General features: G+C 36.8%; 1 long non-coding RNA gene and 1 other non-coding gene across 2 annotated transcripts; one reads left to right on the top strand and one right to left on the bottom strand.

The window, feature by feature from the left end:
* Window positions 1-7,194: 7,194 nt before the first annotated feature.
* LOC116551097 lies at window positions 7,195-7,301 on the bottom strand. The gene has a single exon (XR_004268720.1). It is a non-coding gene; the product is annotated as a U6 spliceosomal RNA (small nuclear RNA).
* Window positions 7,302-51,787: 44,486 nt separating this feature from the next.
* Window positions 51,788-57,298, top strand: LOC116550991. Its single transcript, XR_004268657.1, has 2 exons — window positions 51,788-54,061; window positions 57,119-57,298. It is a non-coding gene; the product is annotated as an uncharacterized LOC116550991 (long non-coding RNA).
* Window positions 57,299-72,089: the final 14,791 nt, after the last annotated feature.

Here is a 72,089-nt window from a genome sequence, read left to right on the forward strand (position 1 = left end):
GTTACTCCCCAAGACAATGGGAAAACTGCCTCTAGGGCATTCTAGAGCTCTTCACAGCAGGCCTTCTCATCACAGGCCCGTGGGCTTAAAAGGGAAAAATGGTTTTGTGGGCTAGGCTCAGGGCCCCACTGTTCTGTGTATGTGTAGCCTTGGAAATTGGTGCCCTGTGTCCCAGTTGCTATACCTCAGTTGTGGCTAAAAGGAGCCATCATAGAACTCAGACTGTTGCTTCAGAGAGTGCATGCCCCAAGCTTTGGCAGCTTCCACTTGATGTTGGGCCTGCAGGTGTCCAGAAGTCAAGAATTGAGGTTTGGGAACCTCCACCTAGATTTTAGAGGATGTATGGAAACACCTGGATGTCCAGGCAGAAGCCTACTTCAGGGGTGGGGTCCTCATAGAGCTTCTACTAAGGAAATACAGAGGGAAAATGTGGGGTTGGAACTTCCACGAAGAGTTCACACTGGGGCACTGCCTAGTGGGACTGTGAGAAAAGGATCACTATCCTCCAAATCCCAGCATAGTAGATCTACTGATAGGTTGCACCATGTGCCAGGAACAGCTGCAGGCACTCAACACCAGCCCGTGAAAGCAGCCACATGGACTGTACCCCGCAAAGCTACAGGGAGGAACTGCCCAAGGCCATGGAAGCCTACTCTGCATCAGCATGCCCTGGATATGAGACACGGAGTCAAAGGAGATCATTTTGGAGTAAGATTTAATGAGTACTCTGCCAGGTTTCGGATTTGCATGGAATCTGTGGCCCCTTTATTTAGGCCAATTTGTCCCATTTGGAACAGGAATATTTACCCAATGTCTGTACCCACATTGTATCTTGGAAGTAGTTAACTTGCTTTTGATTTTACAGGCTCATGGGTGAAAGGGGCTTGCCTTGTCTCAATGAAATTTTTTTTTTCTTTTGAGATGGCATCTCACTCTGCTGCCCAGGCTGGAGTATAGTGGTGCAATCTCAGCTCACTGCAACTTCTGCCTCCTGGACACAAGTAATTCTCATGTCTCAGTCTCTCAGGTAGCTGGGACTTCAGGTGTGAGCCACCAAACCTGGCAAATTTTTTGTATTTTTAGTAGAGATGGGTTTTTGCCATGTTGGCCAGGCTTGTCTTGAACTCCTGACCTCAGGCAATCTGCCCACCTCAGCTTCCCAAAATTCTGGGATTACAGGCATGAGCCACCATGCCCAGCCAATGAGACTTTGAACTGGGACTTTTGAGTTAATGCTGGAATGAGTTAAGACTTTGGGGGAACTGTTAGGAAGGCATAATTTGTTTTGAAGTGTGAGAAGGTCTTGATAGTTGGGAGGGGCAGGGACACAATAGTACCATTTTGCTCTGTGTCCTCACCCAAATCTCATCTCTAATTGTAATCCTCACAAGACAAGGGAGGGACCTGGTGGGAGGTTATTGGAGCATGGAGTCAGTTTTCCTCATGCTGTTCTTGTGATAGTGAGTGAGTTATCACAAGATCTGACGGTTTAAAGTGGCACTTCCCTCTTCACTCTCTCTCTCACTGTCTCTCACCTGCTGCCATGTAAGATGTGCTTTTTTCCCCTTTGACTTTTGCAATAAATGTACATTTCCTGAGTTCTCCCCAGCCATGAGTAACTGTGAGTCAATTAAACCTGTTTCCTTTATAAATCACCCAGTCTCAGGTACCCTTTACAGCATGGGAAAATGGACTAATACAGAGTCTATGACTAAAAATACAAGGTGTGCTCAACAAGACTCTCTTGTCAAGTGGAAATGGCATATTCACCCTGCCCCCAGCAGAATTTTGGCGTTACATGACAAAGTGGCAACTGTACCTGTGGGGGATTCTATATTCCCCATTCCACTGCAAAAGAAAAACTGTCTCCTTAACTGCTCAATGAGTCCTCGTGTAGCTGACATTTCCCAAAATACCTGAACCTGATTTACTGGCACTGCTAAACTGAAAGCTGATGGTGTGCACAGGGCTTCTGTAGGTGTCCAGCCATGCTGCCACCTGTTCCAAACTCAAAAGAGATGCAGCTGGTCCACTCTGAGCAGATCTGAAACCATTCCCAGGATCAGTCAAGTACTGCTCTTGATAAACCTTGCTATACTTTCACTGACTCTTGAGCTGTTGCAAAAGGCTAAACATTTGGCCAGACACATGAAAAACCATCGGCGATCAGATTAAAGACAAACTTCTTTGGTACCATGTAGTGTGAAAACAATTTCAGGCTGCTGAATGAACTATTATGGCCAGTTTCGTAGATGGCCATGCCAAGTACACATTCTGTGATGAAACCAGCTGGAATTACACTGCTGATCAAGAACGCATTGTCCAGGTTGCCACGATCACTACATGGATTCATCACCTTACTAATTCATGGCACATCCATGATCATAAGCTGAACATAAAGGAAAGAGTTCTGTTCTTGATGCAGAGGCCAACCAACACATGCCAGACTTAGAACTCTTGCCAAAAGTTGGGCCATTATCCCAAGATAGAAGAAAACAAATTGCGTGGGACTTTGTCTCCGCCCAGTTCTTACAGATATATTACATTAGACCCCTAACCCTATATAAAGGAAGCTAATAGTGCCTCATTGCTGTGTGCATTTTGAGGTTATATAATGCTGACCCAATTCAGACAGCTAACTCCAGTCGCACCACTTGGGGTCCATAGATTAATCTCTATTACTTGTTTGGCTTTCTGGACCATTTGCAGTCTGACACTGGGGCTCCTTTCATCACAAAAGCTTCCCAATAATCTCAATAATGCACTAATAAACATTTCATGGACCTTCCATACTGCCTGCCATCCCAGCCGTCTAGCAGTAGTAGTAATAGTAGTAGTCGTAGCAATTATTATTAAAAAGTGAAAGTTTTGTTCTTGCACGAGCTGAAGCTCATTGTCACAAACAATGCATGGCAACGTTTACCTACTGGGCTCAAGCAATCTTCCCACCTCAGCCTCCCTGGTAATGAGGACTATAGGTGCACCACCATGCCCATCTAATTAAAAAATATATTTTTTTTAAGACAGGCTCTCAGTATGTTACCAGAATAGTCTTGAACCCCTGAACTCAAGCAATCCACCCACTTCAGTCTCCAAAAGTGCTGGGGTTGCAGGCTTGAGCCACCACACAATGTACTAATATTATTGTGCATTGAAAAGGTCTTAAGTCAGCTGAAAAGATTACTGATTCTGTCTCCTGCACCTCCTCCCGGTCTTCATATGAGTAAGAAAGTTTGGTAATTAAAGGGGCACCAAATAATCAGGATGAAAGTGATGAGGGGGTTAATCTGACCTACTTAGAAAAGTTGAGATTTCAGCCTGGACCGTTTCTGACACCAAGGCTACTTACCTCCCTTAACAGCAACCCCAAGCTAGCTGGGTTGGAACATCCTCTGGGTGGCAGCAAAGCGAAAAGGGGAGACCCAAACATAATTCTGGTTCAGCCATCTGGACTTTCTGGTTGAATTTGCATAATTTTAGCTGATAAAAATAAAGAATATTTTGTTGAGCACATGGCACAAAAAGCCCCCTCATGACTCATCGGTGGTATTGAGCCTGCAGGTGCATAGGAATCAATAATTGAAGTTTGGAAACTTCCGTCTAGATTTCAGAAGATGTATGGAAACACCTGGATGCCTAGGCAAAAGTTTGCGGCAGGGTGGGGACCTCATGGAGAATCTCTGTTAGGGCAGTGTGGAAGGCAAATGGGTTCAAGCCCCTACACAGTGTCCCTACTGGTGCCCTGCCTAGTGGAGCTGTGAGAAGAGGACCACTGTCCCCAGATCCCAGAATGGTAGATCCACTGACAGCTTGCACCATGCACCTGGAAACGTTGCAGACACTCAACACTAGGAGGGGCTGTACCCTGCAAAGCCACAGGGGCGGAGCTGCCCAAGAGATGGAAACCCACCTCTTGGCATCAGCATGACCTGGAGTCAAAGGAGATCATCTTGGAGCTTTAAATTTTGACTGCTTTGCTGGATTGGATTTTTGACTTGTACGGATCCTGTAACCCCTTGGTTTTGGCCAATTTCTCCTATTTGGAGTGGCTGTATTTACCCAATACCTGTGCTTCCATTGTGTCTAGGAACTAACTAGCTTGCTTTTGATTTTGCAGGCTCATAGGTAGAAGAGACTTGCCTCGTCTCAGATGAGACTTTGGACTGTGGACTTTTGGGTTAATGCTGAAATGAGTTATGACTTTGGTGGGAAACTGTTAGGAAAGAATGATTGGTTTTAAAATGCGAGGACCTGAGATTTGGAGGGGCCAGGAGTGGAATGATGTGGCTTGCCTGTGTCACCACCCAAGTGTACATTCTCTGATGAAACCACCTGGAATTATGCTGCTGTAATTTATCCAAATCTCAATTTGAATTGTGTCGCCCAGAATTCTCACATGTTTTGGGAGGAACCCAGGGAGAGATCATTGACTCATAAGGGCCAGTCTTTCCCATGCTATTCTTGTGATAGTGAATAAGTCTCATGAGATCTGATGGGTTTATCAGGGATTTCTGCTTTTGCTTCTTCCTCATTTTCTCTTACTGCTGCCATGTAAGAAGTGCCTTTCACCTCCCACCATGATTCTGAGACCTCCCCAGCCATGTGGAATTGTAAATCCAATTAAACCTCTTTTTCTTCTCAGTCTCATGTATGTCGTTATCAGCAGTGTGAAAACAGACTAACACATAGTCACTGGTAGTTTAATAGGAGTTTAATAGTTTAACTCAATCATTAAATCTGTACATTGCTTTAAGCAGTATGGCAATTTTAGCAATATTGACTCTTCCTATGTTTGAACGTGAAATATTTTTGCACTTGTCTCATTTCTGATTTCTTTGAGCAGTGTTTTATAATCCCTATTGTAGAGCTCTTTCACCTCCCTGATTAGGTGTATTTCTAGATATTTTACTCTTTTTGTGGCTAATGTGAATGGGATTGCATTCTTGATTTGGCTTTCAGCTGGAATGTTGTTGATGTATAGAAATGCTACTGATTTTTGTACATTTATTTTGTATCCTGAAACTTTAATAAAGTTGTTTATTAGTTCAGAAGGCTTTCGGGCAGAGGCTGTGGGGTTTTTTAGATATAGAATCATATCACCTGTAAACAGGGATACTATGGCTTCTTGTCTTCCTTTTTGTATGCCTTTATTTCTTTTCTCTTGCCTGATTACTCTGGCCAGGGTGTCCAGTACTATGTTGACTAGTAATGGTGAGAAAGGGCATTCGTGTCTTGTGCCAGTTTTCAAGGGGAATGCTTCCAGCTCTCCTCCATTTGGTATAATGTTGGCCGTGGGTTTATAAGAGATGGCTTACTATTTTTGAAGTATGCCCCTTCAATGACTATTTTGTTGAGGGTTTCTAATATGAATGAATGTAAAATTTTATTAATAGACTTTTGTGCATCTATTGAGATAATCATGTGGTTTTTGTTTTTAGTTCTGTTTATGTAATGAATCACATTTATTGATTTGCATGTGTTTAACCAATCTTGCATCTCAAGAATAAAGCCTACTTGACCGTGGTGGATTAGCTTTTTGCTGTGCTCCTGGATTTGGTTTGCTAGTATTTTGTTGAGGATTTTTGCATCTACATTCATCAAAGTTATTGGCCTAAAGGTTTTTGGTTGTTGAGGTTTCTCTGCCAGGTTTTGGTATTAAGATGATGCTGGTCTCATAGAATGAGTTAGAGAATAGTCCCTCCTCCTCAAATTCTTTGAAAAGATTCAGTAGGGATGTTGCCAGCAGTTCTTTATACATCTGATAGAATTAGGCTGTGAATCTGCCTGATATTGGGCTTTTTCTGGATAGTAGACTTTTTGTTACATTTTTAATTTTGGAACTCATTATTGGTCTGTTCAGGGACTCAATTTCCTCCTGGCTCAATCTTCAGAGTTTGTATATATCAAGAATTTATCCATTTCTACTAGGTCTTCTAACTTGTGTGCATAAAGGTTTTCATAGTAGTCTCTGAATGTTTCTTCTATTTTGGTGCAGTCAGTGGTAATGTTCCCTTTGTCAATTTTTATTGCGTTTATTTGTATTTTTTCTCTTTTTTTTTCTTCATTAGTCTAGCTATCTGTCTCTCTATCTTATTATTCTTTTCAAAGAACCACCCCCTGGATTTGTTAATCCTTTGTATGGTTTTTTTGTGTGTCTCAATTACCTAAAGTTCCACTCTAATTTTTGTCATTTCTTGTCTTCCACTCACTTTGGGATTGCTTTGGTTTTGTTTCTCTAGTTCCTGTAGATATGATGCCAAGTTTTTAATTTGATATCTTTCTGACTTTTTGATGTGAATATTTAGTGTTACAAATTTCCCACTTAACACTCCTTAGTGATATTCCAGAGATTCTGGTGTATTGTATCTTTGCTCTCATTAGTTTCAAAGAATTTCTTGATTTCTGCCTTAATTTCATTTTTTACCTAAAGGCCATTCAGGAGTGAGTTGTTTAATTTCCATGCAATTGTATGGATTTGAGTGATTTTCTTAGTATTGATTTATATTTATATTGTGCTGTGGTTCAAGAGTGTGGTTGGTACAATTTTAGGTTTTTTCATTATTATTTTGCTGAACATTCTTTATGGCTGATTGTTTGGCTGATGTTACAGTATGTGTCATATGCAGATGAGAATAATGTATATTCTGTTGTTTCTGGGTGGAGAGTTGTATAGGTGTCTGTTAGGCCCGTTTGGTCAAGTACAGAGTTCAGGTCCCAAATATCTTTGTTAGTTTTCTGCCTTGAGGATCTGTCTAATAATGTCAGTGGGTGCCGAGTTTGGAAATCTAAATCTCTTTGTAGGTCTCTAGAAACTTGGTTTTCGAACTTGGGTTTCCTGGGTTAAGGGCCTATGTGATTACCATAGTTAGGTTATCTTGCTGAATTGAACCCTTTACTATTAAGTAATGCCCATCTGTGTCTTTTTTATCTTTGTTGGTTCAAAATCTGTTTTGCCTGAAATTGGAATAGCATCTCCTGCTTTGTTGCATTTTTAAATTGCTTGGTAGATTTTCCTCCCTCTCTTTACTGTGAGCTTGTGCGTGTCATTATATATGAGATGGTTTCTTAAAAACAGCATACCATTGGGTCTTGCTTTTTTATCCAGCTTGCCACTCTGTGCCCTTTAATTTGGGCATGTAGCCCATCTACTTTCAAGGTTAATATTGATATGTGCAGATTTGATCTTGTCGTAGTGAAAATGTGGAATGCTTTCTGCATGTGTGTGTCATCCTTGCACAGGAGCCATGTTAATTTTATCAGTATTGTTCCAGTTTTAGTATATGTGCTGCCAAAGTGAGCATGAGTTTTGAACGATATTTTGCTTTTCAGAATTGCCCTGTGAGCTTCCTTGTGAAAGAAAATGCTCTGTTTTAACTCCACACTGGTCAGTTTTCTGTTCTCCTGAGAGGCTTCTGAAGATGATTTGATCACCATTCTTCTTACTCATACCAATTGGAAATAGCAGAGGAAGGCTCCATCTCCCACAGCTCCCTCATACAATATTTGTCAATAGTTGGGGTTATCTTTCCCATGCCCATGCTTATAGCTGTATCTCTGTTGCTCCATGGAGCAGATGGTGGTCTCGGAGAACCAGAAAAAATGGCCAAATTGCCTCCAGCAGTTTCTCCAAGAACAAGAATTAGACTCAGCTATTCAGAATGAAGTAGGAACTAGAGCAGATGGTGGGGACACTCTGTAAGGGACATTGTCAGTATCTCTGGACAAATATAAGCCCCACATAGGGGATTCCTGAAATTGTAAACATCACTTTCTTTCAAAAATCTATATCCACTCTGGGGTTGGTACTTTTATACCATTATTAACTTTAATTCCTCCTGAAACTATGGGTGATTCGGAACTTAGGAGTGGTTATGAAGACTTCAAGTGTTTAAGGGAACTCAATATTTAATTGATTTAACCTGTAAGCGATAGCTGTGGAAATCTATTCAAAATGGCACTCTCAATTCCTTAGGGGAGTTTCCTGGAGGGATAACTAATTCATTATTCACAAGTATTATATGGGAAGTTTTTACCTACAATGGAAGTCATTCACTTAGAAAAAGTGGTACAAATTTGTGAAATTAATGTCTGATGGATTGTTCATATTTTCATAACTAGTCAGTGTGACCTGATTGTCATTAATATGGTCTTGGCAATCACAGAGAGTATATCTGAAAGACATGGGTACAGATTTCAGGTATGCCACATGAGAAAGGAATGACCTTGGAAAAATTAGAATCCTTCAGTGTTAGAGGGTTTTTTACACCTCTGAAAATGTGGATAATGATACTGAAACTGACAAGTGAAACAAATGTATCTGTCATAGATCCTGACATATAATAAAAGCTCTCATAAGTTTATTTTTTGGGCTTTACTTAAAATTTTGATACGATTGTAAGTTTTTTCATTATTTTTCTTTGCTCATATATTAGTTAAGACTTTAAGTTTGTAAGTATTCTTAAGATGTGATAAAAAGGAGAACCTTGCCTATACTACCTTATGTACTGAAAATAAGTTGTACTTCGGAATCTACAATCCTAGACGTAATTGAGCATTCAAAACCCTTTATCAGTGTAAGGTTAAGTAGCCATGTTACTAAATTCCTCAATCTAAAAAAACTCAGGGGTTTGAACTAAATGATCATTACTAGACCACTGCTATTTCTAAGAGAATAAATGTCTTTTTGAATACTGTGTAAGAGATTACTGAAGTACCTTTAAAAGTTTTGAAATTTATTATATTTTAAAATATTTGTGAGTGTTGTCTTTTAAAAATACATTGCTTATGTTCTTGCTTTCTTATTCAGAATACATTTAACTATTTGTTGGTAAACCAGGATTATCATTAAAAATTATAATGTGTTATAGTACTGATTTAGCCCTCATTATCTTTAGATTCAAAGCTACAGAAATGTAACAACCCCTTCCAAAATCTGAGAAACACAATTCTCTTACTGTTAAAATGAAGTTAGAAAAATAGTTTGTCAAATTCTATTTTTTTAATCTGATAAATAACTGGGAGTTTATTTATGTTTATGTTAGGTAAAAGACTGTATCTTTGATAAGATTTTTTACATTGTTACAATTACTTATAGAAATAATCCATATTATAAATTATTATCAAATGTTAAACTTGATATTTTTATAAATATACAGGAGGCAATGGGATTCTTGATGACAAAGTTTGTTATCAAACTGAACAGGAGTCTGTTTGCCCAATACACTAAAACCAGGTATCCACACTGGGGTTTGCAGTGGGAGAAACGAAGTCCTTTTTTTTTCAGGCCATCAAACAAGAAGGATCAGGCAGCTAATGCTTAAGTCCCAACCTCCCAAATGGCTTTCATGTGGAGATTTTAAAAGGCAGAGATACGGAGTTTACAGGCAAAATCATAAATCAAGAAGTGGAGGCTATACACTGGTTTGACCTGAAAAGTCAGGACATCTCCAAGGGGTAGAGGGGTACAGTTCATAGGTAGGTTCAAAGATTTTCTGATTTGTGATTGGTGAAAGAGGTGATGCTTTGTCTAAAATTTGAGATCAGCAGAATTGTTCTGGCTTGTGGGTGGGTGTGCTTCCTTCAGGTCCCTTAGGAAGAAATTTATAACAAAGAATGGTGGTCAGAGTTTAGTCCTCCATTCCTCCTTATTTGAGGTCTCTCCCTGCCAGTGGACCAGTTTGGTCAGGGTCTGGGTTTCTAAAAAACAACTCAAGAAAATGTGTTAAGATGTTGTCTTCAGTTTTTGTAGAGAACAAAACATTTCGTAACTCTAACTTCCTTGGATATTGTTTTAAGCTACCATTACTTTCTTGCTTATCAAGTTGCTCGTTTACTTCCTAGGGCTAGCTAGGTTCCTGCAATTTCTCTTGGAGGAACTCGAGATCTTTATTTCTGTGCCTGGTCGGGGGATACCTGGCAGGCCCATAAGAGAGTCCCTGCTCCATCTCAAGCTCTAAGACATAAGCATTCCATGAGATTCTGAAAGGTGTTAGGTCCCTGTCAGTGAAGTGAATGGAGTCAGCTCATTGCCAGCTCAGGCTCCATATGTAGATTTTCACATATTGTTTCCTCCAAACATGAAGTATACTCCGGAAGTTCTTTTCAGATACACAGCCAAAGAGTGAAATTAATTTCTAGGAGCTATGTTAGAGCTTCTAGGGGAAAGAGATGGGCATCGTGTACTATTTCATTTGAGCCTATTATCACATTGTTTACTTATTTGTTATTCAGATTTATTCACAAGCAGATAATCACATCTCCTAAAACAAAACATCTAATTGCCATGAGTGTGGCATTTGAGAGGCTGTGGCAAACAAAATCCTTTCCAGATCACAATGAGCTAATCCCTGTTTTATTTCCTACTTTAATAGCTTGTGGTAGGAGTGAGCCTTTGAATTGTTAAGGAAAGTAGACTTGGTGCAGAAATGATGATTTGAATTATACCCCCTACATGGAAATTGTCTGACCAGCACAAGAAACACTGTTTTCAAATAGAAAAATAAATGTTAAATGTGGTAACTAATGCTATTTTTTTAAGCATTTGAGGCAGGATAGATACCTATTAATCATCTCTATTTATACATTTTTCACAGAGTTCAAAGCATTCAATTGCTCACATGTCCAAGTCACTTAGGCAGAGTCACTGAAGGAATTGCCTACTTAAGCAGTCTTTTGAGTTCTATATATTAAGAACTATCATTGTATGTTCCCAGCTCCCCAACTGTATAAATTAGAACAATTTCTTCATCTAAAGCAAAGTGGTGAAATAATTTGCCCACTGTTCCATCATACCCATAAAGAATAACTAACTTCATTCCAGAAACTCAGGGATTTTCTTATCATTTTACTGAAAAATGTTCATATGGGATTTACTGTACTCTGAGTTCAAAGGTAGAGGCACGCAGTCTCCTTGCCATGGTAGAGGGTAAGGGAGGAACACGAGGGATTTGTTTAAAGAAGGTCCATTGAGCATGAAGCTAAGGGTCTTTTTACACAGTTACAGGAATTGATTGAAACTACACTTCTTTGGAAAAAGGAACCTCCTTGTCCCATCTTCAGCAAAACAAAATTAGCCTAAGGATGAAGCCGACAGAGCAAAGAGAGAGTCAAAAGAAAAGCAGGAAAAAAGTGTAGAAGACTCACCCTATATTTTAGTGACAAGATTCAGTCCATTTAGGTTATCATTTAGATATAGTCTGTGTTAAATTTTCTAATATAGCACACTATAGATGCCACTGAAATGTTTTAGTTAGAGATGGATTACTACATCTTATGCTTTAGAAAGACCATTCAAGCCATGGGTATAGAAAGAATTTGAAAAGAACAAGGTTACAATCAGATGACTCTCAAAAACCTACTTCAGTAGCCCACATGAGAGGTGAAGAAGGCCTATTTGCAAGCAATTGATTCGAGAGTCAGATATCAGATATAATGAAAAAAATGAAACCTATAAGACTTCATGATTGTTGTCCCAGGAGGAGGGTTCAGCCAAAAAGGAGATTATTATAGGCTTATCACTCGATTTCAGGGTTTTGGATACAGTGTCTTTCACTAGACAGGAAATACCCAGGAGCCAAATAACTTTCAAGAAGATTTGGCCATGGCAATTTTGAAGCAAGCATTAAAATATATAAATGGAGATGTCAAATAATCATTGGATATATTCAAAGTAACTTCGGGGGTTAGAAACATGAATTGAGAACCATAAACACCTAGAGAGTCATAATAAAAAAAAATAAAATTCAGAAAAAGGACAAATATTTAATGTATGGGCAGAGAAAAAATTACCCAACAAGTGAAATATAGAAAATGCCCTGGAAAGCAATAGGAAAACCAAGAGGGCACTGTAACAGAATCCAGGGGGAAAGAATGACCAGGAGAGAATGAGTAAGATAGGACCCACGAACAGAAAGTAAGAGAAGATATCAATCATTCACTTACATATGTTTATTAATCCCTGATGTGAGAGTTCAGCCAGGGTGGTGGCAAAAATATTATGGGAAAAATATTAGAGAAAGTTATGAAATATAGTCTCAAACCCTTTTGCAAGGCCTAAAGTTTCTTTCTTTAGTTCTTGGCTGAAGGCAGCCTTGTCCCCTTAGTTAAATAAACTAGAGTAGAAACAAAGGAATTTGGGGAGTTTACCTAACTTGTTTACTCATGTGGTTCTAAAATTAAACTTGGTCATTCTAGATGGCTTTCTCAAGGGGCGGTCAACCAGGAATATTACCCATTAATGGTGTTGGCTTTAGGCCTCAGAACCTGTCCTTTAATCTTTAACCTCTAGTGGTGCTGACTCAGAGTTTTTGTCATTTAATGTGTGCTGAATAAAGATGGCGAGGTCAGCATGTCAGGGCCAGCAGTTGCAACTATTTACAGCACTCTCCAGCAAGTCTGTAAGTGGCCCAGACACTCAGTCAAACTGCCAAAGCATAGTATCTGTGTGTCAGTGTACTTTATTCATCCATCCTGAGTCAGGGTCTGCAGGACAGATCCCCACAGGTGGAGACCCCAACACTCTGACTTTGTGATAGGTGCTGTTCTGAGGGCTGAGAAAACATAGTGCAACAGGCAAAGCTCATATTTTGACAGCTCACAGTCTATGTGGGCCATTTCTCACATTTGACAAAGCAGTTTCTGTGCAGTGGCGAGGAGAACATCTCAGCAATATAGAAGCGGGAGTGGAATTAAAGTAAGTAAAGACCTCAATTGTGGTGAGCCTGAAACATTGAGAATCATGGCCCTAAAGCAGAGGTTAAGAAAAAGTAAGTTGCTCTGGAGAGGCCCATCTCAAGACATATTATATTTTTGAGGAGAGAATGATCATGTTTAGGCTGTGGGACAAAATAACACTAGAGAAAAACCATTTCAAAATACAGATAAGAAAGACAACAACAAATTTGGCTCAGAGCATTCTAGAGGACATGGAGTAACTTTGAATCAAGAGCACAAACGGAGAAGTGTGCCCTGAATAAGAAACAGGATATGAAAGAAGTGGTTGACTACTTTTGACCTTCCCAGTCAGACACAGGAGCTCTGCTCCATGATCATACTGAGCCATGTGGTTTTTAAAGTGTTTTTCTTTCTTTTATTTTTATTATACTTTAAGTTCTGGGATACATGCACAGAATGTGCAGGTTTGTTGCATAGCTATATCTGTGCCATGGTGGTTTACTGCACCCATCAACCCATCATCTACATTAGGTATTTTTCCTAATGCTCTCCCTCACCTAGCCCCGCACCCCAGAACAGGCCCCCGTGTGTGCATTTCCCCTCCCTGTGTACATGTGTTCTCATTGTTCAACTCCCACTTATGAGTGAGAAGATGCAGTGTTTGGTTTTCTGTTCCTGTGTTAGTTTGCTGAGAATGACGATTTTCAGCTTCATCCATGTCCCTGCAAAGGACATGAACTCATCCTTTTTTATGCCTGCATAGTATTCCACGACGTGTATGTGCGACATTTTATTTATCCAGTCTATCATTGATGGGCATTTTGGTTGGTTCCAAGTCCTTGCTATTGTAAATAGTGCTGCAATAAGCATACATGTGCATGTGCCTTTATAGTAGAATGATTAATAATCCTTTGGGTACATACCCAGTCATGGGATTGCCGGGTCAAATGGTATTTCTGGTTCTAGTTCCTCGAGGAATCGCCACGCTCTCTTCTACAATGGTTGAATGAATTTACACTCCCACCAACAGTGTAAAAGCATTTCTATTTTTCCACATCCTCTCAGCATCTGTTGTTTCCTGACTTTTTAATGATCACCATTCTACATGGCGTGAGATGGTATCTCATTGTGGTTTTGATTTGCATTTCTCTAATGAACAGTGATGATGAGCTTTTTTGTTTGCCAGATAAATGTCTTGTTTTTGAGAAATGTAAAGTGTTTTTCTCCCGTATGAACTGGAAGCACTGACCAAGCAGCAGCAGTGTATATCATTTGTGTTTCTGCAGTAACACAAGCAGTGGCCAGAGCTCACTATATGCTCAACAAATATGAGCTAGCAAAGTGATCCCGGGGCAAAACTGAACATTCCTAACTTCAACGATGATATTCTAAATAAAGGTAAAATAACTTCCAAATAACTTCAAATAGTTGTTTGTTTATTCCCATGAGACCTCAAGAGCCTATACCATAAATAAAACACTTCAGAGTTACAGTAGGGTTCTCTCTCTAGCTTTTATTGTTTTTTCTTAGCATTATAGCTATTATGTAAATAACATATACCAACAACTCCATATGCTTACCCAAATCCATGTCTTCCTTTTTTTTTTTTTAAGGATTGTACTTCTATTCTGAATTTGGAAGAACCTTGTCACCTTGTCTGCACAAGAAGATAAGCTTTGTGACAAAGACACACACATTTCAGCTCTCAGCATTGTGTTATGCCGGGAAGAAGGGACAGGGAGAAAACGTAATTTTATTTGTATTTTTGTGATTATTTGACTAATCTTCATTTCATCAGACTCTGTTCAACATTGTGTCCCCAGTCAGGTGTGCAATGACTGGGAAAGAGCTCCTTCTTAATGTTTTGTGGATGACTGAGTAAGCAAATGTGTGTTAACCACAAAGGAACAGGCTAGTACCTTGTATACAAAGTGTGGTCCTGAAACCAGCGGCAGCATTGACGCCTCCTTCATGCTTACTAGAAATTCACCATCTCAAGCTTCATCCACAACTGACCAGATCAGAATCAACATTTTTTTAAATCTCCCAGATGAATCCTATGCACTTTAAGGAAGCATTGGACTATACTTTCCATGTCCTTTAGACATAGGCAGGCAGTTTTTTTTTAAGTCCAGCAAAAATAATAGGCATAATTTTATGAAATGGACCTCGGGGTAGAAGAGACTATAGTAAAAAATAAACAAATAAATAAATAAAAATTAGGAAGCTCTAGGAAATAAAATTTGATTGTCTATATAATCCAAACCATGAGTAATAAGTGTGTTTCTTAACAACAAACAAGCAAAATTACAAATGGTGTTAGACAAGGAGTTCTCTGCAAGTGCAAGTTTTTAAATGAGTATAGTAGTTAATATTTAATGAATTTTCTTTATACCAGACACTATCCTTGGCTCTTGATATAAATTAACTTGTTTAATTAATTATACAAAACCCATGCAATAGAAGGAATGTTGCCTCCATTGCATAGATGCAAACACTGAAGCACAAAGTTGAATCTTCCAAATTTAAATAGTAGATAAGTTGTGTAGGCAATTTTTCAAACTGCAAAATACCACTTCTCTTCCAGTTATGAAACAATGTAACTGACTTGTAACAATAGTATTTCATAGTCTTAAGACAAAAATGAGGCTTACTACAAGTCTACACATAAGAAAAAAACTTTTTTTATTCTTTTATTTTCTTTCGAAATGAGTTTACATGGAAGAAGATAAAGAATGATAGTCTCAGTGTTTGGGCTGAAAGGTATAATTGCTAATGAACAAATAAAATAGTAAAACTCCTCGATTGTTATTTTGTTTCTTCTCTGACAGTGGCAATAATCTTTGCAATAAAAAGAAATAACAGGTATTCTTAGAAAGACATATAAACTCAAAATAGGTGAAAGATTTAAAAACATACTTTAAATGAGCCAGAGAGAAGTTACATCTTATGGTACGAAGAAAACCTAAAAGAAAATCATTGGAAAACTATAAATAATCATTTAAGAAGCATATTAAAAGGGAAAGATTTCTAAAAACTAAAAAATGAGGAAGAAGTGAACAATGTAAATAAAAAATATACGATTTACAAATATCTTGGCAATAACTCCAAGAAAGATATTAGAAAATTTTATATTATATAATGAAAAAACCATACATATACATGGATATTCATTTCAGGTTTGTTTATAACAGCAAAAATTAGAATTTATAATGATAAGTTCTTATGTAAATTATGTTAATTCTACATCATAAAATTATTTTTAGTCAATGAAGATGACTATGTAAAAAACTATATAAACATGGAATGTTTAAAATATTTGGTAATACTTTGCATGTTTAGATGTAAATTTATTAAAAACTAAAATGTCTAAAAGTACATCGAAGACAAAATGTATAGAAAATATCTCATATTTATCGAAGAATTTGTGGGGATTTTTAGCATCTGATTTTTTCAACATATTTGTATAAAAATTATATAATGGACATTTATTATTATCTTTAATTTGTTTAAAATCTTGTAAAGCAACATCTATAGAAGAGATGGTTTATGAGTAGTCCTCAGCACCCCATATGTGCACATATCCAGTGAGTCCCACAGGTTTCTCCGAGAGTTAACAGATTAGGAGACAAGAGAATCATGGCAGCCATCATGAACTTACACCAAACAAGCAAACTAGGAATAGCAAGTAACTTCCTGAACCTAAAAAAAGGAATCTCAACTTAGTTTGCTGGGACTTTTAATCATAAAGGAAAATTGATTTTTATCAGAAGCTTTTCTGCATTTACTGAAATTAACATATGACTTTCTCCTATATCCTGTTAATATGGTGGATGACATTATTTGCTGGAAGGTCAAACCAACCTTGCGTTATCACAATAAACACTACTTGCATATGATGCAGTATCCTCTAAGTATATAACGGAATTTTATACATTGTCTTAGTATCCTTTTAACATTCTAGAATGTGTGGTGATAACTCCTATTTCATTCCTGATCTCTGTGATTTGTGTTATCTCTTTTTATTTATTTGATCAGTTTAGCTAGAGGTTTAATAATTTTTTTTCATTGGGCTCACATTGTGTTTAATATGAAAGGCATGTAGAATGCTCGCATAAATATTTCTTTCTTGGTTTTAAATTTTTTTTATTATTATACTTCAAGCTCTGGGGTACACATGCAGATCTTGCAGGATTGTTACATAGGTATACACACTCCATGGTGGTTTGCGGCATCCATCCCCCCACCACCTACATTATGTATTTATAATTTTTAAATATATTCTTACTTTCCTCCATTGTTTGCCTATTTTTCTTTCTTACTTTTCTTTCTTCTCTTCTTACCTTACCTATTTCCTTCCTTCTACTTTCTTTGGATTTGGCTGCCTGATATAAAACCTCAGGTTATTGATTTTGGATCCTTTTTTGTTTCTATACAAAAAAGTGCAGGTTTTTTTCCTCAAAAAAATGTACAAGTTTTTTTCCTCAAAAAAAAAAAAAACAGGTATACCACACAATTTTTGATGTAGAACAATTTTTGATGTTATCGTTTATTTTTAGTGTCAATTATCAATTATAATAATCAAGTATTATCAATTTCTAATAGAATTCTGTGGGATCAGAAGACATTTAAACATTTTATCCACACGAAGGCCACCAGCGGTTATGCAGGTGGTCTGAGCTCTGCCTATGGGGGCCTCATAAGCTCCGGCCTCAGCTACGGTCTGGGCTCCAGCTTTGCCTCTGGCGCGGGCTCCCCCAAGGCCGTGGTTGTGAAGAAGACTGAGACCCGTGATGGGAGGCTGGTATCCGAGTCCTCTGACGTCCTGCCCGAGTGAACCGCTGCGACAGCCCCTCCCAGCCTGCCCCTCCTGAGGCTGCCCCAGAGCCCGGGAGGGAGGACCCTGTGCAGGGGAGCGCGGTGAACAGCAGACCCACGCGAGTCTCAGCCCTAGCCCTCAGCCCACCTGTGGGGACTTTACTGACTGGGGACCCCCCTTGCCCATGCCTCCAGCTGAAAACAATTCAATTGCTTTTTTTTTTGGTCCAAATGAAATCTCAGCTAGTCGGAAAAATAATAATAATAATAATAATAGTGTACTGTATATTTCAAAATCGCTAAGAGAATAAATTTCAAATGTTTTCACCACAAAAAGCAATAAGTATTTATGGTGTTGATATGTTAATTTAATTTATTCTACATTGTATTCATAAAGCATAACATCACTTTGTACCCCATAAATATATACTACTATAATTTGTCAATTTATAATTAAAAAAAAATTTAAAGACAACCCATAGAATTGAAGAAAATGTCCACAAATCATATATCAAACAAAGGACTTGTATCTGGAATATATTAAAAACTCTTACTATTTAATGATAGAAGAACAAATAATACAAGTAAAAATAGGCAAAGTATTTGAATAGATAGTTCTCAAAACTATACAAGTGGCCAATAAGCACCTGAAAGTATGCTCAGCATCATTACTCATTAGGGAAATACAAATCAAAACACCAGTGAGGTAACATGTACACTCAGTAGGAAATCTATAATTAAAAAGACACATTTGACAAGGATATGGAGAAATTGAAACCCTCACATTGAATGTTAAATGGTACAGATGCTTTGGAAAACAATCTGGCAGTTCCTGAACAGGTTAAATATAGAGTTACCATATGATCACCAATTCTACTCCTAAGGATAGAAATAAATTAAATAAAAATATATGACTATGCAAAAACTTGGGCACAGGTGTGCATGATATCATTATTCATAGCAGTCAAAAACTGGAAATATCTCAAATGCCCTCCACCTAATGAATGGATAAATAAAAAATGTATTATCTCTACAAAAATATGGGATATCCATACAATTCTGCGATAAAGTAGAACAAAGTTCTGATACATACTACAATGCAGATGAACCTTGGAAATATGGTAAGTGAAAGTAGCAAGGTTTCAAAAGACTACATATTACATAGTTCCACTTATATAAAATGTCCAAAATAGGCAAGTCTATAGAGACAGAGGGAAGATAAGCAATTGCCTAGGACAAGGGAGGAGGGGACAGAACATGGAGAGTGACTGCTAATGGATATGGGGTTTCTTGTGGAGATGACAAATATTACCTACGATTGATTGTGATGTTAGCTGTACAATTCTGATCTTATTAAAAGGCATCGAGTCGCAGACTTTAAGTGGGCGAATTTTATGGTATATAGATCACAGTTCAGTAAAGCTGTTAACCAAAAAAACTGTACCTGAGGTATGAGCTTCTACTGGTGAAACAGTAAAGATGCGGGGAATGGGCAGAAGGAAAAAACAGGTCTGGGACAAGGCTGAGCACCAAGGTAAGTGGCTGCAATTTGAGCTGGTAGGATTGTCCTAGAGGTTTTATAAAAACAACAGCTCAGAGTTTAAAATATTAATTGTCCATGTAACTACCCTTATCAGTATCCTTGACTTTAAAATCACATAATTATGCATCCTTGTTTTTTATTAATGGTATTTTAGGGGAAACGCATATTTGAAATTAGTCATAAGATGGTTTCAATCCAATAAATGCCACTTGCTAGCTGGTTGGCCCTAGGAAAAACCATCTGTAGTATGTGAAATGGGGACACGAACACTTCTCTCTTACTCTCAAAATACATGTAAGGTTCCTGTATCTGCTATCTGGAGGACTCCAATGGTAGCTGTTACTAGAAGTAGTAGTAATAATCATCATTCACAGTGATGACTACTGCCCTTTTGCCATATTCCACTGAAGTTCTGCAGTAGGATAATTCAAACTGCATTACTTAATAGGATGGTTGTTTCCAGTCCCTACAACTGGATGTAGCTAAAAAAGCTTTTCTTTTATATTTCATATCAAACAGTTATGAAATGGCAAATATTTTTATTTTATATAAAATATGGGAGCAAACAAACATAAATAACTGAATTTAAGCCAATAGTAAATCATTACAAAGTAACGTGTCTCTCATGAAGCTGTCACTATTTAGAAAAGAAAATAGAGCTCAATGTATAGAATGTAGGAAACTAATAGAAATCGAAATTTCAAGAAAGAGGAAGAGCAAGAAAAAATATGCAACTGAAAGCAAATAATTATTCTGTCAATTTTTTAAATGGAGAGTTATAGTTATGACAATAAGATAGGAAAAACACGTATAAACTATGTACATTGTAATATTATTCTGTGACATAGCATAGTATACAATAATTCATAATACTTAGGACCAAATATTTGCCTACTTTAGAGAGTTTCTCCTTTAACTTTGAAAGGTTAATTAAACATCATGTTTTTGTGCATTCACCTATAACACCCCTGCTAAAATGACAGCACAGAAATGAAATGACTAAGCCAAAAGGAATAAAATAACATGAAAACAGACAAAATCATTCTATATTTTACTAGGAGGTGGAAAAATTGGTAAATAATGAAAGAGCAAATAAATGAGTGCTGGCTCGCCCCTTAGTACTCGTGAAAGGCTTGGCAGTAAAAAACACAAGGCATCTTAAAAGGTGAGGTGTGGCACAGAGCTGAAAACAGGTTATAAGTCTTTTATGTCTAATGGGAAACCATGGCTGGGTCCTAAGACCATGTTCTGTAGCGGGGCAACATTTTCTCTACTCTCATTCCAGGAGAGAGATTGGAGATTTACCAGGTACAAGGCACAGCATGGGTGGGTTAAGTAAAGATCTACATAATAATAAAGAGTGGAATCTCCAATTCCATTACCCCTTATTATTCCCAGAATACCTCCAAGAAAAAAACCCAGAAGATTCTTAACTATAGTAATTGAACAGCCGCAGAGAGCTGCTTCTCCTTTTTTCATGGAATAACCAGCTCACTAACCAACTAAATTTAATGAAGCCCTTTCTTAAGAAGATACACCTTGGCACACAGAGCTTCTGTGCCCTACTATCGAATATTAATGGACATCCAAAGACCACCAGACATTTTAAGATACTTCCAACATTAAAAAGCAGAGAGTGGATAGTTGGGTAGGAAAAGAGGACTATCTTATGTAACATCATTGGGTGAAATTGGAAAAGACACTTGATAACTTGTGCCAGTCATTAAATATTATTTTTTTGGAAAATAGCAGCTGTCTCATTTAATATGAAGGTTAAAGACATGTACCTGATACCTTTATGCACCAATGAATTTCAAATATTACTGAGTGTCTTCTCATTTCTAGGTACTATGCAAATTACTAAGGGTAAACAAAGATGAAAAAACAGTTTCTCCTTGGTGTAGCTGAAAGTCTGGAAGAAAAGAGGCATGCACAAACATACACACAGAGAGAAAATATAATAAAGTATGACAAATGTTCAAATAATAAGATAGTCGCAGAGCAAGGCATCATATAGAAAAAATAATTAAATGCTTGGGAGAGTCTGCTTCCCAAAGCAGGATTAAGACACACTTTAAAACAAACTCACTAATCCAATTACACATATAAATATGTGCTTTGCAAGGTCATATAAGGAAAATATTACAATTAAAAAAATATTGAGAAACTTTTCTGCTTTTGAAAACTAAAGACTTATATAAATTCTATTTCAAAGAAACTGTCTACTTCTTCGGATGTTCTTAGTAGGACTACAATTGTAACAGTGGAGCATATTCATGTTAATCTACAGCTGGAATGGGCTGTTTCCAACTTTGTGCTGTTATGATAAAGGCATTTTAAATGGTTAAAGAATTGGCATAGAGCTTTGAACAAATAGTATTAAAAGCCTTCAAGTATTGCATTTAATTAGGCAATAATAATACATAGACAGCTTTAGCAAGATGTTAATTTGTCTCATTTCACATTTGTCAGAAGAATACATATAAACATATAACAAACAGTATTTTTTAAATAATCATAATTTTTCTCCATCAAGGACACATAATAAACAATCTCCTAAATGCTAATGTTTTTGGATAATTTGGTTCCATGTCAAGCACTCAGGATCTACCTTTTGTTCTAGTAAAACTTCAAAAGTAGGCATTAATTACACTATTTTACATATACTATGAAGAACTGGCAATTATCCAGTATGAGTTTTATCCTGATTTTTCAAAAGCATCTTTATTTTGTTTTGTTGTTATTTATATAACTATGTAGAAATGTGAGGTAGCAATTGTGAGGAGAAGAGAAAAAGCTTGTTTACCTTATTTATATACCACTTTTTGGAATGTTATCACAGGGTACTGCAATTGGCTGAGTAGTCACTGGTAGAAATGCATACAAATCACCCTATCTGGTTGTTCTGAAGTTGTATGGTTGCAATTTACATTTCCATGAAATATTTTCCCTTTAAAATTTGCTTTGTGTTGACAGGACAAAATTTTAATCCAAAGATTAGCAGATTCTAAGAGACTCCGTAATGTGTTTGTTGATACCCCGACAAAAACCTGAAGATTTTGTTTTGATTTTGTTGTTAATACAAACAATGGCTCTAGGTAAAATACAACTATAATATAACTGAGAATAACATTAAAATTTTCAAAATGCATAGATATACTGACATTGACTATCTCTTGAGATAACAGATTTTTGACTGGAGGATTTGATTATATAGTAGTTTAGTGTCATTAGTATCTATTTAAAGTAAATTTGATCAACTGTAATTTTTCTGTCACAGTAGATGCAAATCACATAGTCTTCAACATTTGTGTCTAGCTATAATCCCTCATTATCATGTGCAAAACATTGTGCTGCAATTCATTCAATTGTGAAGCCAAGGAACAATGTGGCAACAGGTAAGAGATTATTTTGATGCTTGTGTTCATTTTGTTCACTACTCACCCACTCAGTATTAGAGATGAGCTAATTACATCCTAAAGTAAGATTGTTGTATAGTGAACCTTCTCATTCAGTCATCTCCTTCACTATCTGTCACGTTTCAGACATATTGCATATGTATGGAAAATAACTTATAAATTTAGCTAACTTGAATGGGAATGTCAATGATTTTTAACATCACTGATCATTAGAGAAATGAAAATAAACCCACAATGAGATACCACCTCACAGTCAGAATGGCAATTAAAAAGTCAAGAAACAACAGATGCTGGAGAGGTCGTGGAGAAAAAGGAATGTGCTTACATTGTTGGTGAGAGTGTAAATTATTTCAACCATCGTGGAAGACTGTGTGGTGATTCCTCAAAGACCTAGAAGCAGTAATACCATTTGACCCAGCAATTACTTTATTATGAAGATATATGTTCATTGCTACTGTTCACAATAACAAAGACATGGAATCAACACAAATGTCTATCAATTACAGACTCAATAAAGAAAACGTGATACTTAATGTATCATGAAACTGTGCAGCCATAGAAAGGAACAAGATTATGTCCTTTGCAGCGACATGAATGGAGTTGGAAGCTGTTATCCTCAGCAAACTAAGGCAGAAACAGAAAACCAAAAACTCAATGTTCCCACGAAGTTGAATGACAAGAACACATGGACATATATGGGGGAACAACACATGGGGACCTGCCAATATTGGGGAGGCATGCGGGAGGGTGGGAGGAACATCAGGAAGAATAGCTAATAACTAGGTAATGGGTTGATCTGTGCAGCAAACCATGGCACACATTTACCAATGTAACAAAACTGCACATCCTTCACATGTACCCCAGAACTTAAAATAACAGTTGAAGAAAAAAATAAAATAAAATAAAACTTTTAAAAATAAAAAAAATATTTCTATAAAGAATGAATTTAAACAATAAACCCAATTTTTTGTCAGTGATATAGATATGATAATATTTTCTAGAGAATAGCCTAGGGATATTTTCTAATTATAAGCAAATAAACATTATTTTATAATGGATTATTTCCAATCCAGTCTTCACCTGCATATTATGGAATTATTAAATTATAATTATATTTATTTAACATTCTCATACCTTTCTATTTGACTTCCTTCCAAAAGGAGAACTAAGCAACTACCTGGTGAATTTAATGATTGCATAAAGTCATCTGAGTAATTATAAAAATACTAAAAATGTTTTTCCATAAACTAGGAAGCAGTCGCTTATTTGATTGCTTTTATTGGCATTGGGAATTTTCATTTTATTATACAGTATTTTTTTTTTCAAAATACTGCAAAAAAGTACTTAAAATAATTCACCTAAAAATTGATATTTTGATGCCATGGGATAAGTCAGTGTATCTTAAGAGATATATGAAGTGAGGCTAGTCTTCCTCAGTTAACCAAATAACTCAAGAAAAACACAAACTATTTTTAAAAGGGTTATGTTATTTAGGCCTGCACTATTTATACTAGTTTGGTCTACACTATGTACATCCTTTTACAACTTCTCGGGATTTTTTTTTCCTTAATTTTGCACTTTGTGGCCATTTATTACAGTTGACAGCTTAATTGAAAAGGAGAGTTTCAACTTAGCCTTAAACTGAGATCAATATCACCAAATTAGTGCAATATGTCCTTAATAAAATATCCTTTCTGGCAAAAGCTCAAAGAACAGACAATTATTATGTTGCCTATTAAGACATATTCCTCGTTCAACCTATCTAAGATTGAAAATAAACAAGACCTTAAAAGCACCAATGTTTTCTGGGTTTTTCTCCTAAGCATTCAAATAGAACTTATCTGAGATGAGTTAATTCACTTTAAAGAACTTAAAAGCAGTGAACTTAAAATCCGAGATTCTGGCCTCTTTCTCACTGATAGTGAGGCTTCTAAAACGTAGTCTCTCTAAAGAAGCAGCCTACAGTGTTAATTCTTTGGCATCCTCTAGTTTAGAGAAACCTTTGCTGAGTGCTGTGACTGTCCTGCCTGCCAGGTTAGGTATCTGTGCATTGAATAGCAAATGGAATACCTCTAGGGCACAATGTCCTGTTGCAACACGCAAGGTGCATTTTCATCACTGATACCTAACCAATTTGTTTGCTGCAATAGCAATAGCAGAAGCATCTGAAACCGTATATTCCTTTTGCATCACAGATGGGGTATTTTCCACACCTTCACTTAATATAACTAGTCCCGAGACATATCACTAAATTATGAACCCCAATTGTGTAAGTCCAAATATGTCATGTAGAAACACCTTAAAGTTGAAGTCTTCAGCTCTCCAGATTGTAGATTGGTTCCTATTGGACAACTTGCTGTTCGCGCTATCGTTGCAGAAACTCTGTGTATAACGTGGATACATTCTTAACCTGCCTGTTGAGGAAATATAACTTTGGACTTTCTCTATGGCTGTCATCTACAAGATTAGTTACAAATTAGTTTCGGTACCAAGTGTAAAATCAAGGTGGTCAATATCATATCTTCTAGGGAAATTACTGTGTCCTATTATGAGAGTTATAAATCTTGATTCCTCTGAAATTATTTTCATTGTACTCTGCTAAGAGAAGCCATAAACACACTGTCATATATTTATGAGGGACAAAGACAAGAACTGTGCAAATCGTGGCACAGGAAATTGAGGCTTAAGAATTGTGTGAGACACTTAAAACATGAAATAAATGCTAATTATAATTTGACGTCATTACCCATAATTCTGCTAACATTTCTGAGCACTAGGTGCCAAGCATTATGTTTAGTGTTTTATAAACGTTATCTCATTTAAATATGTGATGCCAGAAGAATATGATGGATGTCTTCACCAATGGAAGGAAGGTGGGCTGGAAAGCATAAGCTTGGTCTTTAAGAAAGACTCATCTAAGATCAACTTTGGGTGGCGAGAAGTGTTGGGAAGTAGGAGAACAGAAAGGATCTCTTGGTTAACAGCAGCTCCTTTCTGGGAATATGAATCTAAGACAGTCAGGCTCAGAGTAAAACTCAGTCTTGGGTGGGTTCATCTGTAGACTACAAAGGCGGTTCGGTGCTCTGTACGAAAACAAACAACAACAACAAAAATCTGTCCCACCTTTCTCAGCATTGGAGACCCGTTGGCCTGTTTCGGTGGTGGAAAATTGCCACCTTCCAAGAAGCATTCAAGTTTCTAAGGTCTTTTAAAGCAGGTTTGGGAACTTCCGGGGACGCTAACTGGACTCTGCAGGGCTACCATGAAAATGATATAAGGCCAGAAACAGAAAAGGTCACGTATTCTCTCCAGGTCAAAGCACTAGAAACATAGGCTAAGGCGTCTCCTGGATAAACCACCAGGGATGCCTGAGAATAAAACTGCGAGTTATTCCTGACCCTATTATCTTGCCTATCTTCCTTCTCCTCGTGCTCCAACCCTACTTCTTTATCAGAAAATGCCTTCTTTATGAAATTATGCGTAAATTAATCCCCGGGCCCACCCAACGGCTGTTCACGATCCGACTCCCGAAGTCCGGCACCTATAATTCCCGTTTTGTTTTCTTTAGCTGACCTCTCTCATTGCTAGCCGCCCAGCAGGATAAAACGAGTCACTGAGAAGAAGACGCAAAGATGAAAAAAACAGGAGGCAAAAAATCACTTTATTTTAGATGTTTTCGGAAAGGCGATTCGCGTCTTTTCAGATTCCATGAACCGATCATCTCCAAGGTATCACTCAAGTTAAAGAGATGGGACTTTTTTTCTCCCCCGCCCCTCTCCACGCATCGGTGGAACAGGAGGGAGGAGACGGAGAAGAGAAGAGGCAGGAGGCGAAAAAGTGACAGAAGCAAGAGAGAAAGGGAGAGAGGGATGTTGCAGGAAGGAAGCCAGGAAGGCAAGAACAGAGGGGTGCCAGGCGTGCTGGAGAGCCTCCGAGGTCCGCCCGCCCGCAGGCGCCGGGGACCCTCAAGGGCGGCGCAAGACTTCCCCGCGCGCAGTCGGCGGCGCGGCCCCGAGAGCAGGCGGCACGCAGCGCTGTCCTCCCTCCCCGGGGGTCGCCCCTGCCCTCCGGCGCCCCGCGCTGGGGGCGCCACCTTGCCAGCGGCGACTGCGGCCGGGAGCGCCGGGGGTGAGTGCGCGTATCCGCGCTGAGCTGGGGGAGCGCGTCACGCCCGCAGCTGGCGCGCAGGTGGGGAAGGGGCGTGGGGACGGGGGAGTGGGCGGCTGGACAGCGCCTGCTACGCGCGGAAACGCTGGGAAGCCGGCGCCAAGTCTTTTCCCACACTACTTTGATCCCACAGCGCAGGAATTCAAGAATTGCCCTTTCCCTTTCTGCCCGCAACCTCTGCTCCCTGGGGGCGAAGTTTCGTGGTGCTAGGCGGAGACAGTGGCCAAGGCTGGGAGGAAGGGAGGTGTCCGACCCGGGCCCCAGGGCGGGGGGTGGCGGTCCACGCCGGCGAGACCCCACTTAGGACGCAGGCTCCCCGGCGCTCCTACCTTGGGGAGCCGCTGGGGTGGAGAGAGAGGGGGCACGAGCCAGAATCCAGCAGTGGAAGGACTGGAGCGTCTTCTAATCCACCCGTCGGTGGGATCTTGGGAGGATTTCGGGGGGACGGTAAGATAAATGTTAGGAGCTGGAAGAAGCCGTAGACAGGCAATTGCTTGGAGTTTTCCAACTTGATTTCCCGCAGGTACGAACCACTGAGGCAGAAGGGTGAGAGAGAGCGTCCTCCTCGCGGCCGCAGCAAGCCTGGCTGCTGCAGGTCTGACCTAAGGTAGGGCTGTCTGCTCCTTCCTGTTTGGGGGGCGCTCAAGCAAAAGAGAAAGGGGAATCCGAGAGGCCGGCAGAACGAGGGTTCATCCTCAGGGGTCCTGCCCCTAAAGGGGCTGTGAGAGCTCAGGAATGAGGAGAAAAAATGCAAACGGAAATGGGCATTTGGGGAAGTTCCAGTGCTGGATTTGATGTTGAGGTTATTTCAGTTTTCATCAAAGAGGTGGCCACTGACGGGGCCCTGGATGAGAGGGCCCTTCCTAAGGCCAGGCACTTTGTAAGAAGCCTTAAGGAATAGATTCTGTTTTTCCTGCATGTTAATTACTTCCCAGGCTTGACGATGGTAATATAGTTAAGATGATGTGTTAGGTGAATATTTAAGATGACATAAGCAGGTGACGTTCACCTCTCCCACATCTTCTAGAACAGATATGTAACTATTGCAATTTGATTAAATTTTAGTGGGTGTTCAATGCCAAAATAAAAAGGAAAACAGTACAAATTTTAATGTAGATTTAGCTCTAGTTCCGTTTACATACAAGTCTTTGAAATGTTATTTGATGATCAACTGTCTAATGATGCTTAAGTTTAGTGTGCCCCATTTGTCTGTGTGTTTCTTGTGAGAAGTGGAATGGACTCTGGGCTACCTTTCACTGATAAAGTGAGGGCGTTCACTGCAGACGCAAACCCGAGGAAGACTCCACCGTCGCGTCTGGGCTTACAGCCTCTCCCTCTTCCTCCTCTCCATTTTCTCTCCCCAAACTCATAAACAGGTCCAAACATCAGCACTTCATGCCTTCTCTTAAGGAAAGAATCCTCCCACCCCATTCAAACCTTTGTTTCAAAGTCAGTCTTGAGAATGAGAGTATTTATTCACCGACTCAATCAAAAGGGGTTTTCTAAGCTTTGGGAGAGGTGGTTCAATGAGGAACAAACTCAGATATTTCTAGAACAAATTTTACACTTGCCTGCTATTACCTTGTTTCTATGAAAATAACTTATTTTACTAATTTTTAATCCAAGGAAGTTCAGTATATTTTTCCACGCATCTCTTAGTGTGAATCATTTATTCACGCTTCATCCATGTGGGCTTATTACAGAGCTAATAAGCTTAAGTTATATTAAGGGGTTGTTCCCTTTCAACAGCATACAGAGAACTTATTTGTTGGAATGAGGACTTTAAAGAATAATGCATGTTTTGCCATCTTGCCTTCCTAGCCAAATATTATTATATCAATGGGTGGGACTGAGCAACAGCACATTTGTAAAGACAACTTCTTCACTTTTTTTGGCGGGGGGGGGGGGGGGAGATATTGTTACTTTTTAAAAATAAATGAATGCATTACTTAGTTATATTAAGTCCTTATTGTTCTTATAAAGACTACTATAAAGCTGCTAATAAAAACTCTACACATTCCTTTCTTAGAAAATGTTTCGTTTTTATTTAAAGTTGGGTGCATAGTTTTCCCAAAGACTGAAATTTATAACTTACTTTTTTTTTTTTTTAGACAGAGTCTCGCTCTGTCACCAGGCTAGAGTGCAGCAGCCCGATCTCGGCTCACTGCAACCTCTGATTCCCTGTCAAGCAATTCTCCTGACTCAGCCTCCAGAGTAGCTGGGATTTCAGGCATGTGCCACCACACCCAGCTAATTTTTGTATTTTTAGTAGAGACGAGGTTTCACCATGTTGGCCAGAATGGTCTCAATCTCCAGACCTCGTGATTCGCCTGCCTCAGCCTCCCAAAGTGCTGGGATTATAGGCATGAGCCACCACATCCGGCCAACTTACTTCTTAATCAGAAGTAAAAGGAGTGATAGTTTAAATTTTCTTATCTAGCAAATGTGGTCTTTTTTGAATTTGATTAAGTTTTACTGAAATCATTTTAAGGATGTTTGAAGGGCATTTTCTAGTACACTAGTAATAACTGGATAATGTAAAACAGTATGGACACAGCGATATTTAGAGCCATGGCAGGATTCTCTTTTTTTCCAGTATGAAAGGTGGACAGGATGCTGTTTGAGGCAGAGTAAACAAGATGCTTGTGTTGTCTTCTGGTTGTTATGAACTGAAAGCACTTTTAATCTCTCAGTGGTCAGATCCAGAAACCCCCAGGGAAACATGTAGTGATCCAACCTAGAACCACAGTTTCTGTGCTCTGTAAATGGAAACCTTACTTTTCCATTCCCTCAGCCTCAAATTAGACAGACTAATTTAAGGCTAATACGAATTTCTGATCTAAAATTGAAGAATCCTTGAAGTACAGTAGGAAAACTCAAAATTGATATCAGTAACACATATGATCTTTCCACTTGAAAAGGAAAAACAGACATATTTTAGAGTCTAGAAATGAACATAAAAAGGCAAAAATTACATCAATGAGTATTAAAAAGCGGGGACTCCATGAATTTCATAATCTCTCCAATTTTTTTGTGTTATTTCCTTCTCTCAGAAGTAATATGTGTCCATTTAACCGAGGGTACAGAGCTCCTATTTTCTTCTATGTACAACGGAAAACATGAAAGCATTTCAGCAGGAAACTGTTTCACCAGTATCTTCTTGCTATTCTGTGGAGCGTTTCTGTTGGAAGACAAGAGGGGAAGGAAGAAGGCTGTCAGGCAGTCACCAGCGTTTACCAGCCCAGTCTTTAACCAGAATGTATTGTAGAGATGGTGAGAAGTGTCTGAATTCCAGATGTATTTGGAGACAAAGGTGACAAGACTTGATGATGAATTAGATGTGGTTAGTGTTGGAAAGAGAGAAATGGACGCTCATGTCTAGATTTATGACAAGAGCAACAGAAAATAATGCAGTTGTCATCAACCGATATGGGAAGACAAAGGAGCAGTTACATTTTGAGCAGCTTACTAGATATCCAGGTGCAGGCAGAACAGGGATAGATGGGACAGAGCTCAAGGAAAAAGCCGGAGTTGGAGATAAGAACGTGTGAGTCATCATTATGTAAATGGCATTTAGAAGAATGGGATTTTATGAAATAATTTCAGGGGAGAATGTATTTAAAGGATCAAGCTGAGAAAAGAGTTCTAGAGCAGTCCAAAATATGGATATCGAAGAGAGTAGGAGCCATAAAAGGAAACTGAGAAGGAGCAGTTTGTGAAATAGGGGAAAATCCAGAAGGCTGTGATATCATGGAAGCCAGAAGAAGAAAGCATTTAAAAAAAAGAAAAAAAAAAAAGGAAGTGATGATGATCAGAGTGTCCAATGCTGCTAAAGTATAAAATTATGTAAAGGCAAAGAATTACCTTGGAATTTTGCATTACCTTCATAAAAGCTATTTCAGTCAAAATGGTGGTGACAAGATTGATCTATAAGAATTGAACAAAGATTGGTTATCCAGTGATTCCAAGTCTAGGAATTTATCTTACAGATATGCTTACACTTAAGTAAAATAATAATAGATGTTCAAAGTTACTCTTTGCAGTTTTGTACAAAAACGCACAATTGAAAACAACATAAATACATACACATAGAAAACAAGCCAAATAATCTATACATAGTAGTCCCTCTTTATTCAGTCTCACTTTCCCTAGTTTCAGTTACCGGCAGTCAACCTCAGCCTAAAAATATCAAATGGAAAATTCCAGAGATATAAAAAATCATGTTTTAAATTGCATGTCATTCTGAGTATTATTATAATTGTTCTTCGTTATTAGTTATTGTTGATACTCTCTTATTGTGACTAATTTATGAATTAAACTTTATCATAGGTATGTACAGATAGGGAAAAACCCAGTGTATACAGAGAGAGTTCGGAGTTATTCATGGTTTCAGCCATTCACTGGAGGATCTTCAGCCTATGCTTTATAGATAAGTAAGAACTACAGTATATACATTCAGTGGAATACTATCCAGGTGTTAAAATTATTAAGCAGCTTTCCCTATATTAAAATTAAAGACCTTCAAAGTCTGTTAAGCTAGCAGAAAAAGTTGCAATGCAGCATGTTTGAAATGCTATTATTTATTACAGAACAAATAAAAATGAGCATTTATATGAAAATATATTTTAAAAAACAGTAGACAATAGTAATTGCCTGCAAGGAGGGAAACTAGATGGTAATGTAAAATGATAGAAGGAAGATGAACTCTATTTTTATATGCTTTAATACCTTGGAATCGTGTGCACATGGATTAGCTATTCAAAACCCTAAATAAAACTTCACACATGAGTCTGAAAAAAAAATGTAGTTTAAAATGTAAAAGAAAACAAAGAATGGGTGATGAGGAAATGAATACTATGTATAACAGAACTCTGAAAAAGTTTTAAAAAGAAGATTAAAAGTAGCCGGAGTGGGCCATGGAGATTTGTGTTTAAAATGGGCGTTATTATGGCTGAAGTAGATCAATGAGAATAAACTATACAGAAGCCAAAGGTGATGGTGGGGGGAACGACCACTGGGGGAGCAAATCCTTTAATAAGTGGTAGGAGGTGGCATGCCTGGTGATAGTAAGGGAGAGAACTAAGAGGACAAGGAACAGGGGCAGTGCCATTTCCTAGAAACCAGCACATTTGCATCCATCCTTTGGCCAGCGTCCTGCATTCCTAAAGCTAATGTGCTTGGGACAGTTGTACGAACGATTGCAGTTGACGCCACCATAGAGTCTCAGTTCTTAACGTCATTTGGATTTCCACCATCTCATCAAATATTTCTTACCATTGGTTTCCACTCCCTCCAATTCCCACCGGCTCAAAACTAACTCTGTCTCTGCCCCCTCCCACTTCAGACAGTTCTCGGACTTCAGAGGTTCTCAGGAATGAATCGCCCTCACCAGTTCTATCTCCTGTATATTTATCTGCTTAGCTCCTCTCCTTCCCTCTAGGCCTGTTGTCAAGCTGACCACTCTCTTTGCTCTGGGTCCCAAAACTGCCCCGGCTACAATCTGAATTTTGATTCATAACAATTCTTCTAACCACCTGCAACTTGAGCCCCTTCTGCATTTCATGACTTCGTCATTTAAAGGTATTAAGATCATATCACTCCCATCCATAAAACCAGCAGAAAAACAGAAATGCTCTTGTGATACTGACCCCCCGCCCCCGTACCTAGAGTCCCATTTGATCTTTTCTCAACGATCTTCCCTTAAAAAAAAAAAACAACCTGATTTGTATTTCCCGCCACCAGCTCCTCCACTCCCATTAACTTCTCTCCCATCACAAGTCAGCTTCCGCTCCCACCATCCCATGAAACTACTTTGGCAACAGTCACTATATTATTAACTCAGAAGCTACTGATCACTGAAACCTCAGCTAGCCGAACAACTCGGTAACATTTGATAAAGCTAAACATTAATCATTTATGCTTTATTTTTCCTGTGGCTCAGAGATACCTGTCTTTCCTGTGAAGTTTCAACAGCACTCTCTTGGTCCCCTTATTATATCTTTAATTTTTACTCCTCCATTCATTTGGTGATCCTCTTCCATTGCCCCTCCTTAGCTCTCTTCTTCATTCACTTCTATTTTGTCTTTTGGTCAAAGATTCCTTTGATAGTCTCAAAACAAAAATGGGAAAAAATGAAAATGAAAGCAAACTATGTTATTTCTCCCCAAGGGAAAAATGCACATAGATACAAATATTTGCTGATGATTTTAGGCAATTAGCAGACTCACTGAAGCCCATCAGTGGGAGTTGGGAATCTTTCCTAGGCTTTTTTGTAAAATAATTTTATCAGCTACTATAATTTCAGAAACTCCAAATGAGATGATGAATCCTAGTTTGTCCAAATGTGAAAGTGACTCTCAGTTCTAGTGCTACTCACTAATAGTCCCTTTTTGGTGTATCCAAGTTCTCATATATACTGCCTTCATGATTTGTTTTGTACCTGCACACAGTATTTATTCTTTATATAATTTCTTTAAATTGAATAATATTTTTAAATATCAATAAATAAAAATAAAATTCCTATCGATATTGTTAATGGAAAATTGATACTACTGTCACAAATAAGATGAAATGATAAAAAGAATCTAGCAAACAACAGAGTGATGTCATTAAATTTTAATTAGGTGTTTATTGTCCACTAAAAGACTTAAGCCTGAGGCTAACATTCTCTTGTAGTAAAAGGTAGATGAGCAAAAGTTAAGAGCAAATTTCCACCAAGCTAGAAGTCTTTCAATTAATTAATCCAAAGAGAAAGGAAATTGAAGGGAGAAGAAATTCCTCACCATCTGATACAGCATTATGTAATTCCATGAGCTTCTACAAGTAGTCTGCTGAGTAACACCAGTAGGATACATCCTGGCGTTTGGGTAAATTCCCCTCTCTTCTGCATATCCAGCCCCATCCTCCTTATTAGGATAAAAGCCCTCAAGATGGCAACATGGACACATCAGTGACCTCCAGCCTCAGTTCATAATTAAACTCGTCTTTCTCCCCTGAATGCTTAAGCCTCAGATACTCCGTATTCTATAGGAGAGACTCTCCCAAATTTCTTTTTTAAAGTTTTCCTCCAGACTCAGCCAGATGCAGCCAGCCTGCTATTAGATTAGGTCTCTTGAATACACTATGCTTCCCTGATCATTCGTTACTTACTTATTCAATATACTTAGCCTTAACTTTTTCAATACCTTCCAAACTCATCTCCCTGAATCTAGCCTTGCCCTCATTAGTCATTTTTCCCATACTGCCACCAAATTAATTTTAGGGATTAGTTCTGTCTCATGCTTAAAGTCCTTTAGTGGATCCTCATGTCACTCTGGGAACAAGCCAAGCCCTGTAGCTCATCCTTCCAAGTCCTTTTTCATCTGAATTTCTGCTCCAACTGTACTTCCAGCCACTCTTCCTTGCCAACCCACTAGCTATGCTCAGCGATAGGGAACTCCTTACACCTCTCTGTCATAGGCTTTCCTTTCTTCTTCTCTCAGCTCTGAGTGTTCTTCCTTTCACCTGGCAAATTCTTAGTCATTTGCCAAAATTTACATAGATTTGTTTTCCTTCCCAGACTTCTTCCTTTGCTAAAAGGTAATTCACTCCTCTAAACTAGCTGTGAATCTTTTGTAAACATCCATACTGCATTCACCATGCTGTTTGTATTTTATTTATTTACAAGTCTCTTCTTTCAGTTACGCTAGTGAGTACCTGGAGGCAGAAATACTCTTTTCTATCTCTGTATCTTCAGACTGCATGAACTGTAGTGCTCAGCACACACAGCATCAAAGGGAAACTTATGTGACTCTCACGTTGCCTAAGTTAAGAGCAACTGTAAACAAGCCATTGTTATGGAACACTTTACACTCCTAGCCTTGAATAGGAGTGATTTTCTAGAAATTATCTCAAAAATTTTTCTTTCTCTGTTCATTGGTGCTTCTGTCTTTGGCATTTCTTTCTTTCAAACTGTTTCATGAAATTAAAAGACAAAACAAAACCCCAGGGAAGCTTCCTAATGTAATCTTCTGTGCCTGCAGTCTTTAAGACAGGTGGCTATATCTCTTACATAATGAAATATCAAGAAAGGAAAAATATATAGCCTTACTCAATAACCCACTTTAGTATTGAACTGCCTTTATTTTTTTGTATACAATATAAACTGACATTACTATAGTTATTTCTATTCTGTTTTTGAAATGGACAATATGGGGTTACATTTTCCTTGTATCAAACTTTCATCTATTTCAAAACAATGTCAAATAATATTGAGCAAAATTATCTGAATTAAATCTGGAGTTATTCATAAGCATTCATCTTTTACAGATGCTTAACTTTCTAGCTGATCTAGGATTCAAAGATTTTTGGCACTAATTCAGCTTAAATCTTTCTTTTTGGATTATTTCCTCATCTTATACCTTACAGTGTGTCAGTGTATTAGCACACTTACAGTGAAAATTAGTGGAGTAAAATCTTCTTTGTGTGAACCCAGAAAATCTGAAACAGGTCTCAATTATTAATTTCGAAAGTTGATTTTGCCAAGGTTGAGGCTGTACCAGTGACCATAGCCTCCGGAAATTCTGATTACATCCAAGCTGGTCGGGGTACAGCTTGGTTTTATACATTTTAAGGAGACATGAGACGTCAATCAATATGTGTAAGAAGTACATTGGTTCCATCTGGAAAGGCGGGACATCTTGAAGCAAGGGCAGGAAGACTCCTGGGAAGAGAGCTTCCAGATCAGAGATAGGTGAGACACAAACAGTTGCATTATTTTGTGTTTCTGATTGGCCTTTCCAAAAAAGTCTATCTCAGGAAGCAGAGGGGTAACTGTGAATAGAATGGGAGGCAGGTTTGCCCTAAGCAGTTTGCAACTTGAGTTTTCCTTAGTGATTTTGGGGGCCCAAGACATTTTTCTTTTGCATTAGAGATAGATATTTTATAGAAGTAAAAAGCCGTATATACATTAAAATAGTCAAAGTTATGTGCAAATACCTAGGCATGAAAAACACTTATTTTATAATTACAGCTTGATCCCTTAATACTTTGCTTTTAAGGCATTTGTGATATTTAGAAAAATAAATAAAGCATGGCTTTGTTTTCTTTTTTTTCTTTCTTTCTGTTTCTCTCTTTCCTTCCTTCCTTCCTTCTTTCCTTTTTTTTTTTTTTGTTTTTGTTTTTTAAGAAGGTTTTGTTTTGTAATCCAGGCTATATGCAGTAGCAGAATGATCACAGCTCACTGCAGCCTTGGAATTTTGGTCCCAAGTGATCTTACCACCTCAGCCTCCCAAGCGGCCAGAACTAGAAATGTGCACCACCATGTGAGGCTAAATTTTCTGGTTTTGTTTTGTTGTTTTGTTTTGTTTTGTTTTGTTTTTGTGGAGACAGTGTCTCACTGTGTTGCCTAGGCTAGTCTTAAATTACTGGCTTCAAGCAATCCTCCTGCCTCAGCCCCCAAACTTCAGAGATTACAGGTATGAGCCACCGCTCCTGGTTTTATCTTCTTTTCTAATTATCATAGGAAGCAAAATTCCTGACCAGCTTATTAATAGCTAAAAACATCAGAAAAAGACTAATTTGGTACATGCTTACAAGAAAGGGTAGTTCCGTTTTATGGTACACGTAAAAGTACGTAGGTTAGTTGCATATTTTCATGCATTTTTTATTAAATAATGTTTGAAATAAAAAGTTGCAGATTTGGAAAGTGCCCATTGCCACATTCTGTTTACATCTTATCCAGTGCAGCTACCACATCACAGCACTAATAATTCAAAGCGTTTTTTAGCGATTTCTTTGGAATCTTGGTAGCTGCTTGACAAGCCAAGGAGGACCCTTCAATCTTGATAATTCTGGTTGAAATAAAAACAATGGAGCTCTCTATTCTTACCTTTTGTAAATGAAGTCTAGATTGTAGGATTTGGAGTTTTTCTGTTTTGAGAAAACGAACCCGGATTTCAAATGCTCCAAGAATCATTTTCTCTCGAATTCATCTGTGAATCTTCCTTTTCCCTCGCTCTCCTGATAAACTTCACTCAACCACCATCAATTTTAGAAGATATCAGAAGAGATAAAATATTATTCATTCCATCTTAGTCATAATCCTGGAAAGGGTCTTCAAGTGTATGAATTAAAATCCTGACAAAGTTTATTTTTGTCTTAAAGTTTACCTAGATTTAGCTCAATTCTAGGCAAACTTCCTTTCTACATATATGCTCCCAAGTTTACCCTCTCACTAAAAGCAGGTGCAACATTTTATAGAACAACATTGCTGCCTTCAGGATCTAAGGGGGAAAAAATCTGTCCAGATTGATGCACTTTTTAAAAAGTATATGAAAACATCATACTATTGTGAATTGTAAGTAGACAATTTGACTTCTGCAGTGATATTCAGAAAGGTTACAGTAAAATTAGTAACATCTATTGGAACATTACTCAAGAGAAACATCTAATTTGACATAAGATACAAAATATGTACAATTCCTGTTACAGTTAGAAAGTAGATGCTTTCTGAGTGAATAAATTCTAAAGTATACAAAAGTCAGATCAGATCTTACAAAATGAGAAATAGGGCCGGGCGCGGTGGCTCAAGCCTGTAATCCCAGCACTTTGGGAGGCTGAGGCGGGTGGATCACGAGGTCAAGAGATCGAGACCATCCTGGTCAACATGGTGAAACCCCGTCTCTACTAAAACTACAAAAAATCAGCTGGGCATGGTGGCGCGTGCCTGTAATCCCAGCTACTCAGGAGGCTGAGGCAGGAGAATTGCCTGACCCAGGAGGTGGAGGTTGCGGTGAGCAAAGATCGCGCCATTGCACTCCAGCCTGGGTAACAAGAGTGAAACTCTGTCTCAAAAAAAAAAAAAAAGAGAAATAGAAGGAATTCTTCTGCCCAGGATACAAACATCTGCAGATATTTTCAGTGTCAGATGTCAGGAAGGGGTCCAGTTTCTGCTTTCTGCACATTTCTAGCCAGTTTTCCCAATACCATTTATTAAACAGGGAATCCTTTCCCCATTGCTTATTTTGTCAGATTTGTCAAAGGTCAGATGGTTGTAGATATGTGGCATTGTCTCCGAGGCCTCTGTTCTGTTCTATTGGTCTATATATCTGTTTTGGTGCCAGTACCATGCTGTTTTGATTGCTGTAGCCTTGTAGTATAGTTTGAAGTCAGGCTGCATGATACCTCCAGCTTTGTTCTTTTTACTTAGAATTGTCTTTGCTGTGTATGCCCTCTTTTGGTTCCACACGAAGTTTAAGGTGGTTTTTTCCAGTTCTGTGAAGAAGATCATAGGCAGCTTAATGGGGATAGCATTATAAATTACTTGGGCAGTATGGCCATTTTCACAATATTGATTCTTCCTAGCCATGAGCATGGAGTATTTTTCCATCTGTTTGTCCTCTCTTATTTCCTTGAGCAGTGGTTTGTAGTTCCCCTTGAAGAAGTCCTTCACATCCTTTGTTAGTTGTATTCCTGGGTATTTTATCTAGGTATTTTGTCTCTTTGTACCAATTGTAATGGGAGTTCGTTCTTGATTTGGCTCTCTTTAAGTCTGTTATTGGTGTATAGAAATGCTTGTGATTTCTGCACATTGATTTTGTATTCTGAGACTTTGCTGAAGTTGCTTATCAGTTAAAAGAGGTTTTGGGCTGAGACAGTGGGGTCTTGTAAATATACAATCATGTCTGCAAATAGAGACAATTTGACTTCCTCCTTTCCTACTTGAATACCCTTTATTTCTTTTTCTTGCCTGATTGCTCTGGCTAGAACTTCCAATACTATGTTGAATAGGAGTGGTGAGAGAGGGCATCTTTGTCTAGCGCCAGAATTCAAAGGGAATGCTTCCAGTTTTTGCCCATTCAGTGTAATATTGGCTGTGAGTTTGTCATAAATAGCTTTTATTATTTTGAGATACATTCCATTAATACCTAGTTTATTGAGAGTTTTTAGCATAAAGGGCTGTTGAATTTTTTCAAAGGCTTTCTCTGCATCTACTGAGATAATCATGTGGTTTTCATCTTTGGTTCTGTTTATGTGGTGAATTACGTTTATAGACTTGAGTTTGTTGAACCAGCCTTGCATCCCTGGGATGAAGCCTACTTGATCATGATGGATCTGCTTTTTTATATGCTGTTGTAATCAGTTTGCCAGTATTTTATCGAGGATTTTTGCATCTATATTCATCATGGATATTGGCCTGAAGTTTTCTTTTTTTGTTGAGCCTCTGCCGGGTTTTGGTATCAGGATGATGTTGGTCTCATAAAATGATTTAGGAAGGATTCCCTCTTTTTGGATTGTTTATAATAGTTTCAGAAGGAGTGGTACCAACTCCTCTTTGTATGTCTCATAGAATTCGGTTGTGAACCCATCTGGACCTGGACTTTTTTTGGTTGGTAGGCTATTAATTGCTGCCTCTTCTTCAGCCCTTGTTATTGGTCTATTCAGGGTTTCAGTTTCTTCCTGGTTTAGGCTTGGAAGGGTGCAAGTGTCCAGGAATTTACCCATTTCTTCCAGGTTTACTGGTTTGTATGCATAGAGTTGTTTGTAGTCATCTCTGATTGTAGGTTGTATTTCTGTGGAATCTTTCATGATATCCCCTTTATCATTTTTTGTTGCATCTATTTGATTCTTCTCTCTTTTCTTTTTTATTAATCAGGCTAGTGGTCTATTTTGTTGATCTTTTCCAAAAACCAGCTCCTGGATTTATTGATTTTTTGAAGAGCTTTTTTTGTCCCTATCTCCTTCAGTTCTTCCCTGACCTTAGTTAACTATTTTTTGTCTTCTGATAGCTTTTGAGTTTTTGTTTTTTTTCTTTTTTTTATCTTGCTCCTCTAGCTCTTTCAATTTTGATGATAGGGTGTTGATTTTACATCTTTCCTTGCTTCTCATGTGGGCACTTATTGCTATAAATTTCCCCCTAGACACTGCTTTAAATGTTTCCCACAGATTCTGGTACATTGTGTCTTCATTCTCGTTGGTTTCCAAGAATATATTTATTTCTGCCTTCATTTCATTGTTTATCCAGTCAACATTCAAGAGCCACTTGTTCAGTTTCCATGAAACTGTGCGGTTCTGAGTTAGTTTCTGCATTCTGAGTTCTAACTTGATTGCACTGTGGTCTGAGAGACTGTTTGTTATGATTTCCATTCTTTTGCATTTGCAGAGAAGTGATTTACTTCCAATTATGTGGTCAATTTTAGAGTAAGTGTGATATGGTGCTGAGAAGAAGGTACATTCTGTGACTTTGGAGTGGAGAGTTCTGTAAATGTCTGTTAGGTTTGCTTGGTCCAGGTCTGAGTTCAAGTCCTGGATATCCTTGTTAATTTTCTGTCTCTTTGATCTGTCTAATATTGACAGTGGAGTGTTAAAGTCTCCCACTATTATTGTGTGGGAGTCTAATTCTCTTTGTAGGTCATTAAGAACTTGCTTTATGTATCTGGGTGCTCCTGTATTGGGTGCGTATATATTTAGAATCATTAGCTTGTTCTTGTTGCGTTGATCCTTTTGTCATTATGTAATGCCCTTCTTTGTCTCTTTTGATCTTTGTTAGTTTAAAGTCTATTTTATCCAGATGAATTAAAGATTTAAACATAAGACCTAACACCATAAAAACCCTAGAAGAAAACCTAGGCAAAACCATTCAGGACATAGGTGTAGGCAAGGACTTCATGACCAAAACACCAAAAGCATTGACAACAAAAGCCAAAATAGACAAATGGGACTTAATCAAACTCCACAGCTTCTGCACAGCAAAAGAAACAGTCATTAGAGTGAATCGGCAACCAACAGAATGGGAAAAAATTTTTGCAGTTTACCCATCTGACAAAGGGCTGATATCCAGAATTTACAAAGAACTAAAACAGATTTACAAGAAAAAAACTAACAAGCACATTCAAAAGTGGGCAAAGGATATGAACAGACACTTTACAAAAGAAGACATACATGAGGCCAACAAACATATGAAAAAATGCTCATCATCACTGGTCATCAGAGAAATGCAAATCAAAACAACATTGAGATACCATCTCATGCCAGTTAGAATGGCGATCATTAAAAAATCTGGAGACAACAGATGCTGGAGAGGATGTGGAGAAATAGGAACACTTTTACACTGTTGGTGGGAGTGTAAATTAGTTCAACCATTGTGGAAGACAGTGTGGCGATTCCTCAAGGACCTAGAAATAGAAATTCCATTTGACCCAGCAATCCCATTACTGGGTATATATCCAAAGGGTTATAAATCATTCTACTATAAGAACACGTGCACACAAATGTTCATTGCAGCACTGTTTACAATAGGAAAGACCTGGAACCAACCCAAATGCCCATCGGTGATAGACTGGACAGGGAAAATGTGGAATATATACACCATGGAATATTATGCAGTCATCAAAAACGATGAGTTTGAGTCCTTTGTAGGGACATGGATGAACCTGGAAACCATCATTCTCAGCAAACTGACAGAAGAGCAGAAGATCAAACACTGCATGTTCTCACTCATAGGTGAGTGTTGAACAATGAGAACACATGGACACAGGGAGGGGAGAACTGCACACTGGTGTCAGTTGGGGGGAAATAGGGGAGGGACGGTGGAGGGTGGGGAGCTGGGGAGAGATAGCAAGGGGAGAGATGCCAGATGTAGGTGATGGGGAGGAAGGCAGCAAATCACACTGCCACGTGTGTACCTATGCAACAATCTTGCATGTTCTTCTCATGTACCCAAAACCTAAAATGCAATAAAATAAATAAATGGGAAAAAAAATAAAGTATATTTTATCAGAGACTAGGATTAAAACTCCTGCTTTTTTTGGTCTCTATTTGCTTGGTAAATCTTCCTCCATCCCTTTATTTTGAGCTATGTGTATCCTTGTATGTGAGACAGGTTTACTGGATACAGCACACCAATGGGTTTTGACTTTTTATCCAACTTGCCAGTCTGTGTCTTTTTATTGAGGCGTTTAGCCCATTTACATTTATGGTTAATATTGTTATGTGTGAATTTGATCCTGCCATTTTCATGCTAGCTGGTTGTTTTACCCATTAGCTGACGCAGTTTCTTCACTGTGTCGATGTTCTTTACCATTTGGTACATTTTTGAAGTGGCTGGCACTGGTTGTTCCTTTCTATGTTTAGTGCCTCTTTCAGGAGCTCTTGTAAAGCAGACCCAGTGGTGATAAAGTCTCTGAGTAATTGCTTGTTCATAAAGGATTTTATTTCTCCTTCACTTATGAAACTTAGTTTAGCTGCATATGAATTCCTAGGTTGAAAGTTCTTTTCTTTAAGGGTGTTGAATATTGGTCCCTACTCTCTTCTGGCTTGTAGGGTTTCTGCTGAGAGATCTGCTGTGAGTCTCATGGGCTTCCCTTTGTGGGTAACCTGACCTTTTTCTCTGGCTGCCCTTAGCATTTTTTCCTTTATTCAACCCTGGTGAATCTGACAATTATGCGCTTTGGGGTTACTCTTCTTGAGGAATACCTTTGTGGTGGTCTCTGTTTTTCCTGGACTTGAATATTGGCCTGTCTTGCTAGGTTGGGGAAGTTTTCCTGGATAATATCCTAAAGAGTGTTTTCCAGCTTGGATTCATTCTCTCTGTCACATTCAGGTACATCTATCAAACGTAGATTAGGTCTTTTCGCATAATCCCATATTTCTTGGAAGTTTTGTTTATTTCTTTTCACTTTTTTTCCTATAATCTTGCCTTCTGGTTTTATTTCATTAATTGGTCTTCAATCTCTGATATTGTTTCTTCTGCTTGATCAATTTGACTATTGTAACTTCGCAAAGTTCTCATGTTTTGTTTTTCAGCTCCATCAAGTCATTTATATTCTTCTCTAAGCTGTTTATTCTTGTTAGCATTTCATCAACCCTTTTTTCAACATTCTTAGTTTCTTTGCATTGGGTTAGAACATGTTCTTTTAGCTCAGAGAAGTTTGTTATTACCCACCTTCTGAAGCCTGTTTCTGTCAATTCATCAGACTCATTCTCCATCCAGCTATGTTCCCTTGCTGGTGAGGATTTGTGACCCCTTGGAGGAGGAGAGGCATTCTTGGTTTGGTGTTTTCGTCCTTTTTGTGCTGGTTTCTTTCCATCTTTGTGGATTTATCTACCTGTGGTCTTTGTAGTTGGTGACTTTTGGTCGGGGTCTCTGAGTGGATGTCCTTTTTGTTAACGAATAAGTTATTTCTTTCTGTTTTTTAGTTTTCCTTCTAACAGTCACACCCCTGCTTGCCTGGGGATCACCTGCAGTGGCTGCAAACAGTAAGCGTTGCTGCCAGTTTCTTCTTCTATTATCTTTGTCCCAGAACGATACCCACCAGATGTCAGCCTGAGCTCTCCTTTATGAGGTGTCTCTTTGGTTATATAGGGGTGAGGGAGCTTCTTGAGGAGACAGTCTGTTCCTTATAGGAGCCCAAGTGCTGAGCTGTGAGCTCTGTTGTTCCATTCAGAGCTGCTGGGCAGGTATGTTTAAGTCTGCTGCAGTGGAACTCATAACCACATTTTTTCCCAGGTCCTCTGTCCTTGGAAGGTGGGGCTTTATTTATAAGTTCCTGACATGCTGCTGCCTTTTTTCAGAGATGCCCTGCCCAGCAACATAGTAGCCTAGTCACAGTCTGTCAGCAGAGATGTTGCTGAGCTGCCGTGGACTCTGCCCAGCTGCTATGTGAACTTCCCTATGGTTTTGTTTATAGGGGTATAGTTAGAACTGCCTTGGTAATGGTGGTCTGCCTCAGTAATGATGGACTACCTCAGTAATGGCAGACTGCCTTGGTAGTGGTGGACTGCCTTCGTGATGGCAGATGCTCTTCTCCCCACAGAGGTGGACCGTCCCAAGTCCAGCTGCACTTGCTGTGAAACTCTCAGTCCAGAGTGTTTCTAGATTGCTAGTCTTTGTGCGAGTGGGACCCACCGATCCTGATCACCTGGCTCAGCCCCCTTTTTTGCAGTTGAATGGACACTCTGTCTCCCAGGCATTCCAGGCACAGTTGAAATAGCTGCCCAGATTTGTGTGAGTTTTTTTGTGGAGATCCACTGCACCAGCTGAAACAGCCATGCTGGAAACTCTTGGCACTTTTCAGCCCAAGGATCTCTTGGTCTGTGGGCAGTAATAACTCATTTGGAAATGCAGTGATCATTCACCCTCTGCATTGTTCTCGCTGGGAACTGCACTCCAGAGCTGTTCCTATTTGGCCATCTTGGATCCACCCACCCAGATTTTCCATTTCTTCCTGATTCATTCTTGGTCAGTTGTATGAGCCCAGGAATTTATCCATTTCCTCAAGCTTTTCTAATTTTTTAATGTATAGTTATTCATAATAGTGTCTGATGATCCTTTGTATTTCTGTGATATCAGTTGTGTAGTTTTTTATATCTGATTTTGCTTGGGCCTTCCTTCTTTTATTTCTTGGTTAATCCATTAAGTGGTTTATTGATTGTGTTTATCTTTTCAAAACACAAACTTTTCATTTCATGGATCCTTTATGTTTTTTTATTTGCCTGTATTTAGTTCTGCTCTGATCTTTATTATTTCTTTCTTTCTACTTATTTGGGATTTTGTTTATTCTTACATTTCTAGCTCCTTAAAGTGCATTTTAAAATTGTCTATTTGAAATTGTTCCAATTTTTTATGTAGGCATTTATTGCTATCAGTTTTCTTCTTAGCACTGCTTTTGCTGTACCCCATAAATTTTGATATGTTGTGTTTGGATTTTTGTTTGTTTCAATAATTTTTTTGATTTCCTCCTTAATTTCTTCCTCGACCCAGTCGTTGTTCAGAAGCATGTTGTTTAATTTCCATGTATGGGTAGAGTTTACACAGTTTCTCTTTTTATTGATTTTTAGTTTTATTGTAGTCTAAGAAAATATTTTATATGATTCCTATTTTTAAATGTTTGTTGAGATTTGTTTTGGGTCTTAACGTATTATCACATTTCCTTTTGATTTTGTCTGGATTGCAGAAAAGTCACATATTTTTATTAATTTACCTTTAATCTATTTAATTTGCTTAACTCTTATTAATATGATTAGATTAGTATTTGATTCTCTTGGCTATTTAAAATAGCCAATATATTATCATATGGATGATAGGGTTAAAAATAGTAGACAATATTTTGAATCTAAAAATTTTACCTCAGTAATATTTTTCTGCTTCATGTATTAATAGCATAAAATTATATTTCTAGAGATAGTCCATTAGAATTATTATAAATCACTTTCAATTGTGCAAACTAAATAGTGTATCATTCAATTAAGGGTCCTTCTTCAGCTCAAGAAGTAATTTTTAAGAAACTATTTCAAACATGAATATTTGGAGTTTTTGTGTTTAAATATTTTCAGTTGATGCTTAGTTTAATATTACATTTTGGCTAGAAAATGTAGCTGGCATGATTTCTAATTGGCGTGCTTAACTAAGCTTTTCTTTATTGATTTACATGCATTTACTTTATGATAAGTTTTGGTGTACATTTGACGAACAGCAGATTACATACTGGATACCACACTAGTAATACAGCATTATATTCAGCATTCCATATTTTTTTCTTATTGTATATGATTGCTAGAGATGCACTAAAGTCTCCCTCTATAATCACGTTTGACTGTCTTCCATTGGACTTACCATCTTATGCTTATTTGCATATTATGGTGCTTGATTTGGGGGCACTTAAAAATATATGACTGTCCAAACTTTCTGTGTGAAATTTACTTTATTAAATTCATCTTTTTTAATGTTAGCTTTATTATTTTCCCTTTCTTTAAGCTTGCATAAAGTTTGTAGGCCTTAGTCATTTCACTGAATTTTTCTTAAAGCAAAATATTATTAAATATTCTTTATTCCATCTGGCTACATATCTGGTTTTTTTCCTTTCAATAGATGAACTCACCTTACTTTTTAATTAGTTACCATAAATATCAGGTTCCATTTTACCTGATCAAACAAGTTTCAGTGTTTTATTTTTCCTTTGTCATTCCTTTCTCTTTTGTCATTGTCTTTTTTTATTGATGAATAATTTCTTGATTTGTTTCTTCTTTTGGAGAAAATGCATGTTTATTCAATTAAAACATAGCCAAATAGAGTTTATATGAATTCTGCTAGAACTGACATAGGTCATGCTTTGATTTTCCTTATCATTTCCAGATCCTATAGCCTGAAAGGAAGTGGAGGGAACAAATAGTCCCAAAAAAAACTTGTTTCATCAGATATGTCATTATTCATTCTTTTTGATGTTGCTAAATTTACTATAATAAACTTTAGCAGTGCCTAGTTTTATGGTTGGCCAAATCACACATTTCTGAATGTTAGCATTTTCCCCAATGTTCTAAGCAGACGGTAGGCCTAGAAATGACTTCCATTTTCCCCCATGCTTTCTTCTGATGTGATTCTTTGACCCATTCACTCAGGGTGTGGCAGACTGAATCAGCCAGCATTATCTTTATTTACCTTCTAGATAGATAGCGTTTTTGAAGGAGGTAAAATTTAATATTGTTGTATTTCCATCCTCTGTGGCTTCCATCAAACTAAATCACACTATTTCAATGGAAATACCTGAAACTTTGGCCAGGAAGATGTCAGTATCACTAGTCATTAGTTGTTTCTTCTTTTACTGGTTTATAAATTATTTCAACATGAACTCAGGTGAGGAACTACATGCAATCTTGAAAATATGTATGTTCCCCAACTTGTGGCTTTTGACACAGTTTATATATCATGTGAAAAAGAAAACACAGTTACATTGTACAGGAGTTAATTTTAAGAAGCATTTGACCAGTATGTGTATACCTTGACCTTGAACTCATCTGAGACAGATCTTCTATCAGCTCTTATAAGCTTAGAATATTAAAACTTTCTCTTGTTCTTCCCCAGATAACTTGACTTTGTTTTTATGTACCAATAGGTCATGCAGTAGGTACTATTAAGTGACCATGATTTCAGATAATTTATTAATTTATTTCTTCCCTTAGTTCAGAAAGTCTCCTTGTTTCATCTTACTTGGATTTTCTTATAGGAAATAATTAAAATTATATATGAACCATAGTGGCAAAATTGGAGATTATCCAATACTTTGGCTCACTGGTTTCTCTGAATGATTCACCATAGATCTGCCCTTGCAGTTCATTTATTTCCAAGTCATTCAGTGGAATTCTATTGAAAAAAAAAAAAAAGCATCCCTATCAATAAACACTGAAACTACTTTAATGTGATAGTTCTTGGCAAGACTGCACATTGAATTTGAAATTTTAAAAATGAGCAAAGAAGATCTAGAAGTAAATAGGGAAAAATTGAAATTAATTTTTTTAATAGTGAGACATATTTGAAACATAAAGGACATGACAATGATATTTCAAATGTCAACAAATGAAACAGCCCTGAAATGTATATAACACCAAAGGAAAAGGATTATAGTTAAAATTATGAAAAGATGTTTTTAAAGATTCCAAATGAAAGTGTTTTGACTGGTGGTGTTCTGGTAAATGTTTAAAAAAGCAGCTAGGGGAGAAAGAGGAAAAGCCGTGATTTGTGAAGTTTGCCAATTTCCGTAGTGTAAATATCCCCAACGTGATCAATTTCAAGCTATCAGCATGAAGTCACTGAACTCAGAGTCAGGAAGAAATGTGCCCAGTGATTCTCATGAGCCAGTGAAAGTCATTTCCAAATGATATTGTTTGGTTCTGTGCCCCTACCCAAATCTCATCTTGAATTGTCATCCTCACGTGTCAAGGGAGAGAGGTGTTTGGATCATAGGAGTGGTTTCACCCATGTTGTTCTCATGTTAGTGAGTGAGTTCTGATGAGATGTGGTGATTTTATGAGATATGGTGTTTGATAGTTCGTCTTTCAAATGCACTCTCGCCTGCCACCATGTAAGACATGCTTTCTTCCCCTTTTGCCATGATTTTAAGTTTCCTGAGGCCTCTCCAGCCATGCAGAACTGTGAGTCAATTAAACCTATTTTCTCTATAAATTACCCAGTCTTGGGTAGTCCTTTATAGCAATGTGAAATGGACTAATACAATTAATTAGTATGAAGAATGGGGTGCTGTTATAAAGATACAGAAAATGTAGAAGCAACTTTGGATCTGGGTCATGGTCAGATGTTGGTACAGTTTGGAGGGCTCAGAAGACAGGAAGCTGTGGGAAAATTTGGAATTTCCTAGGACTTACTGAATGGTTTTGATCAAAATGTTGATAATCATATGGACAATGAAGCCCAGGCTGAGGTGGTCTCAGATGGAGATGAGGAACTTCTTGGGAAGTAGAACAAAGGTCACTCTTCCCATGCTTTAGCAAAGAGACGGGTAGCATTTTGCCCCTGCCCTAGGGATCAGTGAAACTTTGAAGTTGAGAGAGATGATCTGAAATTGGAACTTATATTTAAAAGGGAAGCAGAGCATAAAAGTTTGGAAAATATGCAGCCTGATGATGCAATAGAAAAGAAAAAAAAAAAAAAACATTTTCTGAGGAGAAATTCAATCTGCTCCCAAAATTTGCATAAGTAATGAGAAGCTGAATTAATCATCAATACAATGGGGAAAATGTCTCCAAGGTATGTCAGAGATCTTGGTGGCAGCCCCTACAATCACAGGCCCAGAGACCTAGGAGGGAAAAATGGTTTCCTGGGCTTAGCCCAAGACCACTCTGCTCTGTGCAGTCTCGGGACTTGGTTCCCTGTGTCCTAGCTGCTCCAGCTCCAGCTGTGGCTAAGGGGGACCAAGGTACAGCTCAGGCAGTTGCTTCTGAGGGTGAAAACTCTAGCTTTGGTGCTTCTACATGGTGTTGGGTCTGCATCTGCAGGTGCACAGAAGTCAAGAATTGTAGTTTGGGAACCTCCACCTACATTTCAGAGGATTTATAGCAATGCTTGATTGTCCAGGCAAAAGTCTACTGCAGGGTTAGAGCCTTCATGGTGAATCTTTCCCAGGGCAGTGTGGAGGGAAATGTGGGGTCAGAGCCCCAACACTGAGTCCCCACTGGTCACTACCTAGTAGAGCTATAAGAAGAGGGCCACCATCCTCCAGATCCCAAAATGGTAGACCCACTAGCAGCTTGTGCTGTGTGCCTGGAAAAGCCACAGGCATCAACATCAGCCTGTGAAGGAGCTGCCTAAGGCTGTGGAAGCCCATCCCTTGCATCCGCATGCCCTGGATATGAGACTTGGAGTCAAAGGAGACTATTTTAGAGCTTTAAGAGTTAATGACTGCCTCAGTGGATTTCAGACTTGCATGTGGCCTGTAGCCCCTTTGTTTTGGCCAATTTCTACCATTTGGAATGGGAACATTCATCCAATGCCTGTATCCCATTATGTCTTGAAAGTAGCTAACTTGCTTTTGATTTTACAGGTTCATAGGTGGAAGGGACTTGCCTTGTCTCAGATAAGACTTTGGACTGTTGACTTCTGAGTTAATGCTGAAATGAGTTAAGACTTTGGAGGACTGTTGGGAAGACATGATTGGTTTTGAAATGTGGTAAGACAGGAGATTTGGGAAGGATCAGGGGCACAATGATATTGTTTGGCTCTGTGTCCCCACCCAAATCTCATCTCAAATTGTAATCCTCACTTGTCAAGAGTGGGACCTGTCTCTCAACATCCTCACATGTTGAGAGAGGGAGGTGATTGGATTATGGAGGCAGTTCCCTCATGCTGTTCTCATGATAGTTCTCATCAGATCTGATGGTTTTATGAAGGTCTTCCTTCATATTCTGTCTCACCTGCCACCATATAAGACATGCCTGCTTTCCCTTCTGCCATGATTGTAAGTTTCCTGAGGCCTTCCCAGCCATGTGGAATGGTGAATCAATTAAACTTTTTTTCTTTCTTTTATTATTTTTATTTTTTTACAAATTCTTGTGAAGTTCTTTGTAGCAGTGTAAAAACAGACTTATACACCAGAAAACCATTGGAATAATCTTCATAGCATTTTAAAAAGTGGAGATTTTAAGATTTAATTGGTAATTTAATTTATAAGATTTAATTGGTAAAGGTAAAGAGTGTCTTGTGCCTGGTGGTACGCACTTTCACATTTAAAGTAATGAATGAGATAATGTGGCACAATTGAAAATGATTGAGACCATGCAATCAAAAACTCATGGACCTGAATCCCAGCATCATAACTTAGTCTGTGATTTTAACAAAATTATCTGCTTTATCTGTCTTAATTTAATTTATTGATTTATTTAATGGATGAAAATTGTATATATTTATGGTGTACAACATGAAATATGTATATATTATGGAATGGCTATATCAAGCTAATTAACATATGTATTTCCTCATATATTTATTATTCATTTATGTTAAGAACTCTTAAAATCTCTCTTAGCAATTTTCAAGCATAGAATACATTGTTATTAACTATTGTCACCATATTATACAATAGAGCTCCTGAACTTATTCCTCTCACCTAACTCATATTTTGTAATCTATGACCAACTATCATTCTTCTTCCTCGGGTAACCACAATTCCACTCTGTTTCTTTGAGTTCAACCTTTTTAGATTCCAAATATTCAGGCTTCAATTATTCACCTGTAAAATTCTGCAAAATTGGAACCATTTAGCAAACATCTTAAAAAGAATAAAAGACACAATAGAGAGAATAAACATGAATGTATCTGGTATGTAAGTAGATTAGAAATTATTATTTTTCTTCCATCTTCTATACTACTTATTTCCTTCTAGCTGTACTTACTCAATATAAAATACTAAATTGAGATCAGAATATGAATTACAACATACCTATGTAGCTACTTGAAAATTACTCTTACATAGGAGAGAAAGTTATGAGAAATGCAGGCACCAAAGGAGGAATTCAGTACCCACATTCATTTTCTTTCCCATCTTTGATGAAATTTAAGAAGCTATGGGTGATGACACATATATAATTTTCATGACCATATTTTGTCACTTATTATTTTGTAACCTCTATGGTTCAGGAAAAGGAAGTCAAGGAATGTGAAAGGGGTATTTAGTGGACCAACCTATGGTATTTGCTACAAAAATACAATTCTGCAAAAGGTAGAAATGATGTGTCATGGGAATTCATGAAAGAAAATAACTTTTGGCTATAATAAACAGGGTGTTTTAAAAACCTGACATTAAAAATAGTGTCTACAGTGTTTTAATAGATGAAGATCAGATTTAGAACATTGTGGGTGAATCAAAAATTATATATATAAACTAATATAGAAGTAGAAAAGATTTTTTTTTAATTAAAAGGTAAGTAGCTTAATACATTCCAAATGCAAAGTAAACTTAGAGAGTATCAGAAAGTGTACTAGCTTGGTACTAGGTTGGCAAATGAGTCTATGGATTTGTTTATTTCCTATGTAATTACCATATTTGAAGATGCATACACTGTATTAACTGCTTTATTTATGTTTTTATTTAATTTCCAAATGATACTAAAAAGAAAGCATCGTGCCATTTTTATGAAGAGGGAACTGATGACCAGTTTACATTGATGATCTAAGGTTATGCAATTTATCACTCAAAAAACATTAAAAGTTTTTGACAAAGGGAGTAACATGATGGAAAGTGTAAGTTCCTGCAGTTATTTGACATTAGCAAATTAAAATTCTTGCCGTACTTTACACTGAAAGCAAAATTAGAAGCTATTGATTACTATAGATGCCAATGGTTTATTCTTCATATAGCATATGGTAATGTCTTAAAAGCATTCCTTCTAAAAAGAAGGGTGACCCACCCAGCCCCCAGCATTTCACTCACCTCCCTCTTTGCAGCATATCAGTGAAGGAGCTTTTGCATTTTCTGGTGTATAAAACAAAAGTTATATAGGCAATTATTAAACCCAAGTTTTTATTGAGAAATAAGTTAATCCATCTACTCTCATGAAATGTACTAGTTTAGATTCATTTTTCAGTGATATTTGCAGAGAAGTGAACCTTGAGCAAATTTGAAACATGACAGGAAAATGTGATTAACAAAAGGACTAAGTTTCCAAACACGATTCAATTCAAGAAGAGGAGCTTAGTTGAGTGGCTATGGAAATATCATCCTCTTGTGATTGTTCTTACTGAAATCATCATTAACCTTCAAATTGATAAATTCACAAAACAATCTTCATCCCTCATCATGTCTGATCACTTGGCAGCATTTGACCATGACTTACAGAAACTATTTCTTGAAATATTTTAAGTTAGTTTCTATAATAATGTTCTCCTCTATTTTTTTTTTTACATTTTAAGCTTTCTTTCCATATTTTATAGAATTTGTTAATTTGTTTTTTGTTTTGCTAGTACTTGGAGGCCAACAGGAAGTGACAAAAGCAAATGGGTAAAAGACTGAAAAATAAAGTATTCTTAACCTGATGTAAACTTTCTTCACGATCTGGCCCCATGTGCATTTCCAACTTTACCTCTGGACCAGATTAATTTGCCATTGCGATCTTCTCAACTCAGAAGTACTTAATAATCATATTCTAATCAAATCTACCCAGAGTGTCTATAGAAGTTGCTATTTAATTTACTGGGATTTTACAGCTCCTATTTGTATAAATTTATAATTGAACTTACTATATGTTTGCATAGTTTATGTCTAAAAGATATTTCCCCCACTCTCAGTCTGAATGAGCAAAGAACATGCGTTTAATCCTTCTGTACCTATTGACTAGTGACTAAAATGAAGTTAACAGAATCAGCAAATACATGTTTAACTAGCAAATGAAAGTTCAATGAACTAATACTACGTGATTTTCTTATTAGTAGTACCATCTTGGTCAAGTCTCTCAACTTTTTTGTGTCTTTCTTTACTTACTTGCAAAATGTATATAACAATTATTGCCTTCCCCTTTTAAAATGTCACAATATTTTGGTATCAAAATTAGAAAAATGGTTACAAAGGTATTTATAAATGTAAGGTATTGTGTATAGAAAATAGATCATTTTGAATGTTTCGAGCTTATAGTTTTACTAAATTTTCAGATAGCCACACAGGCATGTGTGAGTACACACACAAGATAGCCCATGAATAAAATGAAATGTTGCTGTATTTCCTATCTTTATTGATTCTTATGTTTATCAATGTGTGGAAAACGTATCAGCTTCGCTGATTTGGTAGCCCTATACTTGAATGCTATCATGGGGGAGACAGTTACTCCACTTGACAATACGTTTTAAATCATCGCTATTGTTTTCTTAGATTTTAAATTCTTGAAAGATGATAAGTACAGCTCCATATAGTGTGCAATACATTATTATACAAAAACAGTCAATACCAAGCATCTTTGATAGTGATAATAACTTTCTGAATGGTAATAAGCATGGTCAGAAGCAATAAAAAGTCGATAATTAATTAGAAAAGTCAGGCAACAGTCCTTACCATCCCCACTGCAAAATTCCTACACAGAGAGGTATGCATTTTAGCTTGTAAAACATTATTTACCAATCCTTGAAATTGGACCAGTCAGGAATACTACACTTGTTGCATAACTTGAGTGCTCTGGTATTTTGTCATTGTTTTGTATATGAACTAACCAACACTTTTGGCAATACTGCAAACTTAAATTTTACAAATGATATGCATGGCAGAAATGTGACTTTATTGCTGTTGCAAGCTATCTTTTAGATGCCTTTATGCCAAGTGACATAATGAAAGTTTAAATTAAAAAAGTTAAAGTTGACAAATGATAAGACTACAGAGATGATGTAACTGTATGGCAAAGTTTTCGTCATTTATTGGTTTCCCGATGCCATCTCAGTACTATTGCTCATGTTACTGATGAATTTATGCTATATAAAGCACACCTCAATCAAATTCAGGAGAGTTAGCAGAAAAATATTTTTCATCAAGGATGGAATTGACAAGTACAAATTCTGTGGAAACTGTCTGATAAGCTTCAGAAACGGCACTCTACAATTTTAGGATTTCAAAAAGACAGCATTATCAGGAAGAAAAACAAGAGTTATTGTCATTTATCTTTGGTTGTTTTAATGAATTATACAAACACAGTTTAACTCTGAGAATTTTGTGCATATTATTTGCATTTTGTTGATGGCGCTCTCAGCAAAGAAACTTTGGCTAAGCTGTAAAGCAGCCCTCTGAATGAATCATACAACCTGCAAAGAGCTGTACTAAATATATCCCTATATATGACAAAAGCTTCAAGTCTTTCCTAACATTTATATTATTGATACAAATCAACATAGAGATCAGAGAGTTTTAAAAGTAATGCATGCACAAGGGAATGGGCCTAAAGGAAGGGTGACAGTGGAGCAGCTTTGGGCTCACTATTTGGCACAGCAGGGTTGCATTCCTATGTTAATTGTAAACAACTAAAACATACGTGTATTTAAGCTATCCTGCCAAGTACCGTACCAAGAAAGCTACTTGCAAAGCGAGGCGTCTCCAGCATCAGAAAAATCTGGGGAGCAGTAAGAATGGTGGAAGATGATGACCCAAACTTAAATGTGCAGTTGATCCACAAGAGACCGCAATCCTGCCATGCCAAACAGTAGGTGGGTGGGCTCCTTCACTGCCCCCCTCTTCTCAGACTCCCGTCCTCTATTTCCCTAGCCCTGCTTCTCTCAGATTATGCTTTCCCCTGTTGACCCATCCACAAGTCTACAAGGTGCTCTAGGCTTCTTTCCCTTGTCCAATGGGAAAGAAGCCTAGAGCATGAATTTATGGAGCACTCACTCAGAGTTGTGCAACTGCTTCTTTAACTTTGCACCCTAGACCCCTCATTTGCCTCACGCTAGTCCCAGGTGTTGGAGGTAGACCATGGTGTAGCTGGGTAACTTAGAATATATTCCTTAAGCTCCGCAGGAATTTGACCAGCCTCAACAACTATCACCTAATTGGTAGTTTAATAAACATATATTGCATATTTGTTCCCCTCTGTCTTCAGCTTTGGCGTAAAATTCCAGGAAACAGAAAAACATATCCTTCAATATCCTGTTACATACAAAGCAACAGAGAGCATTCACTCCCAGTGTTTCACTGTGAAACACAGTTCAGTGACTTATCTCATGTGCACACTGTTTTACTTCATTTAAACATTTCTGCATGTTTAGTATCAACAATAAGATTACCGTCAAATTATCAGTAACCGAGGGTATGCATTGCATACTGCCAAGGTTCTACTTAAAATAATGTTACCAATTGTCACTATGACTTTGCATAGTTGTTTTCATTTCCCCATAACCAGACACACATGCAGGTATTTGTGGTTTTGGTATATGAAATCCATTGTTATACGATTTTTTTGTTTGTTTAACTTTGGAATATTTTACGTATTTATGCTGGTTGTTTTATCTTTTGACTTATGTTTAGAGGGCAGTTTTATTTTTTACCTAATTTGTGGGCTTGAATCTTCTGGGTTCCTGGAAGAATATTAGCAAATTACCTCATGTTAACTAAACTCTCAATTTTATTTTCTCTCTTGCTTTTTTAAAAAAATCTTTAGGTATCATCATTGCCATTTCTTTTTTAAAAATCACTTTTCTGCTGATTTTCCACATTCATACCTATGCTGAAATTTGGCAAGTTGTATAAAGAATTAAAATTAGATATGTGAATTATTTATTAATGAATAAACTTTATAATGATGAGTATCTCCATCATGCCAATATATAAGGTTATAAAGTTTTAAAACGCATATAAGATAAAAGAATATTAGCTAATAGGAGCAAAAATATTTTTAAATATTATAAATTGCCCAAAATGAGACTCAATATTAATTAGTATTTCAACCAAAAATTTATGATTACTGTTGACAAACTACAGATTTAAGTAAAATGAGGAAAAAGTTAAATAACAAATGTGAGCTATTTAACTCTTAAAATTATTGGACCTGTTTTCAAGGTTATTACAATGCTATATATAATTTTAATTCTTAATATTCTGCATTTTATATTTCTGTGTAGATATGTTAATCTCCCTTGGAAGAATAGAAACACTTTAACCCGACTTCAAAAGATAGTCATAATGAGCGAGTCTAAATCCTAAAACATGATGAGCAAAGATAAAAGACCAGAGTTCAGTAAAGATTTCCTGGAATCATGACCCATTTTAACATGATTTATGCCCAAATATGTTTGTCATCATCAAGATGTCAAGAACTATGAAACAGGATAGTCACATAGTCACTAATTACATCAAAGATGTAATTAGTCATTTGGATATATGCTAAAAAGTTTTAGAACAATTATTCAATAGCGCTTCATAAAATATCTTTGAATTCTTTGAATGTGAAAAGTAAATTTTAATAAACTTGAGAGTTGTTTAATAAACAAGCATACAATATTAGTATACTTGATTAAAATCAATTATATAAATGTATTATAATTAGCATTACCCGTTTTCTTTCTTAATAGGAAAGGAATGAACATAAAGTGTCTAAGATTTACAGATTCACACAACAATAGTATTTATAAACTTATTAATGTTTTGGAAAGTTCTGCATGACTATTAACTCAGATAAATTAAATTCAAATTTATCTTGAAGGGAACTAAATATGACTAAATCAAAACTTAGTAAGCATTCATGAAAATGTCAAATCAACTATCTTTCAACTGAAGGTAATATTAATTGATTTTCTAACTGATTTAGACAACAAATAATAGAATTGCCAATAAATAAACCAGCCCTTTGGTAATATTTGATATTTCATACAGTTGTGCTTTAGTCAATATTTTACTTCTACCTGAAAATACTAAATAATGAATGATGTATATTTTTGGTGCACAGAGATTGTCTAAATTAAATTATATGAAAAAATTTTCTGCATTGTTTTTTAATTGAAAAGTCCTGTAAAGAATTCCAGAAACTCATAAGTTACATTTTTGTATGAATCTTTTATTTTCAAAATACTACCAAATACCTTATCTGCATTGATACTCACATCTGCTCTATGAAATAGAAAAGGCCAGCGTCTTCGGTTTGTTTTTGCTTTTGTCTTCTCATGAGAAATTGAGCCTATCTTACATATCCAGTTATCTTATGATGCGCTGCTTTTAATTCCACAAAGCATAGAATGTAGCATGCCATTAGCTTATTTTATGTTAAAACGTTCATGATTTGATATCCCTTACCTTCTAGAAATATTTCCATCATCCCTCAAGTCCCAAAATGTTAGCGATTGACTTTTCAGTTATTTGCTAATACTGTTTCTGCTCCCCTGTGTCAGGGATGATAGTGTCATAGGGAGCGTGTCAGTGAAACCGCTGTCACAAGTGTCCTGGTTAAGTTTAATTCCAATTCTCTGGTTGATTCTCTAATCAAATATCTAGTAGACATTAATAAACATTACTTACAAAAGGAACAAGACAAATATTCTAATTTAGTATGCATTTCATAATGCAGCTATTATAGCTGACCTTCATCTTCCCCCGAAAAAAGACTTTTTCTTTTCTTGACATCTAAACTTAACATTTTATTTCAAAAGTGGGTAGTGGTTGGGGAGAGGAAAAGAAAGGTAACAATTATTTGAGAGGATTAGCCAGGATATATTATGGCTGGGAAAATTTCAGAAGAAAAGAAGTAATTTGTTTTATTTATTTATTTTTCTAAGGAGGAGTTTAGAGGAGAATGAACTGGACTGTGAGCCTTTCATGAACTTCTCAAAAAACAGGAACATGAGGCGAAATGGTGAGGAAAACCCACAATTCAATCTACTACAACACGGTAAGCATTTCCAGCTTTAAACCATGAAGAAAAATAAATTGAGAATTAGTGAAAAAAAAAAAAGAAACCATGGTAAATCAAAGAACAAAATGCAGAATAGATACTGGAGGGATGAAAGTCTGTATGAGTCCTGCTTCCAGGAAAGGCCCTCAGCCTCCCTAGGTGCTGGGATTAAAGGATTAAACCAAACAAAAACAAAAAAGCTAACATACGCAGAAGTCTCCCAGATCTTTATCCCAGCCCTGAATCCCCTATGATTTCTTGCTTAGATATCAAAGACCTATAAATCTTCCCTTGTATGTCTACTCAGTGCTTCAAAATATATATGTACTAAATTGACTTTCTGATGTTCCATCTAAACTTGTTCCTCACCAAATGTTTTCTATTTTTATTATAGCCCTACTATACTCTTGGTTGCGTAGGCCAAAAATTGGGGGGTTTTACCTTTGTCCAACCCGTCAGCAAGTTCTGTGTGTCCTACTCCAATACATATCCCTAATGATGCCCTTTAAAATGCTGCATGACTGGATACCTGGCCGGTATTTCAATCTTGTCTATGTAAAACAGATCTTTTCACTTATCACTCTTCATGGTACATTATCCCTCCTAGAAATTATCTTTCTCTGTTAATTTATGTCTCTCTCTATATTGGGAAAATGCTTTTTTCAGTTTTCTTCTCAAGCCCACATGGAGGACTGGAATAGTGTCTAGCACAAGTATTGCAAGCACTCAATAAACCTTGTGAATGAACGAATGAATCCATAGCCATCATATTGATGGGAATCACATTGACAGCTGCACATGATCATCAGCATCCTAGACTGGGACGTGTGTATAGGAGTACTTTCATAAGCACGTTATTTCTTTACAAAATACATTCTTGGCATTACTTTTGACTTCAAAGAGTCAAAAGTGCCAAATGAACTCAAATTAAATAATAAAATTCTGTTTTCAACTCAAAACAATTCTAAAAGTATGAAAACTCACAAAACAAGGCAAAAGAAACTCTTTGTTTCTATTTTGAATTTTTCATTTTTCCAGCCACCTCCTCTCTAGCTTCTGAATTTTTACACTGACAAACAGATTTTGTGTCTCTCTTCCCATAGCTAAAAATTATGTTCAAACTTGATAATAGTGATTATAAGAAGTATCATTATGCCAATTATTTCAAATTGTGCAACAGCCAAAGCCCATAAACATATGTCATGGCAATAAATCTGTTTTCCTACTCTTTGTAATGTCTTATTTGCCCTAGCAACTTTTCAGACAACAGCTATAATAAATTGACTCTCAAGTGTGACCTGCCTCTCTCCCATTGCAAGACTAGTATCTGTTTCAGAAGTTACAGTTGTGTGTGATCTATTTAAATGATCCTGAGTAATTGTCCTCAGAGCTGTCCTGACAACCCTGATAATGAGTTTTAGAGCCCTTGATATTGTAGTTTGCCTGGGCTTGAAATATATTAATTACCAGAAATATATGAAATGTGAGGTTGTAAAATCCCTGACTTTTCTCACCTGAATCTAATAAATCACTAAAATATGTATTGTTGCTTTCATGTCACATTGACCTGGTGCTTGTTTTCCCTTCTATATTCTGTATGTTGTTTGATGGTTCTTTCTCCAGTTTCTCATTTCAGGAGAGTCATTCCTTAATGGCTGCCTCTTCATTTCATACATCCAATTGGTCACTATATCTTCTCAATTCTTCACATAAAATATTTTTGGGATTTATGCTCTTTTCATTAGTACCATGGCCTACTTTAAAAATTGACCCATTTTAGCCTCACAGAGTTGCACTCGCCTGGCTTCTAAAGCTGTCACCCCTTTCCCATAAAACCAGAGAGGAATTAGCTTAGAATTATGTTACAAAGCCTTCTCCCTGAAAGTAAAATGGTTGTCTTGCTGCTATGTACGCAACAACAGAAGTACCACTTAAGACAGGAGATTCTACAGAAAGAGCATACGTTGTGATATCAGACAGGCAGGGTTTTAGATCCCATTTTAGGGGCATACCACCGCCTCTATCAGTTGTGTCATCTCAGATAAGTCCACTTCTCTGGAACTTAGTTCGACTACATTTTACACACTTCATAGGATTGTTGTGAAGACTAAGTAAGATCATGTGTATTAAAAAGTATTTGCTGTAATGTGTTGGATGCTTGCTAGATGATAATTTTCCTTCTTGCGTTCTCCTGCCACATCTAAGCACCATCGATGGTACCAGAACCTGTCTGCAGGAACTCCGCATGCTTTCCCAGTTCTCCTGTCCTGATATCATTTGGAGACCAGGGATATCTTTATTTCTCAAACAGTATTAGAGAACCTGGATGAGACCATATTGTGTCTCAGGGAACCTGTGTGATCAATGCTTCTGCAAATCTTCCTTCTATAATAGCTGGAAACTGTTTCTCTTCATCCTATTTTCTTGCTCACACATCAATGATTTCCCTGCGGTTACAAACAAAAATAAATATTTCATAGCCTTTGCTATTCTACCCTTGCATATTTTTATGAAATTAGCTCTGCCACTTATTCTTTTTGCCTACTTGGCTTTCTTATAAAGTCCATGTTCTTTCAGTGCTCTGTACTTTACACAGCCAGCCTCTGCAATTAGAATGCTTTCTCCTGCTTCTATTTTCTGCGAACGCCCATTATTCTCAGATCAACTCCTCTAAAAAACATTTCCAACCTTTTCTTTATCTCAGAAAGTAGGTGTTTTCTACCTTAGTGTTCCTATCTCTGCAACGCCCTTTGGTACATCTCTATAACCTTATATCTTGCCATATTGGTACTCCTTGTATACTATTTATATACTATTTGTCTTACCCACTACAATATAAATTCCTTGAATGGGTAACTGTACCACAGCACCTAGAATGTGCTTGAAAGTCCACAAATAGTAGACAATGAAAGGTGTTGCTATCATTGTTATTATCATTTTGGAGACAGGCTCTCATTCTGTCACCCAGGCTGGAATGCAGTGGTGTGCTCTCAGATCACTGCAACCTCTGCCTGCTGGTCTCAATAGATCCTTCCACCTCAGCCTCCCAAGGAGCTGGGACTCCAGGCATGGGCCACCACGCCCAGTTAATTATTTGTATTTTTTGTAGAGACTGGTTTTTGCCATGTTTCCCAAGCTGGTCTCGAACTTCTGAGCTAAGTCTTCTGCTGGCGTCAGCCTCCCAAAGTGTGGGAATTACAGGTGTGAGCCACAGGTATTATTATTTTCTTTATTATTATTATATGTATTTTTTTACTTTAAGTTCCGGGGTAAATATGCAGAGCACACAGCTTCATTACACAGGCACAAGTGTCCCATGGTGGTTTGCTGCACCTGTTGACACATTGTCTGAGTTTCCTCCCCTCGCCCCTAATCTCCAGCAGGCCCTGGTGTGTGTTGTTCCCCTCTCTGTGTTCATGTGTTCTCACTGTTCAACTCTCATTCTCACTATCATTATGTTCATTGCCCTTATCAACTTAACTTTTTTTCCTCTCTCAGGCAGTCACCTTCTTATCTGAATTTTCTTTGTCAAACTGTGCTACCATTGTGCATCCTGTATCATAAACGAGTATGATTTTTATACAACCACTATTTTCCTATAATTCTAAATACCAAGACTTTAAAATCTAGGAGAAAACTGCAGCAAGTATGCTTCTCTCATTTGCATTAAAATAGCATTCTGTAATTGAGATTTCAAAGTTGAGAAATTCTAAAGCCTTTGTTTAAAAAAATCCTTAGAAAAATTAATCATATTTTTCCAGTTTTTTAAATAAATGAAATGGAAAGCAATGAAGCATAATTTAACAACCTTCGAAATGCACACTCACATTTTATTCCTAAGTTCTTTTATGCTACAAGTTGGGGGCAAAAAACATAGCCCTATCATGATGGTCCTGAGAGAAAACCTCCTTGCTCGGAAAACGGTGAGGCGATCTAGGAATAACCGGCATGCAGCTGTTCTATCCTAGTTTCAGTACAATCAGGAAAAAGGCACCATACATTCGCAGAAACTGTATCTTTCTCTCCTGGATTAACTTAATGAGCTTCTATGGATCCCTGAACAGGATCTTCATCACTCCAGTAAGGGCCAGAGAGAACAGAGCATTTAAATATGCAGCAAGTAATCCTATTCTGTTATAGATCTACACTAGGTTTGAATATAGTGTAGCTCTCCTCTCACCAAACATGGCATTAACTACTCTTTTTTGCTTCAAGTGAACCAGCCACTCACGCAAAACACATTTTTATTCTCATGGAGATAATATATAGGTCTTCTTTATAAAGGGAAGTTTGTAAAAATAATGATGTTATTTAATCAAATAAATAACTTCATTTATCCTTGTAATTTACTCTGTTATTTAACCAAAGGTATATACAACTTATAAGTACATAATTGATTATTGATATGCTCAATTAAAGCCAGTAATTAGTATTTGCAACAGGAGTATAAATATAATCGTAAAAAACTGACTAATCACTTTTCCTTGTTTAAAATTTTTTATCTATTCTAAAATAGTCTTTAGTCTGATATATACAATAGTATTTCCCTACATTAAGCATTTTTCAGTCTTACTTACAAAATAATTGAGTCCTATGATTTGATTTGAAAATGAACTTTTATTCTGAAAATAATTTGACAGAACATAAAACCAAAATCTTTGTGGGTAGTTAAATATTTAATGTTGACACAGTCTTTTTATGACCTATTTATTTCACCTGGGTATGATTCTAGAGAGTGTATGAGCCCCTTAAAATTGTGTGCAAAAATATATATGTTCTTATATCATTCTGGTGTAAAAGGTAGAGCAGTTTTCCTCAGAACCATGACATAAAATGAAATCTATTCATTGTGTGTAAATTTCTCCAAGCAGTATATATTTTAATACTGAACAAATACACATGTGTATGGACTCTCTGAGGTACATGAAGTAATGAAAAGTCCATCAGCATATGCACATCAATATATTTTCAGAATAATAGGAATATTCTTGGTTATGTCATAAAACTATGTATTATAATGACATAACTTTATTATTCACTGTTTCATTTTCCTATGCTCTGGTTTATCATCACAAAGTTATTAACCTCTCATGATTTCTCTTGTGCACTCTATGGAAATAATCCTTTATTGAAAAAATAAGTATCTTGAATTTAGTGGCAGCAAAATAGATTTGAGAAGATCTCATTAAAGTGTGTTTAGTAACGTCTCACTGAATCTTGCTTACTTTATATTTTTACACACAGAAAAATGTTTTGAATGTTTAAGAAAAATAATGTGTAGAATTAGAGAGCTCTAACTGTGACCACCAACATTGTATCGCCAACTGTATCTTGCATTAAGAGACAGATGGATTTGCACTAGAGATTTTAAGTCAAAGTGAAGAAATTCCTGGGTGAAAATTAACATTACATAAAAAATATTTTACAATGAGTTCTTTCTCTAAGCAATATTTATGGCACATGTATCGATATTTGAAGTAGAAATTACTTTTAAGTAAATACTACATATAAATAATATTACATGGAGTTCCATGAAAGAAGGGACTGTGTCCTATTCAGTGCAATATCCTCCGAGTGTGACACTGTATTAATAGTTGATAAATGAAAAAATAATCAATGAATCAATCTATGGATGTGATAAATCTACAGCTATTCTTCTGGCTTCTGGTAATGTACTAGGAGTACGGTGTGTTCTTAGTGTACCCTAAATAACTCTTTAAATATTCTTATATATGTAAGAAGATGATATGTTAATGTTAACATATCATGCTATGTTAATATGATGGACAAGCATCATGCTCCAATGAAGTTATAACCTAAGCAGGGTAAACAAAATATTTTGGTATACAAAATAAATAACAATGCAAATATTAGTAACTAACTTTAGTAGGGTCTTTGTACTTTAAAAGATATTAAGAAAAATTATTTAAGACATGTAAACAAGTGAAGTGGGTGCACTTTCAGTATCTAACAGGCCCACTCCAAATTATTTATTATTCTCGGAAACACAATTTGTTAAATTCACTGTTTGCTACCGATGAAAATTTCAGACTTCGTGAAGTTCCATGTCTACTTGTAGATTTTTTTTTCCCCAACAAAGATATAAACTATTTCTATCCAGAAGAAAATCCAACCTCAATGCTATAGATTATTATACCATAGGATGTCATTAACCAGCTTTGACTCTTGCCCACAAATCTTATACTCATATTGTCTCCAAAGGCCTATAAATACTGAGACCTTCGAAACGCTCTTTGAATCAGCCTGTCTGATTGGCTTATTCATTAATTAAGAAATTGAATAATGTCTTTGGCACGTGTTTATTTTATATTTTTATGAGCCACATTGCTAATTTTTTGAAACTTAATGGATTTTTGTAATCTTCACAACTGCATGAAGTAGGTACTAAAATCATCGCTATGCGCTATAATTAGTATTAACAGTAGGATAGGTACTAGTTTCATCCCCATAAGGAAACAGTTAGTGGGATTAAATTACTTGTCACCCAGGTGGTAAGAATTTCAAGCTCTCTAATGCCAAGAGCCTGTGTTCATAACCACTATACTGTGCCACCTGCCTAGAAGCTAAAAGAGAATTCGTACTGAATAACCAAAGCTAAAATCCGTACCTTGCATGTGTCTTAAAAGCATTGTCAAAGGCAACATGAATTTGTAAAAGTACTTCCTTCACTAAATTAACGTGATACTAGAAATAATTAATTATACATAATTTATATGTATAATATGTATTATACACACAAATACATAAAGAAGAATAATTCTTCCTGTAAGCAATGTTCATCACACTAAATAGTTCAAAGGAATTCATTAATAGAGACAAAAACTTCCACTTCTTTGGTAGAATCAAGCTGAGTCACTGTGAGGGAGCCACAGAGTTCCTTTCATTTTTGATGTTATCAAGATTACATATTAGTAACAAAATAATGCTTAAAAATTATATTTGAGTTATTTGAAACTTTTATCAAGAGTTTCAGGAATGAAAGCCTCTGGATACTGACTAGGTAGATAGATAGAGAAAATATTTGCCGAGTTTTGTTCTGCCTGTTGCTTTGTTTGCTTTCGTCTTCAGACTGGTGTTGCAGGGTTTAAGTGTCTTGAAATCACCATTTCCTTATTCAAAGCTTCTTTAAGGTGTGAGAGTCTTAACACCTTTCTCCATATGTCATGGAAAAGACACACATGAGAGATTTTTGCCTCTTGTTTAGAATTTTTAAGCTGCAAAGGATAACACTTTGTTTTTGTCTGCAGTGTTTTTTTCTGGCCCAAAATCTGTTTGCAATATTGTCATTGTTTCCACTAGCAGACTCTGCTCCCTTTAGGAGCTGTTTCTAGATAAAGGCATCGAAGGTGAAGAGACTGCTGCATCCCTTAAGTATCCAGAATGTCTCCAAGCTGGAACTAGGGAAATATAAAAAGTAAAAACCTTAACTCTTTTTCTTTTAAAGCCATTTCCCAAGTGAGCCTGCTATATCAAAATAACCTAATCTACTTGTCGAATAAAAATGTCGATTTCTTGGCCTCATTCCTGACCTTTTGGGTCAGATCCTCTGAGCTGGAACCAGGGAAGTAGTATTTCAACAAGAAACTCAATTGACCCCACACTGAATTTAAAAAGAACTTAAAAAAATATAAAGACAGAGTCTTGCTGTGTTGCCCAGTTGGAATATAGTGGCATGATCATAGCTAACTGCAGCCTCGAATTCCTGTGCTCAAGGGATCCTCCTGCCTCAGCCTCCCAAGTAGCTACTACACCTGGCTAATTTTTTTAAAATTTTATGTAGAGCTAGGGTTTCACTGTATTGCCTAGGCTGATCTCAAACTCCTGGCCTCAAGCAATCCTCCCACCCTCAAGCAATCCTCCTGCCTTGGCCTCCCAAACTGCTGGGATCACAGGCATACACCACCACATCCCTGACCTATAAAGCAGTTTTTAAAGTCCTTTTTATATTTGTATGTAATTGAGATTTGCACAAAGATTCTTAGCTTTTTACTGTGGAAAAAAAAAGTATTGACTTCCATTTCCAATAACTTTGTAATCAGAGCTTACATGTTCACTTCTGATTCTCTTTAAAGAAAAATTAACTTGTGTATCCTCAAAATATATATAGCTTGACTGCTCAACTCAGGTGCATATTTTGTGTTATACATGGCAAAAAGCTACTTAATAGGATGAGTATTCCTAATTGTTGCAAACTATCTGATAGTACTGTTTATTATTTATTTCTGTGGTTGTATTTCTAGGACAGGGATGATATATTTGGATATAAAACCCAAGTTGGATTCCTCTAATCTGTATAGTATACATGCAATGTGATTAAATTTCTAATTCAGAATTGTAAGATGCTGTATGTGTATTCATATAGGTACATGTACACTTAAGGTATGCATAATGTATATGTACATGTGTGTATATGTATATATATGCACACAAATACTCATACAAATGTGAATATATACATATCTCAAAAATGAAAACAACCCGAGACTTAGAAAGTGGATGTTATTTTAGGAAAGACTTACTTCCCTTATTTCCCTTTTTTCCCCAAGCTATTTCCCACTAGTTTGTATTCATTTGTTTGTTTAGGCCTGGGAAAGTCAACATGAGGTGGCACTTAAGAACTTCAAAGTCTAAATCATACAAATCCATGTCTTTTGATCCCTAATGCCTAGTGCAGTGATAAACACACTTTGAACAGTGATGAATGGATGGATGAATGAATGAAAAACAATGGCTTAGACCAGGAGTCTGCAAAGTGTAACCTGCAGTATGAAATCCATATCCCTGGTGCTGGGAAGGGTTTTTACATTTCAATATTGTTTTTAAAATTCGGAAAGTTGGTAATATTTTATGACACATACAAATTATAGGAAATTCAAATTTCAGTGTTCATGAATAAGGTTTTACTAGAAAACAGCCATGCTCATTTGTTTAGGTGTTTTGTATGGCTGCTTTTGTGCTGCAATGTTAGTTGCAACAGAGACTACATGGCCTGCAACGTTGAAAATATTTAATATCTGGCCCTTTACAGAAAGTCTACGGATGCCTCAGTTTAGACAGATTAAGTGTCTTTCCCAGAGGGCTACAAAAATGTAAATTATGTATGTGGAATCAAAGATAGGTGTTTGATCTCCGAATTCAATGCCTTTTCTCCATACTTTTCTGAGCCTAGAAAATTGATTTTCGTTCTGAACCATATATCTTGGTTCCTGCTCTAGAAGTTCTTGGTGTTAAGCAGAACTGGATTTGAATCATAACTCTGCTTAGGGCTGGCTACACAACTTGTGGGGCTTAAGGCAAAAAGAAAATACCTGGCAATGGCAAAGGACCCTTACCTTTGAGAGGCCCCCCAAACCCAACTCCACCCCCCAGGGCAGACAGGAGCTAAATATGGAGATGACAGCTGAAAGTTTGCTGGAGCTGCTAATTCCAAACAAGAAGGTCTACCTCCTTCCCTCTGGCAGAGACTGGCAGTGACCAAGGAGAGTGGAACTTTCTGTTGAGGTCCAGAGAACCAGTGGGCAGAGATCAAAGGTGGACTGAACAAGAGTTGAAGCTCCAAGCCCCTGGCTCTTGCTCCAATGTCCCATCGGACTTCATTACAAAATATAAATTCAAAAATAAAATGACTAAGAATCTCAAGACAGCAACCACACAGCATTAAACCCCAGGAGTGGGACCTTTCTGGGCCTGGTCACACTGGTTATACTACCAAGAAGCCAGATTACAACATAATGAGATATAATGCCGTCACAAATTAAAGAATCTACCTGAACTCCTATTTACACAGTGAGGCCATGTAGTTGATGATATCTGTCTCAGAAACTCTGGAAGTCACAACAAGACCATGCATATAAAGCAGTTAGCAATGTTCTTGGCTAATCATTTTGCAATTTCCTGTACTTCTTTCTAGTATTAAATCAAGAAGTAGTAGTCTTATCATAAAAGACTACGTGTTATTTCCCAATTCTAGAGACCAAATTTCTTTTTAGCATGAACTTCATCAATGGTTGGATCATACATTACCCTAAAGAGATGTCCAAATTACAGATAAATTGAGCCATTAGTTAGAGCCATTTTCTTTCCTTGTAATAAGGCTTCCCTGCGCACTTATCAGTTAGTCTGTACCCTCTGGGTCTGCACATTATAGAGCAAATGAGGAACATTCCTTGGGCATTTTCAGACCCTTGCCTTAGCTGTAGTGTGCCAGTCCAAAAATTCTAACTTGATAACTTTATGGTCACAAAAACTAAGCCTACACCAAAGAGACACTAAAACTACACTAAATCCGTAGTAATTCTAGATACTATTCTCCAGGATTCTACCCAGCGGAAAAGGAGATATCATCCATTTTTTTGTTTTTTTTATCTGCAAAGTAGTCAACATGTACCCACTTGGCCAGATGGATTCCATGCTAGTGTTCAGCTTCCTTTAGGGAATCTTTGTGATTCCAATCAACCAACTCACTGTTTTAGGAAAGACAATAATTTATTGTTACCTTAGAGATCTAAGGTTGTCAGTAAACTTAATGTACTAGTGAAAGTACCATTAGCAAGAGAATAGTCTCATTCACTGAGATGCTGGTTTTTTTAATGTGAGAAGTGATATTTTTTCTTTTAGCTTTTGTTTTTTGTGCTAAGAGTCATATAATAATGTGTCCTAGTAAACAATAATCTATCAGAAGATTTTATTTTTGTTTCATGTTGAGTCATACTCAATTTTTATTTGGAAAATAATTTGTTTTAATATCCATAAGTGGTTTTTCAATTTGTTATGAATAATAGAGTCATCCAGTAAGCATTGAATAAAGGTGAAGCTAAGAACATCTTAATGTTTTAAATTTCATTAGTTTGTAATTTATTAAAGACTGGTATTTCCTGGAATGTTAACATCTCCCATCAAATTATAACTCCAAGTTATATTCAGAATGTCTCAATCTCAGAAAAGCTGACAGCACTGAAGAGAAGCAATTCAACGATCTTCCAGACCTCCCTGAGGAAAAAGTTTTAAAATATATATCAACTCTCTCCCATATCTTCTAAAACTAAGAGTCAGAGAGATTGGGTGAGACATTAGAGAAAAACAAAACAAGACAAAATCTTGGAGCCCATTTTTTCCTTTCGTTCTTCAGTATCTACTTATTTCTATCCTTAGTTCCATAATTATAAATTAATTATGGTAACTTTAAACTTTATTATTATAGTATCATTAAAATAAAATAATACTTTGTAGATTATGGGAAAAACATTTCGTATCAGTGATATGTGGTTGGTTTTTTGTAATAAGAAACATCAAATTTTTTCAAAGATGTATTATCTTTGCAAAGAATTCAGAAGAACTTTTTTTCTTAACATGGTTTACTAGTCAATATTAATTCCCCAAATTTCATGGATATTCATTTTCAATACTATTAAATAGGCTTTTTTTAGTTACAATTAGTAACGAATCAATCAAACAATCTTCTTTTAATAAAGAAGAAAAGGAATTTAGCTCACACAAGTGAACAGGCCAAGGAATCAGAATCTCATAGTGTTATTCATAAATCTTTCTCCGTATTCTCTGTTCTGCTTTCCTCTGTGTTCACTTTATTGCCAATTATTTTTATGGAAATAAGGCAGTCGTCAGCAACTCTAAGATTACATCTTCCTAGTTTAACAGTGCCAACAGAACAGAGAACCTCTTTTCTTACAGTTCCAGCACAAATCTGAAATTGAGCATCACTGTTGATTATTGATAAGCCAACCTGAGGCAAGTTCACAATCCAGAAGCTGAATATGTATCCAACCCCACACAAACCACAGGGGAAAAAAATGGAGAGGAATAGTTCCCTCAGGAAAATCGGGGCGCCATTACTCAGAAAGAGGAAACTGGATTCTCCACAGAGGAAAGCAAAAAGTGTCCTCCACTGTTAAACAGTAGAAATAGATGAATCTGAAGGATTCTAAATACTTTGGATAATTAATTTATTATTATTATAGGCATATTATATAATGTGTGGCAATTTTCTAATTTTTTTGTCCCATATTTTCTTTTGGAAATATCACATATATTTTAAGTGAAAGGTATTTAACCCATTTTTCTGCATTAAGTTGCATTGAAAGTATTACAGCTCCTCCTTGACTTTAGGCAATAACATATTATTGTTATGATAGAGTTATTATTGAAAAATATCTTTATCTCTTATCCATAGTCAGTGTGTTTTATTTCTATTTTCTTATATTTTTAGATTTTTGTATTTCTTATTCAAATGTTTTTAGAATTTATTTTATCCATGTATATATTATATGGAAATAATAACTGAGATTATTGAACAATTTCTTTCAGAACGTAAAATGCTTATTTACTTTAAGATCTCTGGAGAGAATCCAGAGCCAAACTTCAATAAAGCTACACTCATTAAATAAAAAAGAAAAAGAACCTTAATGATATAATAATTGCTAATAGAAACTGACCATTGGGGAAGAAAAATGTTAAGGGCTCGTTATCTGGAGTAATTGATGGAAGAAGTGGCTACTAGACAAAACACCACTCCTACAATGTTTCACCTCCTGTCAGTGGTAGAGGGACCCTTCCAGTGTCAGGATAAACATTTTCTTTGTTCCAAATTTCATCCCTGCCAGCCACTTCAGTGACCCTACTCTACCAACTATCCCCTGCCCCCATCTATCTTCAACCTCCCTCCATAGTCCTTTCTTTCCTGCTCATAATCACTACCCTGTTTTCCGTCTCTACAATTTTCTCATTTTGAGAAGCTATATGAACCCAATAATGTACGTGAAATTTTGAGATTGGTTCTTTTTTTTTACTTAATGTAATGCTCTTGAGCTCCATCCAAATTATTGTATATATCAGTAATTTTTCTTTGATTGCTTTGATTACCTTTTGTTGCATTGTAGCTGAAGAGCTTTACATTTAACTTGTTGCAATATCCACTTAATAATGAATATTATTATATCCATTATTTCATTTCAATATTATTATATTCATTATTTCATTTCAGTGAAATGAAAACCAGTTGAACTGTGCACATGCATTATGGAAACAGTAGATAAGCAAAAACAATTAGAATAACTCCACTTTCTTCAAATCTAATTAAAATCTAGAAGGAATGAATAGCTTCCTTAATGCTGTAATCTGAGTCTTGAAACTTCCTTCCTAAAAAAAAAAAAAATTTCCAATTATTTGCCCATTTTTAAGTAAGGTTGTTTCCTTGTTGTTGAGTAGTTTGAGTTTCTTGTATACTTTTGATATTAATTGCTTATCTGATGTATAATTTGCAAATATTTTCTCCCAATCCATGAATTGTCTGTTTATTCTATTAATTGTTCTTTTTGATTTTTTGTTTTTTGTTTTTTATCGTGTAGAAGTATTTTAGTTTTATTTAATCCTTTTTTTTCTTCTGCTTAAGCTTTGGTTGCTGTGCATTTGGGTTCATATTCAAAAAGTCATTGCTAGATCAATGTCATAAAGCTTTTTTGTATGTTCTCTTCCAGTGATTTTACAATTTAGGTCTTTTGTTTAAGTTACTAATTCATTTTGAGTTGCTTATTGTAGATAGTGTAAGATAAGGGCCTAATTTCATTCATCTGCATGCAGATGTCCAGTTTTACAAATAGTTTTACAATTTAGGTCTTATGTTTAAGTTACTAATTCATTTTTAGTTGCTCATTGCAGATAGTGTAAGACAAGGGCTTAATTTCATTTATCTGCATGTAGATGTCCAGTTTTACCAACACCCTCTACTAAAAAGAATTTCCTTTCCTTGGTTTGTATTGTTGGCAACTTTATCAAAAGTGTATGAATTTACTTCTGAGTTCTGTATTCTGTTCTACTGTTTTGTGCGTCTGTTTTTATGCCAGTAGGGTGCTGTTTTGATTACTATAGCCTTGTAATATATTTTTGATGTTGGATAGTATGATGCCTCCTGCTTTGTTCTTTTCACTCAGGATTGCTTTGATTATTTGTGATCTTTTGTGATTATAAGCAAATTTTATGATATTTTTCTTTTAAAAATGTTATTATAATATTTTGTTTGTTTTTTTCACTTTCAACTTTTACTTTAGAATTAGGGTGTACATGCAGAGGATTGTTACAAAAGTATAGTGTGTGATACTGAGGTTTGGAGTACAAATAAATCTGTCACTCAGGTATTTAGCATAGTAACCAATAGGTAGTTTTTTCCAGCTCTCCTTCATCTTGTATTCTCCAGTGTCTATCGTTCCTATTTTTATGACCATGTGTACCCAGTGCTTAGCCTCCACTTATAAGTGAAAACATACAGTATTTGGTTTTCTATTTCTGCATTAGTTTGCTTAGGATAATGGTTTCCAGCTTCATCCATGTTGCTGCAAAGGACATGATTTCATTCTTTTTCATGGCTGCATAGTATTCCATAGTGTATGTCTACCACATTTTCTTTATCCAATCCACCACCAATGGACACCTAAGTTGATTCCATGTCTTCGCTATTGTGATTAGCACTGTGATGAACATATGAGTGCATGTGTCTTTTTGCTAGAATGATATATTTTCCTTTGAGTGTGTACCCAGTAACAGGATTGCTGAGTCATCTTTTCCAAGTGTTTGTTCATGTCCTTTGCCCACTTTTTAATTTGTTTTTTACTTGTTGACTCGTTTAAGTTCCTTATAGAACCTGGATACTAGACCTTTGTCAGATGCATAGTTTGTAAATATTTTTTTAAAGAAGTCAGACAAATGGCCAACAGATATATGGGAAAATTCTCAACTACAATTATCAGAGAACTGCAAATCAAAAACGCAGTGAGACATCATGTCACGACTTTAAGATTGGCTATGATAAAAAAGATGAAAATAAA

The sequence above is a fragment of the Sapajus apella genome, unplaced genomic scaffold (genome assembly GCF_009761245.1).
Source record: "Sapajus apella isolate SASKATOON/1434 unplaced genomic scaffold, GSC_monkey_1.0 scaffold8, whole genome shotgun sequence".
Classification (NCBI taxonomy): Eukaryota; Metazoa; Chordata; class Mammalia; order Primates; family Cebidae; genus Sapajus; species Sapajus apella.